Genomic DNA, 57,709 nt, shown 5'->3' on the forward strand with positions numbered 1-57,709 from the left:
AACGTAATTATAACAAAACGGCTATAAGTGAATAAATTAAAATTAAACACTACATTTTCGTCGTATTAAAGTGGGGGTAAAATTATACAACGAAATATTAATATATTAAACATCATAATCCGCATTCAAACTGGGCCGCCACCTCCCCTACGTGCCCAAACTTCTTCAACCAAATCGGCCTGGAGTGTGGTATGTGTCGTGCTCCTGCGCATATCACTGAAACGTTGGATCAAATATTCATTGCTCCGTGGTACGCCCATATGGATCAGAGAATTCCACGCCTCGTTCCATAAATCATTCATTTCATACCACAAATTCTAGTGAGAGAAAATATGTGTGAGGGAGAGGTGGAATGGTGTGAAAATAATGAGAGGAATGTGGTGTATTTATAGGTAAATTAAATTGAATTTAAAAAAAAAAATTTGGACGTCCGCCCCGGAATAGGCGCTTCGGGCACTGCCCCACTATAGGCCGGCGAGCCTATCGCCCCGCCATCGCCCCCTATCCACCGATGGTGCGTCCGCCCCACAAAATTTCGTCCGCCCCGGGGCGGACGTCCCTCCCACTATAGGCCGCCCCCTCGTCGCCCCCTCTGGGGCGTCCGCCCCATTTTCCCTATAGTGGATGCTTAGGGTGATTTGTCTTCACTCACACTTTTGTTTCCTGAAAAACATCATATGGGGTCACTCATCTCATAATTGTTACAAGCTAAGTACACTTAATCTTAGAAGTTCTTATTGAATGGATCCAGAAGAAAAAAAAGTACTTCAGTTCATTCATATACCCTCCGCTTCAAATAATTGCTCCTTGTCTGTGCATCAACATCACTCCCTACTCATGCCATCAATATTACAAATTCAACAATTTAGAGAGGATGACACATGTCACCAATACACCAACATGTGCTAACATACCATGTACAACTTTGTTTCGTTTAACATTGAGCTAATACTGAAATTTATTTCTCACATGCCTCCCAAGTTGATGAACCTATTCAAGCCTACATGAACTTTTTACGTGTAGTACGTTTTAAAAGTACTAATTATTTTCTATTACAAATAAATTATATTATCCACAATAACACTATGTGCATTTGGAACATGGAATTAGACTTAGAATTCTATAGAATTAAATTCTTATTCAATTCTAAATCCATTGTTGATAATATTACAGAATTGATGTAGAATTGTATTATAATTCCAAAACCATTTTTTGGTAACTTTAAAAATTGATATAGATTTGGAATTGGTGTGATTATTTTTTTAAATAACATTCACTATCTTTTGATAATTACTACTATCACTTTCACTTAGAGCAATGTATTATATCATACATATAAGTTAAATAAATAGATCAAAACTTTTTTTCTTATGTTTCAAAGATAAAATATAAATAAAATTAGTACGTAATATAATATAATATAATATAATATAATATAATATAATATAATATAATATAATATAATATAATATAATATAATATAATATAATATAATATAATATAATATAATATAATATAATATAATATAATATAATATAATATAATATAATAAAAGAAGAAATAATGATTAATTTTGTAATATAAGACACTCATATATAAATATAGTTATCTAAAAATCTTGATCATATTAACGTAGCTGCTTCTATAATTGATATAGATTTTATAGTAGTATTTGTATACTGCTCAAGTGGTAAAAGAACAATAATAAAAAAGGTACTATTCTTCATAAACAAATCTTTCATAGCATTATCTTCTTCAACACTCATATCAAGTGATTCTCCAATGGTAGCAGAATCAACCTCAATGTCAACCTCATTAATATTTTTCTTGAAATGTTTTCGACCCTTGACTATCAACACGATCTTGAGAGAAAAGAGTACAAATATCATCCCAGTTCTATATAGTATTAATTCTTTTCCTATAAGGTGCAATTTTTGGATTTGCCTACAAAACAATAACAATCACAGTTAACTTCACATGCAACCATACCTCCTATTCACCTAAGATCAATCAAAATTTACAAACTTAATCTGGGTAATGCAGATGGAAGTGACCATTAGAACCTGATTAACATTAAATTCTGTATATATCAATGCAGAAATCCAAAAGATGGCCTGATTTCAACTATGTAGAGAATCAAATTTCCTCCAACTATAATTATCTAAAAAAAGGTTATCAACTTTCAGTTTCTGAAACAAACATTTTGGCTTCAATCTGTGGCTGCAAGAAACCAATGATCCATTGAAGCTCCAAGACAAATTCCTAACATCAACACAAATTCCTAACATGATCCATTGAAGCTCAAAGACTCTATATTTCCCTGTTCAAACTTCAAACATCAGTGTTAACCTGATAGGAAAATGGAAGAGTAGCAACTATCTAACATCAATGATTATGTAGAACTGAATATTCTTCATGAATTGATATAATTGCATCAGCCATAATTGCAATCACAATTACCTAATTTTGATACATAAATCATCTCAACCCTATAACCCTCCACCAAAAAAGATCATAGCCCACAAATCAAATCAACACCTCTATATACAATTGAATAAACCTTCTTCCTGAGACCACCGAATAGAATCATAATAGCAGGATGATCTCAAGTTTTGTTAAATAACTCAACATAAAGAGTGAAAGCTCATAAATGCCTTACATTTGTGTTTCTAGCAAAATATGAATGTAAGGAAGTTCTTCCAAGTTCTTCTTGAGATTGGAACAAGAATTTCAGAGCTCATAACACAACTTCGAATCTGTAACTATGACCTACTCAATAATTAAATGACTAGCTTTTGAGCAACTTCAATCAATCCAACATCTTTGAGATGTTCAGCACATGCATTCATATCCCAAATCATATTCAATTCAAAACATATCTCTCAGGTCCTAAATCCTAACTCACGCAATTTCACAGGTTCGTAAACAGACATTGCCAAGAAATCAGGAAAATAATTGCAAGCAAAAGTATAAAGTAACCAGTCAACAGTTCAACCGAAAAACCCTAGATAGAAGCCCAAAAGCCAAAAAACGTCGGCTAAGATAAAGCTCAATTCAACACAATCAACCCTAGCTAACAATCGAAATCTGAAAAATAAATTGGCAGATTTTTTTAAAAAAAGAAAAGGAAATTTAACTATACAAATTCGCAAATTCAAAAGCAGAAACCCGAAAATACACACCATGACATAAGAAGATGGTGATAAATCTGAATTTTTGATGGGGAATAATTACCTGATGAATCGTTTGAACAGAGATGGAGTAGGCGAATCTGCAGAGAAAAGGGCAGTCGCGAAGAGAGGAGATAGATGCTGAGTGAATTGGGAGAAAATAATTCTGACCCGTTTAACTAATTTGACCCGAATAGATCTGCGTGTTTTTAAGTTTTGACCCGTGGAATTGAAATGTTGGAATTTGAATTCTTTTGTGGAACCATGGAAATGAAATCATAGAATTGAAAAACTATTATAATTCAATTCCAATTCTACACAATTTTGTGATACCAAACGATGGAATTGGAATTGGAGTCTTCCATTCCAATTCGATGGCTCCAATTTTTATTTTCCAGGTGAATAACTTGACAAACTTTATTTTTATTTTTAAATTACTTTACAAGCTTGCCAAGAGCTAACGAGGCCAATAGTATTATGCTAAACGAGCTCAAACTAGTTTTTTCGAGCCGAGCTCCAAATAGCTTGTGAGCGGCTTGGTACATTTTACAGCCCTATATAGGCTTATTACAGGTTTATCTGTATTTATACTTTATCATCATGGAACCACCATCTCGTCTCCTTTGGAGATCTACCATTCTTACAGTTCTTCACGTAGCGGTCATTGTCAGTTGGACGTTGCTGCGTACAACAAAACTCAAGAGATCAATGTTCGAGAACACTTTCAAATCCAAGATGAAGTCAACAATTGAATATTGGACATACCTTCGCGGTGGAGCTTGACAGCATGGATAGAATGCTAATGCAAATTGAACTTACAGTCATTGCTGGCGACCAAGAGTCGTATAGAATGTCTGCACAATGGATATTCACAAAAGAGAAGAAAATTGCACGTCAAGTACAGTTACCTGATAAACGAATAAGAACAACCTCAATCTCCATCTCTATCCCTAGTACATTTATATTTTAAAATCAAATATGATCTTAAATTTTTTACACAGTTAGTGTAAATATTTTCAACCTTGGAAATGCTGATATTGATAGTGTGGAAATAGATAGAAATTGATGGGAAAGAAGGAAGAAGGTGACTTGAAAAGTAGGAAGGATAATGGAAAATAATCTTTTCCTGTAACATGAATAACTAAGAAATGAAATGATCGATGCTTGGAGGATCCATCAATCAAATGAGCAAAAATCGAACACACTAGCTTAAAACTGTGTACCAAAAATCATTCTTGACTGCCTAATATACCTAAAGGTAAAAACATTTCTCCCACTAATATCCAACTAAATAGTGTCCAGTAACATGGATTAGGATCCTCATCCCAATGGTCACAAGCCATGTACTCTTGACCAGGTTTACCAGAAAGATTACTACTACCAGAATATCAAATTGATAATGATCATTCAGTTTATAAGTAAACATTTCATTTGCTTGATGTTTAATATAATTGGCTATGGAGCAGAGACCAGAGTTATTTAAACACAACAAATGAAAGTTCTTTTCAAATTCCTCTTTTAACTAAAGAAAACACCCCACAAAGCAAATGATCTTTCCCCTTTAACTTCACTTCACAGAAAGACATTTGTTGCACCCTGTAACGAAGCCAAAAAAGACTGCACGCGAAGCAAGACCGAAACAGGAAAACAGCCACAAATAAAGGTGTCAACAATAAAGAATGAACAAATCATCAAGCATATTAATGTTGAATCAATTTCTTGGTTTTGAGGGGCGGGGGTGGAATTGAGTCCGAGTAGAAACAAACCTAAACATATATGGCCATTACTATAAATGTGAGGATGAAGAGGCGCCGGAGGAACAAATATAACCTGCCGACACAATGAACAATATCAATTGACTAAATTGACACATTCCAGAGACCCAATTTGAAGCAAGCAGTAAAGCCCTGAACCACTTAATTAACAGTCGAGGGATGCAAAATTTTCCATTTATCTTGAAGAATCAGAGAAAAGGGAACTGAATCTACCAACAACATATACCTGCGGCGCTTCCATTGGGTAATGCTCCGGAAAATCAACCTGAAGCTGGTACATTTCACCGGCATAAAGTGTCTCCGGCGCTCCATAGACTTCAATTACCCATCTAATCATGCCAAAACTCAATCAATCACTACCAAAGATATCTAACTTCCAATTTGTTGTTGATTAGAAGCGAAAATAAGTCAATCGAGTAAAATAAAATTAAAAACCTCTTGAGATTATCAGTAGGTTTATGCTTAAAACCGGTGGGCGGATTCACCTGCCACTCCACAAGCTCTTTCTGCAGCCGATTGCACGCAATCTTGCTCAATGCCTTCTCCCAACATTCCAGTTCCAGAAAATAAAACGAATTAAAAAACAATCAATCATCAATTGTATCCCAAAATCCCTTAAAAACACTTCTATCCCAAAATAAATACTGACAAAAAAATCAAAGGTGCGCATACACGAATAATCATATGAAAATCGAAACAAAATTGAATTCGAATAGTGACCTTGTGTGATGAAGCGGAGCCGGAGGTCATCGCGGACGAGAAATTGAGAGAGAATTTTTTAGTGGAAGAGTTGAAGGCTGGAAAAGGAATTCTTGCAGCAGCGGTAGGCCTAGAGGTGCTGTTTCTTAACAGTTAAACGCAGCCGTTTCATTGTTGCTTTTTTGAAAAAATAAAGCTATTCCCTAATCTCTCTTTTTTTTCATGTCACCATATTTAACATTTCATAAAAATAGTAATGTCACGAGTTTTGATATTGGTAAAGTATGAGCAATATTAAAAAAATTGATTAAAATATATTAGTGGAATAATAATCTGTAAATTAGTGGATAAATAAAATTCATTAAAATATATTAGTGGAACAATAATCTGTAAATTAGTGGAATAATAACCTTTATTTGACCGATAAATATGGTCTAACTAATTTGAGGTGTTTCTATATGACATAAGAAAGTCGTTTTGAATCTACTTGCCATTGTCCAATAGTTCGTGTTGGTTTCTGGGATTACAAGAGATAAAAGCCGGGCGTAATACAACCCGAAGAAAGAATACAAAAAGAAAACTGAACTGACATTACAATGGAAAAAAAATCGAAACAGAAGACCATAAAAGTGTTTAGCCGAGTCGAGGTGTCATCTTTCCGCAAGATGAGATACGCCCCGATAGTGCTCTTCGGATTGACGTTTCGTCCCCAAAGATAAAACAGTTACGTCTCTGGTGAAGCAGCACCGCAATTAACAGAGCTCTGGCGAACTGGATAGAGGAGAGGGCAAAGCTTTCGACAGAAAAATAATACAGAGAGAGGGAGAGAGCTTATGTTGTTATGCTTGTGAATATTGTGTCTAATGCACTGGAATGACTAGCCTATTTATAGGCCAAGCCACCATGCAGGGTCAACCAAGCCATGAAGGCTCATCATGGCAGATTCGTAACCGTCGGCGGTTACAAGCTTGTGGCAGGAGTGTGCCTTTCGCGTGTGGAGCGTGTGGTTTTCTCACGTGGCAGTTTTGACTGTGCCACGCTTGACGATGTGTCAGGCCACTTGGATTGCTGACTCAGCGGTGGTTTAAAAAGATTACTACGGGTCCAGACCCGAGCCCAAAGACCACCCAAAGACCAATTGCCAAGATCAAATCACGGTCGCGGGCCTCGGGCCCGGGACCATGAGCACGGGCTCGGGCGGGCGGCGGCAGCGCGCGCGTGTGGGCTTTTTCACCCATCTTGGTCCACTATAATTATTAAGTAATATAAAGGCACTTAATTTAAACATATTAAAAGATATGTCATTTCTCCAATGTGGGATAATTAACACTAGTTAATTATTCTCTAAGCTCAAACTCCAAGCTTTAATTAAAAAGCTAATTATGTCAAACTTTAATCCACTATTTCTCACTCACCGAAAATCGGATTTGAGAAAGTGAATATACTACATTTATCTACGTAAAATGTAGATTGACGCTATATCATTTAATTTCACAAAATTGTATGTCTTGTCACATTTATTATTTGGTCAAAATCCATTGACCGGACATATGATTTCTACAGTTCAACGAATCATTTCGTGTTCCAAGTCAATGTGATCCACTTGTTTAAAATATTGGCTAGAGCAGAAACATCAAATCAATCCGTAAAGTTCACTTACAAGATTCTACAAAAAAGTTGGACACAAATTACAATATCATACTTCCTCACACATAGCCCGGGTAGACTGAAATCTACAATAGTCATACACAAAATAAAGATAACATAGCAAACAAATGTATCTTTTACTTTCTTTCATTTTTTCTTGCTTCTTCTCTCACATTACCTGTAACATTCATATCCAATATAAAAAAACATTACATATATGGGAAAACATTTACTCAAGTAAAGCGAATGTGGTGAGGTCCGAGGCTCCTGTTCCACTGTGATGGCTAGGGTGGTGGTGGTGATTAGGCGGTGGCATGTGAAGCGCGATGATCCTTGGCCCGCCATTTCGAAACCCCAACATAGAGTTGTAGTCTCTTTCATTTTCGACTAGACCGTATTGTGGATCGTCATGTCGCGCATCTATACCAAAATAAGATCATTGGTTCGAAAATCTCACGCAAATAGAACTTATTATACTTACATATGCATGTAGATATAATTAGAAACAAAAAACCCTTACAAATCCAAGCATAAGGCTCTTATGTATATCCTCAGCATTCCTTAGCTGCAAAATAAGAATGAAATGAAATGAAATGGCAGAAGAGATGGATTATCATATCAAATCAAATGCATAGAAAGATCAGGAAAATTACCTTTTTCTTGGTGTTCTCGATCTTGTTGCCGAGGGCTTTATACTGTTATGGTTAAGAGATTTAATATAGTGTAGCTTAATTGCTAAATAAAAGTGTAAATTAACAAAGGAAGAACAAACTCGTTTAGAGTTACCCATGCAAGGATATTATAACTAAGATACTGAATACTCATAAATAAGTCAGTTCATGACAAACATATCAATATCCAAATATTTTGTCATCTCCTTTAGCATTCAATCAATGTATGTTAGTGGAAAATGAAGAGTATACTATATAAAGTTCCAAAATCAGTAGAAACTGATAATATCCCAAATTTCTATAATTACTGATCGAAATTCATTTCACTAAATTAATTCTATTCCAATCACATTGGGAATATTCTTTTCTAAATGTATTCGATATTCATTTACAAAATGAGTAGTGCTATTTGACCATGGCGGACAATACCATGTTACAACAAGATAGCTTTTCTTTTCACTTTAAAAATTAACGACATATCTAAAGTCACTATGATTTGATATACTTTATCAAATAAATGACACGGGCTTAATTTTGAAGATAAGAAAAAGGAAACCCTAGAAATTTATTGTTTTTGAGAAGACAGATAAAAGGGTAGATAGATAGATAGATAGAGAATTAAAGACCTTTCTTTCGCGAATGAACGCCAAAGAGTTGTCGATATCTTCAATGAGACTAACCACCTGCTCGTACCCCAGATCGTTCAAGCTCTCTCCACTCCTTTGCCTTTAACAAAATAATGAAAAAAAAGGCATATGAAAACAGCAGTTGAAAATAATTACTTGTGTAGTTTGCGTACCTAATGTCTTTCCGTAGATTCATGTTCATCTCCTTCAGCTTCTTTAAGTGCTCTTGCATTTTCTTCAAAATAAAAAGTTACTAAATTTTTTTAAAAAGAAACGAATTAAAGAGAAATGAAAACCTCGTAGTGGGAGCTCCAAAGATCAGTCCTAACAATATTCTGGTATTCATCAAAAATCTGCTTGGTCCTATAAAACACACACACAAAAACTCCTAATTAAACACAAAAACAAATCTAACAAGCACAGAGAGAGAGAGGAAGAGATTTGACTACGTGATAGTGGGGCTGATGTATTCATGAAGCTTCTGAGTGCTGGAAATCATGATAATGGAGATCTTGGCATCACAAAGAACAGTGAGCTCATGAGCTTTCTTGAAAAGCCCATTTCTCCTCTTGGAGTAGGTCACCTGCCTGTTTGTTTGGTTTTCTATTTTCTTGATCTGGATTTTCCCACGAGCCATATCTCTCTCACTAAACTCTGCAGATCTTGTGAAGAGATGAATGATAAAGAGTGAGGGTGTGAAGGTGAATCATTAAAGAGGAGGTGGCTAAAAATGGAAAGTTTTCCAAATGAATGAAAAAAGGGTTGCTGAAGTTGATAAAGTAATTTAAGAATAAGTCATTTCATGTTACCCTGGCTCCAGCACTGCACAGTGAAAGTGTGAAACTCGTTGGGGTTGATGCAACGTACTCCATCCATCCCACTTACACTACAAAAAAAACGTTGATTTGCAAGCACCAAAGTGCTTGCAAATAAGCATTTATGCTCGCAAAAACATCATTTTGCAAGCACTTTGCGAGTAGAAAGGGTGCTAGCCTTTTCGCTTGTCGCAAAATTTGCGAGAACAATAGCAAGCACATTCTGAAAAATTGCAAGCACATTGACTGGTGCTGGCAAAATGGCTTGCAAAATCTGGAGGCCGTTGCAAGAATTTTTTGCTCGCAATACTTCCTCAATGTTGTCGCAAATTCAACTTCGGCGAGCATTCTTGTGCTCGCAAAATAATTCCATTTTCTGATTTTGCAAGCACCGTGGTGCTCGCTGTTCAACATTTATTTTAAAATACTTTCTACTAAATATTTGTATTTTTTTTAAAATTAATATTAGGATTTATATTTTCAAATCATAGTATGAAATAACTCAATTGAATGACGAAAATTCAAATTTTACATAGATACAAAATATTGTTTCACACTTCAATTAAATCAAATCACAAATTAAGTTCTAATACTACTAGTTTCCACAATTTAGTTCAAATACTACTAGCCACTTCTAGACTCTTGAACTTGCTTGAACTTGCTGACTGAGGACTTTTACTAGCTCCCGCAATTCTTCGATCTCTTGATGCAAAGGCTGTACTTAGGCATGCACAAGGGTCGAAAACCGCCGGTTCAGGGTCATGAACCGGCGGTTCAAGGGTCGGGGAATGTATGAACCTGAACCGGCCCGCCTAGCTCCCGGCGGTTCCGGTTCCGGTTCAAAAAACCGGCGGGTTACGGGGCGGTTCAAAACCGCCGGTTTTCGGCTTGAACCACCGGTTCGACGGTTCGACGAATTTTTTTTTTTTTGCATTTTTCAACTTTTCAATTTTAATCAACTTACATTACACTTTTCAAGTTTGTTTTTTTATTAAATGTGAGTAAATAAAATTGAAAAAAATACGGATAAAGTTGCAATTTTATTGAAATTGCATGTTTACAAATTACACGTTACAAGTTACAACAATTACAAATTGAAAACATATGACGGTCTTGAAGTCTTAAACAAAATTTAAATACAAATGAGACTACTAGTGAAGAACTAATTACAAATGACAAGAAACGACGTTGAAGTTCTTAAACGTATAAGTGTATTATATATATACTTTTAACCGGCGAAGAAGATCTTTCTACATAACTAAATTAAGGACACCTTTAGCAATTCAACTTTAAATGTTGAGTTTCGTCTAACAATCAACAAATATAGTAGAATTGTCAAAAGTTTCCCTCATTTAGCCGTATAGAGAAATATACTTCATCGACTAGAGTATATACAAATACAATTATGTAATTGTTTTTGCATATACAAAAACATATGGCGGTTCAATCCTAAACCGGCGGGTTGTCCACGGTTTCCGTCAGAAAACCGGCGGTTTCTGACCGAAAACCGGCGGTTTCTGACCGGTTTTGCAGGCCTACACACTGACCCTACGGCCTAGCCTCTGAAAAGTTGCCGGAACCGTCAGAAACCGGCTCCCGAACCGGCGGTTTACCCCGACAAACCGGCGGTTTACCCCTCAAACCGGCGGTTTACCCCGCGAACCGCCGGTTCCAACGGCTATACTAAACCCCTACGCGAACCCTACGAACCCCTAACCTACGAAACACTATTTAACCCTTTGAACCGGCGGTTCGAACCGCCGAACCGCCGGTTTTGAACCGCCGGTTTTGAACCGCCGGTTTTGAACCGCCGGTTCAGGTTCAATATATTGCCGAACCTGAACCGGCCCTTCCTACCCTTCAACCCTTCTGCCGGTTCAACCCGCCGGTTCCGGGCCCGGTTCCGGTTCATGAACCGGCGGACCCGAACCGGCGGTTAACCGCCGGGCCGGGTCGGTTTGTGCATGCCTAGCTGTACTCGTCGCTCGAAAAGCTCATCAACCTGATCAGTGCTGAGGCATGACGAGCCGAAAGATGCAGAGCCCTCAACTGAGCTGGTAGCAAATGGAAAATACAAGCTTGTCGCTTGCCCAACTCCAGGAACCTGTTTCCTTTTCTTAACCCTCCCAAAAAGCTCGAGAAAGATTGCATCGTAATCTGGATCTTCCCCTTCAGCACGCAACTCTTCAGCCCTTGCCAAAACCCTCTCCTTCAAACAAACAAACAAACGTTAAATTTAGCAGTGAGCTGATGCAAGAAATTATGTTGGCCACATAATGGTTCATCATTCATTGGAGGAGAGATTATAAGGAGTATTAAACAATAATGGTTCATCATTCATTTATGTGGCTGGCAGTAGACTATTATGATTCCAAGTTTTGACTTATTAATTAACAGAACTTAGCAAGCAATTAGCAAAAGTTACAGAAGCATGCTACTCACTCTTCTGAAAACAGAACTTACAGACTCTTCTGAAAAGTTACAGAAGCATACTATCCTAAAACAGAACTTACAGAAGCATGATAATAAGCTAAACATGTTTTATAATGTCAATAAAATTCACCTAAACTGAAACAGGAAAGGAGTAAAACTCAAACAGCAAATTACCTCAATTTCTTTGGCTTGTTGTGAACATAACTCGTATGAGTCCTTTAGCCTATGAGTCTTGAGAAATAGGTCCCAAAATGGAGGGAGATTTCCATGGTTCTCCTTAGCCTGCAAACAATTTTAATAAAAATTTAACAATAATTAACTATAAGTTCAAACATTATGTAATATCCAAATAGAAACATAAAACATAACTTAATCTTCACAAAATGTGCTCCATTCATACAATCAGAAGCAGTTTTAAGTTTCTGTTATCCATTTTTCTCTATTTTCAAATTCTTGGTGCTATTCTACATGTTAAATGACATTTTGATGAATGAATAAAATGATGTTCATGAACATATTTCTTTTCCTCGAGTCTCTGATTTTGTTCTACAATCAGTTCTTTATTTAGTGTTTTTTACATATATGTTTGCTGCTAATCAACTAAAACCTATTCTGCATTGATCAACCAAATATAGCTACAAATAAATGACACTCAACTATAGATTTGTTCCAAATGCATTTGAAATAATTCTCCCTAGTTGCCAGCAGTACCTTTCTTTATAAATCCAGCAAGAAGTAGTATGCTAATCCAATTGGAACAGCAATGAGCAAGCCAAATATAACCCTATAGACTCATTAACTAAAATCTGCATCAGAACTTCGAATGTTGATTAATAATTAAACAAGTATTTTTTCCAAGGCAATTAGCATATAACACCCAACCATGTTGAAATTTAGATATGCTGAAATGAAACTTAGATACCAAGCTGCAACATTCACATAGTTCTCATATTGGGGTGGCATTAATGACAAGAAATAGTGATACACAAACAAGAGAATTGAAAAATAAACAGAGTCTAAAAAACATGTACAATGTCTCAAGCTTAGATGACTTCTCCTCATTCGACTTTATTGCGCATAACATCCAAAGAGAGTTGCTCAAACCAACAAGCTATAAGACCACTTCTCCTTCACGTTCCATATTTGAATCACACCACTGTTCTGGTAAAAAAGCCACAAGGAACTATGAGGTACTGAGATATTTTTTTTGTGCTTAAATAGAATGAATACTGAGATATCTTATTCTGAGGGATTTACATTAGTAAGGAAGACAAGTTAAGACGAAAGCTGCAAAAGTAACCAATTTTTACAAATATCGGATAACTCGAGCAAATCACCCTAAATCGAATTCCACACGAATCGAAGAACAATAAAATGAAACGACATTAAATGATTTCAAAGAAGATCAATTCCAACATTTAGAAATACATAAAGCAAACATGTTTCTGCATTGAAATTCAGAGTTACATATAGAATCACAAAAACTCACGGATCTGCCGATGAAATCATGGAACTCGCGCTTCAAAATCAAAAAATTAAACAGAACTCCCAATGAAAACACTTGTGGATCTACCAAATCGAAGACGAAACAAACCGGAATAGAAAAGCACCTTAGATTTTGGCAGCTATGCGAGATTCATGGCCGAGATTTAGGTTTTTTGTTTAGATTAAGAGAATGGAGAAAAATAAGGGGAAGGAAATGAATGGAGAAAGAGTGGCGGGAGGGTTTTGTGTAGTGGGAGGATTTTGTTTTGTGTAGATCTAATATTTGCGAGCACCAAAAATTGTGCTAGCAAAAAGCGACACAATTTATTGTTGCTAGCAAAACAGCGATCAATACTTTTGCTAGCACCATGTGCTCGCAAATTAGCAAGCATAATTAATTTGCTCGAAGTAGTTGTCGCAAAATTATTTGCAACCATCTATTTTACATTTTGGTCGCTTTTTTGGTCGAAATTCTTCCAGAAATTGCAAGCACAACATATGCTTGAAAATATGTGCTTGCAAACAAGCATTTTTTTTTGTAGTGTTAAGATGACCACCTTTTTGAGTGTCATGGAGTTTTAGGTGGAATAGTTGCTTGTGATAAAGTAAAGTGAAAAAAGTAATTGAATATCTTAATGAGAAGAGAAGAGAGAGAAATTTAATTTCAAATATAGAAAGTAGTCATCTTGAATGAGACAAACTAAAAAGGAAAAATGAACATGACGGAGGGAGTATATTTTTTTAATCCATAATTTTTTACTTTTTCCATGTGAAAAAGGGATGAGCCACTATTGATAATGATGGGTTGATGTGATTTGTGTTGCACGAACACCCCTACATGTATTAAAATTTAAAATACATGACATATATTAAAATTAACATAATTATATAAGCACATGGCAAAATTGAATTTATGACACGTAAATAGAATATCACATAGTATATTGATTGATTATTGGGTTTTATCTACCAATTAAATACTTACTCCTACCGCATAATAACCTAAGCTATATATGTTTTAATTTAGTTAGAGTTACAAATTTTTCTTTTTGACAATGTAGTTTACAAAATGTAAGAGATGCTTTCAGTGCATTTGTTTGGACTAATTGCAGGCCCAATCAAGTCATCTGACCCGCTATCACTTGCATTAGTCTTTGCATAGTTGTTGATTTATTTATTTTTCTCTCACTGCAAACAAGGCTTCTTGCGCCTATTTTTCTGCCATTAAACATTGCTCGAGGCAGCACCACGTTTGAAGTTGTATCTACAAAGTGAAGTCAAGTCAACTACCAATTTCCATCTTCGTTTTTGTTGGAGAAATAGGGATTATGAGTTTTTAGCCATTGACCAAATGTAATGAAAACTATAATTAATAGAAAATGTACAAAAACCAGGGGCCGATTAGTCCGAGCATGTTGATTTCTTATAAAGTGAACTAGGTAATGATCCAACCAGTTAAGCCCATATACAACTATAAATGATCAAAAAAACTTTTAATTTGCACATGAATTCGTGTGATATGGCATGATAACAATACAACATGACAATCACACGATACAAATATAAAATGAATCATGCTTGTGGAAGAGATATGACACTACAGAAGCATGATGGTCGGGGTCAGGGTTGTGGTTGTACTATGAAGGATGGAGCAGTGGCGTATCCAGGAATTTCGGTTTGGGGGTATGATAAATAATCATAGCGTAAATCTTCAATATCCGATCTTTTTCTTCTTTTTAATTTGTTCTCTCAATCAAAATTTTTATTTTTATTTCAATTAAGATAATACTTTGTATATAGATGTGAATTATTTTTAAATTAGTGTTACTACAACATTATTCAAAATAAAGGTTCATAGATTTATATATTATAGATAAATTGTTTTAGCATTAATAGTGTGTTATGTTTTAATAATTTATCTTTTTTGAGGGTTATTTTACCAATAAATCATCATTTGGCTATTTGAGCAATGTTTCAATTATTTACAAAAAAAAATAGAAAATAAAAAAATAAAATACAATAGAATAGAATAAATTTTTTAAAAAAAAGTTAATATTAAAATTCATTAGAAAATAACTAAATGCATAATGCTTTATAAGATAAGAAATTGTTTTAAATATAAATGCATAAAATGTATAGGATAGATTTAAAATAAAAATATATGTACAAAATAAGACGTATTAGAAGAGAAAATGAAATTCATTAAAAATAATGAATATACTTTTCAAAGAGAATTAACTAATTTGAAAAGAAATAAAATAAATGCATAATTTTTTAAGATTGCTAAAATACATAAAAAAGACTTAAAACTGAAAGAGAAAAATACAGAAAAAATGAAGAAACTAAAATAACAAGAAAAATGAACTGAAAATCCGAACTGAGTGGGAATCAAACTTAGGCTACCAATTTGGTAAAGGAAGATTCTATCACTAGGATAAAAAAACTAACTTGGTTATTTTCTCAATATATAATGCTAATATTTCATTTTGGGGGTATAGTTGTACCCCCTTGTTCCTTAGTGGATATGCCACTGGGCAGGGGGTAGTGCGACTTGCGGGGGTTGGGATAAATTCATGGAATGAGATACGGAGATGATATTATAAAAAGTGAGATGATATAAACATAATTCTAACTCTAATGAAGTAATAAGAAAAATTAGTACTTCCTCCGTTTCTTCATAGTTGAGGCGAAACTTTCGGCACGGAGTTTTAGAGCATCATTAACCCCATCCCCATTTCAGGCCCCAAGTCCCCTCTACGTCATCATTCCCCTAAATTTGAGTCTCATGCCACAACTGCTCTAACCCTGTAGGCCCCATCCCGGGCCACAACTATTAAATTGTACTGTTCACAATTTACAACCTACTTTACGCGTGAAATAAAAAACGCCGAAAAATTTAAAACACGCAAAAGTTGTTCTTCATTCGGAAATTGAAAATTACTACATAGAAATTTAAAAATACAAAAAACAAACATTAAAACATAACGTCAATGCTGGAAAACGTTGGTGCGTGTCCAAATCTCTTCAATTAGATCGACTTAGAGGCGAGTGTGTAGTTCTTCTTAGCGCATCGTAGCTGAACGGGCCACGACATTGCGGATGTAAAGAGGAACGCCCTGCACGGGCGGGGCGGTGACAATGTAGTTACTCCCGGTGCTGGAGAGCGGATTGTCGCTCCAAAAAGTGACATTTTCTTCCTCGTCGTCAACGATCATGTTATGTGTTATAATACATGCATACATGATGTCGGCAATTAGTGGACGCTGCCAACCACGGGCCTCTCCCTTCACAATAGCCCATCGTGCTTGAGGACTCCGAATGCACGCTCCACATCTTTCCGAGCTGCCTCTTGCTTCTGGGCAAACAATGTCCTCCGATCCGTTGTCGGACATGTGATAGTCTTCACGAACACGGGCCATCTAGGGTAGATCCCGTTTGCCAGATAGTACCTCATACTATACCGACGGTTGTTGACCGTGAACTCTATGTTCGGCGCTCGCCCGACACACAAGTCGTTGAACAATGGAGACTCGTTCAACACATTAAGGTCGTTGTCCGACACAAAGACACCAAAGTAGGCATGCCAGATCCACAATCGTTGGTCAGCAACGGCCTCCAACACAATCGTGGGATGTGTGCCCTTGTGCCAACTAGTGTATTGTCCTCTCCAAGCCGTTGGACAATTCTTCCACTCGTGCAGCATTCCCGGGAAGCCGTGGGTCCGCTCGTGCATGTTCACCAACTTCCTAACGTCGTCGGTCATTGGCTTTCTCAAGTATGTATCCTTGAATGCTTCGATGACTGTCCGACAGAATTTAGCTAGGCAATCTCGTCCAGTATGCTCGCTTACATGGAGATACTCATCAAACATATCTGAAGTAGTTCCGTAAGCGAGTTGACGTATGGCAGATGTGCATTTTTGCAAAGTCGATATACTTTGTCTGCTCACAGCATCGGTGGTTTGCTTGAAATACGAGTCACGAGCTACAACTGTGTTGACAATGCGCAGGAACAAAGGCCTCCGCATACGGAACCGGCGACGGAAGATCTGATCACTCCATCGCAGATCTCTAGAAAAATAATCTGTGAAAAGTCGCAAACTAGCTTATTCATGGTCTCGGTGAATATACATCCGAGTACATGGTACCCGGACGTGTTGTTCGTTCCACACTTGAATAGCAGCTTGGTAGCGTTCCACTTCGTTGTTGATTTCTTCTTGGATTGTCGGTATCGCCGCCTCTAACATTCTGGCCATTTGAGCTTCGATTGCTCTTTGACGAGAAGGCATTTTTTCGAATTTTAGAGAGAGAAATGAAGTTGAATAGATATGAAAATGGATGGAGTGGTATTTATAGATAAATTTTCAAATTAAAAAAAATATGTATATATTTTGAAGTTGCGGCTCGGTCCGGCCGGAACCCCAATTAACACTGGGACGGACCGCCCTGAGCCGGGCCAGACCCCAGGCGCGTCTCCGGGCCCGGCCCAGGCTACAAAATGCTCCTCTCCAACGCCGCGTGACGCGGGCCGGGACCCAACTGCGGTCCGGCCCGCCGCGTTAATGATGCTCTTAGAAAGGAACGTGGGGTGTGTTAAATAAATAGATAAAAAAAGCAAGAGAAAGGAAAATGCTGAGAGAATAAAGTATAAAGTGAATAAAATAGAGAAAATAAAGTGAGAGAGAGTAAAGTAAGAGAGAGTAAAAAGTTAACATATATGAAAATGACTCAACTATGAAGGAACTTTCCGAAATGAAAAAATGACTCAATTATGATGGAACGGAGGGAGTAATTATTAACGAGCTGTACGGACCAATCCAAACCTAATAGTATGAAATTATCATATCCTTATTAAATTGATCCGGGGTAATGACATAAATATTATGAATCTTAACTCCAACCCAGTAATTTTGTTCATTTTCATGTCATGTTTTCATAGGAAAAGGAGAGAATTACATTTTGAATAAAATATGACTAATACGTGGAAATCTTCTTATAAGCAACTGTCATATGACAATTGATAGCTGCCCTCTTTTTAAAATACAACATGTGTTAAGCAAGAATTTCAAGATTCTGACATGATAAGAATAATAGTGACCAAGACTGTGCTCAAATTGCATTCTTAATTTCTATTTCCAAATTATTACTCTTATATGTTAAAAATATACTAATTCACGTTACATATATCCATTTTGCTTCAATTCAAAATTTTCAAACAATTCAATGGTTTCAGGTTTGTAAAAATAAAAAAAACAGAAATTAGGTTTGACTTTAGCAAACACCTTACACCTCGCCCCTACTTTCAATAATGTCATGTAGTAAATGCAATTCAATAACTTCATAACTACTTCCATCAACACAAACAGCAATATTTCCAGCAAATCAACACATAACTGAGAAGGAATAAATAGTACTCCATCTTAAGATTAGATAACGTTGTTACATTATCATGAAAGATTAAGATGAAAACAGAGCGCACACCCATGAAAGACTAGATAGTCTGTTACATTATCATGAAAGATTCATAAAAAACAGAGCATACATCCATGACACACACAAGAGTCAATTATTACAAACCTTGAGCACAACATAATAAAACTACATATAACGATGGTGATCAAGCAGAGGCAGTAAGAGCAGCACCACCATGTTGGGTAATTTTAGCTGCAAGATCCTCCTTCCTAGCACCCACAACCCTGTCTATCTCCTTCCCATCCTTGAAGAATAAAAACGATGGCATCGCCTCGATGTTGTGCTCCTGAGAAACAGTCTGCATCCAATGTAACAAACTTAAGATCCAATCCTGACTCATCATCTCACAAGTCACAACACAAATGGAGTTACAACTACATACCTTCAGCTCATCAACATCCACCTTCAAGAATATAACATGGGTTGTCTTCTTGGCTATCTCGGCCAAAATCGGAGCAATGAAGCGACACGGCCCGCACCATGAAGCCGTGAAATCCACCACCACCTAATCACACAAATATAATTGACTACCTCAACAAACTTAAGCCACAAACAATTCTGCCCAATTCGAAAGAAGGAGACTGTAGTAATCAAATTGATCAATCACATTCAATCACACACACTAATCGAAAATCATGGTAAGGCTATTGATCAGTCCCTACAGAAAACACTTCCTTGGTCCAAAATATTGACATAGAATTAGCTAATAATGATAAAAATCTGTTCTTTACTAGACAACAAGTGCCTTACGCAATAAGATTCTTCTAATTATAAAAATGCAATTCACGGTGATTTATTAACAGTTAACCACACAAATCATGACTACAACAAACAAAATTAGGAAATCGCATATTGTTGTAACCCTATAAACATGGACAATAAAGAAGCATAGAACAAGAAATCAAACAAATTAAACTAAGGAACAGAGAATCGGAAGGAAATAAGTAGTATAGTTACCAGTTTCTTGGATTCGACGCCCTTCTGGAAATGCGCCTTCCACTCGTCGACGGAGTGGCAGCCAATCACCTGTCCCTCTTCAGCCATTTTCTCTCAGAATTCTTTCTCAAATGTAAAGGTAAAAGTAAAACAATGCGTTTGGTGCAAGGAGGAACGAGCCAAAGCGTCCGTATTTATAAGCCCAAATCTGGACCGAAATGACGGAAAGGGGTCTTATGTTTGATATTATTACGTGTATTGCCACGCAGGGGATATGTAATGATCGTGTGGAGGAAAGTCACTCACGTGTTGAATAGGCAACGGCTACGATTTCGAGCTGCAATTAGTTAATTGAAATCATAGATTCCTTGCAGGATAAGAGCATCTCCAATGGTCGGCGTCACCACCGGAGCGCCGATTTTTCGCCCACGCCGGTTTGACGCCGAACCATTGGAACCGGCGTGGGCGAAATCGGCGTCAAAATCGGCGTCGCCATGCCGATTCCCGCGCTGACGCCGGTTCCCACGCCGATCCTCACGGGCGCCATTGTGGCTCCCGGATCGGCGCCAAACCGGCGTCGGATTTAAATATTTTTTTTTTTTTTTTCGCAAAACACAATATATACGCGCGTTGAACCTCATTTTCATTCGCACCACTTGTTTTAACGAGTACTCTCTCTCTACCTTACTTTCTGTACAAGATCAATAACGAGCAATGGAGAACAACTACGAAGGTACTCCAGTTAATCCCGGGGGATGGTCTCAGACTCCCCCGGCTCCCGGTGTAGGGTCTCAGACGCCCCCGACTCCCGGGGCAGGGTCCCATACTTCCCCGGCTCCTGGGGGAGGTGGTTGGCCTCCAATGAGCGGGTACTACAACGTGTACCCGTGGCAGCAGATGATTCCGGGGTGGGCACCCGGCATGCAGCCCCCTATGCGGATGATGCCGGGGTGGGCACCCGGCATGCAGCCACCGGCGCAGCAGATGATGCCACCGGCGCAACATATGATTCCACAGTCGCAGGCGACGCACGGGGGGGACAACGCCTATCGGCCGACTTTTGATTTTTCCACCGGTTCTTCGCACACATCGACCCCAACGGATGCACAGTATTCGGAGACCTTCTCCTTAGCGGACTTGGGTTTTGATATTAACGACGTTTCTGAAACTCTCATTCAAAGCCAGGGAGTAGGGCGGGGTAAGAAGAAGGGCAAGGCGAAGAAGGTCGGCGAGTCGTCGCAGCCCCGCGCCGAAATCCGGGGCCGGAGGAAGTGGACGGACGCGGAGAACGTTGCGGTTGCCAAGGCGTGGGTGAGTGTTTGCGACGATCCTCTCGTTTCAAACAACCAGAGGATCGTCAACTTGTGGGCGAAGATAGCTGCAGCCTACAGGGCATTTTGCCCTGAAGGGAGACCGTGCACCGGGGAGGAGGTCCGGAAGTGCTGGGACCGAATCAGGGCTGGCGTCTCTCGATTTTCGGGTTTGTACGCCAACGCCCTCCGCATGCAGACCAGTGGCCAAACAGAGGAAGACTGCAGGAGGATTGCGGAAAGAGCCTACCCCGATCCGGATAAGAAGTACTATGAGTTCACCTACTGGAACTGCTACGTTGTGCTCAACGAGTCGGAGAAATTCCGGGCAGGCGTCGACGCTGGCTGGCCGAAGAGGCAGAGACTGAACTATACCGGAGATTATAGCGGCAGCAGCGGTGGTTCGTCAGACCTCCCCGAGACGGCCCAGGAGGTCCCGACTCCTCGGTCGTTCGGTCGCCGACCTCGCCCGGTTGGGCAAAGGCGGGCGCAGCAGGTTGCGAGGGGGGGCACACCGAGTTCCCAGGATGTCCATTCGGCATCCCCCCTCGGCAGGTCTACCGAGGAGCTCAAATTCTTCGCGCGCCAACAAACGCGCGCTCAAATGGTGAAGACCTTAGCCGACTTCCAAGCGGCGGTGGACCCCGAGGTGAAGGATTTTCTTCGCGTATTGCTCCAGAGCCAGCGTGAAGAACTGGAGGCGATGAGGAGGGACACCGGCGGGAATAGCCGCGGCGTAGGTGGCGACGGAGGCGGCGGCGACGGCAGTGAAGAAGCGTTGGGCGACGACGGAGACGAGGACGGCGGCGATGAGTGATTTTGTTTTACTTTTTTAAATTAATGTACTTTTTACTTTTTGTAATTTTTTTAAATTGTTGTACTTTTTTTTAAAAGTAATGTACTTTTTAAATTTTAATATTATTATTCGAATTTTCCGTATTTGTCTCGTAAATTAAATTATGTATGTTGATACAATTGTAAATTAAATTATATAATTGTTATTAGTGATGTGGATAGGTAGTGTGAAGGCTATTTGATGGCTATTTGATGTCCAGTTGATGTGGCAAGCTGATGTGGCAGGAGAATTGTAGTGCTGATGATGTGGCAGTGTGAAGGCTATTTGACGGCTATTTGACGTCCGCCAGCATTGGAGATGCTCTAAGAATCGCGTTTGGAATGTTCGAGAAATCGTTGATGACGACACGATAACGCTGTCTCGGCCCAAAGACCTCATCAATAACGTGGATATTTTTGTTCTCGGTTTGACTATTTTGATGTTGATGAATCTTTCTATTTCTTCAATAACAATATCACATTACGTCGGCAAAAATTATTAATGACAAGGAATATGTTTGGTTAGATAATTTATAACACAATAACAAATTTTTTGAGTCAGCGCGTTAGCATCTTTAGTTTTCCCACAACATACCGATAATATCCACAAAAAATGTATACTCACTTTGTCTATAAAAATTAGTCTCATACGTGAATAACACAAATTTAATGATAAATTAATAAAATAAGATATATGAAAAAAAATGTATAAAGTAAGAGAGAGAGGAAAATAAGAGAGATTAAAAAAAAGTGAATGAAGTAGAGATAATTTTCATTTTCTGAAATGAGATCATTTTTTATGGACACTCTAAAATAGTGTAATGGGATTATTTTTTATAGAGTGGGGGAGTACTACAAACTTGTAGTACCACCTCCGTCCCTCTGTAGCTGAGTCGCATTCCTTTTTGGCAAAAAGTACTTTATTCTCTCTTACTTTACTCTCTCTCTATCTCTCTACCTTTTTTCCTTTCTACTTTATTATCCTTTTACTTGACTCATTTAAAACATTTTTTCTTAAATATCGTGCCGAAAAGAAATGTCTCTACTACATAAGGACTGAGGGAGTAGTATTATTCAGTCCTACTACTTAGTAAGTCACTATTATTTTCCAATTAATATTTTTATATAAATTGTAAAATTCAATTAAATAATTAAAAAATTAACAATACAAAACTTAAAAGAAACTACTTAGTAAGTCACTATTATTTTCCAATTAATATTTTTATATAAATTGTAAAATTCAATTAAATAATTAAATAATTAACAATACAAAACTTAAAATTTCTTTTAAGTTTTATACTACTAGGATTATTCAATGATTGGTTCTGATTGTTACTGCAGTTTAAATTTTGTCAACTGATAAGTTTCAAGAGTTAAAAACTTAAAAATACACCGATAAAAATATTAGTATGTAGTACTATAAATGAAAGAGCTAATGTGCATAACCAAAAAACACAAAAATAAACACATGCTCATATCCTAAAATATTATAGGGCCTTACTTCCACTACACATTCCCATAATGACAACTAGTTAAGTTATAAGTTCTTGGGCTTTATAGCCCACTAATGTTCAGACTGAATCCAAATTGTTTTGAGCTGCATTTTACTGTAATGAGCCCAATCACGTACACCCACAAAAATATCTAGCATTATTGTCTTCGACGTCATATTCCCGTTCGTAAATATAAAGTACAATAGTAAAATTCAATCTTATTATAGAATCACAGAACCACCTCCCGAGGTCATTTTTGAACAATATAAAAGTTATTTTTAGTCTGTTTTAGATCATGATAGTAAGCAAGATCTAAAAATGACATCCGTATTTTTCAAATCCTGATTTGATAAAATGACCTAAATCAAACTAATAATGTCTTATAATGACCTAAAACAAGCTAACAATAACGTGTTCAATAGTTCGGCACTAAAAATTAGTTCGACATCAAAATTTGCATAATCCAAAACTTCATATACAAATATTTCCTCGTAAATCCATCATTTATACGAATTTGCTTATCATGTCTTATCTGCGCATTAAACCTCACTACTATTTTTTCTGAATAGATTCTCCAAGTCCTAACAGATTCTCCATTTTTCAAGCATTAAAGTTCCTAGACTTGAATGAAAAATAATCACAATATGCATAGAATATTCGGTTCGATCTACATAGTTAAAGTTGAAAGCACCATAGTTTTCTGAATTGCAATGTGTTTTTTCTCCAACCAGAAACTACAGTATTAGTCTTAATCAAGGCAAGGGTACTAATAATTCCTAACATATTTTCCACTACCAAACAACAATAACATGAAATGGATTGCCTAGCCATTAAGCGCCGTTCACCATCTTATCCCATAAATTTAAAACTCTAATTAATAGCCAACTAATAAGTACACCACTAAAGAGTAAGAAGCATTTTTCAATATAGTTTCTCTATAAGTAACCAAGAATGTCGACTCCATTTTAGTCGGCTACTTTCAAGAAAAATGTTAAACATGCTAAAAACTCATAAACCTTGTGGAAGAGTTAAATAGGAGATTGAATGATTAATTTCATATCTAATTCCATCCACAAGAAAAATAAAAAAGAATTAAAATGATCTCCCACCACAAAATAAAATCTGTCCCTTCCTTCTTCTTCCCCAAATTATCCACTCCCCAAAAACCTTAATCAAATGCCAGATTTTCCACTCTCACTCTCCTCCACAATTCCATCCCCACATGCCAATCAATAATTCCCCAATCAATTCCCCTTCCTCAATCAAATGGCGCTGCTGCATTCTCCTCAATCTTCATCGCCATCCACCTCCTTAATCTCCCCTAAACCCCACCTACGCCCCGCCCCCAACTTCCTCTCTACGCCGCATCGCCGCCGCCGCCGCCACCACCACTCCATGTCGTGCTCCGCCTCCAAATCCGAGGACGTGGTGGAGCTCCCCCTGTTCCCCCTCCCCTTAGTCCTGTTCCCCGGTGCAATCCTCCCCCTCCAAATCTTCGAATTCCGTTACCGCATGATGATGCACACCCTCCTCCACACCGACCTCCGCTTCGGCGTCATCTACACCGACCCCTCCACCGGCACCGCCGACGTCGGCTGCGTCGGCGAGGTCGTCAAGCACGAGCGCCTCGTCGACGACCGCTTCTTCCTCATCTGCAAAGGCCAGGAGCGCTTCCGCGTCACCAAATTGCTCCGTACCAAACCCTACTTCGTCGCCGAGGTCTCCTGGCTCGAGGATCGCCCCTCCTCCTCCTCCGCCGGCCAGCCTCAAGACCTCGACGCCCTCGCCGACGACGTCGAGGCATACATGAAGGACGTCATCCGCCTCTCCAACCGCCTCAACGGCAAGCCAGACAAGGACGTGCAGGATCTGAGAAGGAACCTATTCCCCACCCCTTTCTCCTTCTTCGTCGCCAGCACCTTCGAGGGGGCGCCAAGGGAGCAGCAGGCGCTGCTGGAGCTCGAGGACACCGCCATGAGGCTTAACAGAGAGAAGGATACGCTCAAGAATACACTCAATTACTTGACGGCGGCATCCGCCGTCAAGGATGTATTTCCCTCCACATAGCTCATAGTAGTAATTATTTTGATGCCAAATGTCTCAACTTTTCTTATCCAATACATAAGTTCACTTCTTCAATTGCTTGTGTTTCTGAAATCATGCTACTCCTATCATTTTTTATGAATTAGGATCTTGATCAAGATTTAAGACAATGCTTTTGTTGATTACTTGGTGTGATAGATTAGTACTATCTTGTTGTTTGAACCATTTTTGGATTGATAGTGTGGCATTTGGTTTTGTTGTTGCCTCAGTGATTAGGTAAAATGATTTGTGCATATAGCAATACAAGTACATAACTAAAAGTTGAAAACTTTGCAGTTATGTTTGCATAAGATTGTGGAACACACTTGGTATGCATCTTTTTGAAAGTGACATGTGAAGAGAAACATCTCTGGAAACTTATCAATTTTGGACGTTGCAGTTTGCTTTTCCACCCCATGATATGTTGATATTCTGATCATCATCTTTTCAGCAACTGCTTTCTTGATCTGCAATTGCGCTTGTTAAACTTTTAAGTCGTGTATTGCTTTGTCTTACCCACTAATGAAAGCGTTTGTTTCTTCGTTTATCAGCACACATGAGACGATGCTTTTATGTCGATTTTCTAGTGTTGGAGGGCACCAAGTTTTCCATTGTATCTAATTACTAGAAACACTGGTAAAGTCATTTTGGATATGAAAGGGAAGCCACGAAATGATTTTCATCTTTCATTCAAATTGACAGGACCAAAATGTGTTCCTCTAATTATGTTTTGGGACTTGCTATCACATATGCAGAAATAACAATCCAATGTAGTTGTCACCAGTAGACGAGAGAGCATATACGTAAGAATACTACACAAATACTACCTCAACTTTAAGAAGCATCCCAAGAACAAAAAAATCCATTAGAGGTCTCGATGGCCTAACTCGTGGAAAAGCTCGTTTTCCCAAATGGCTTCGACAACGTAGAATTCCCCATTCTCTGCAAAAGTTTCATCAACATGTCAACAGTGATCAAGAGCAAGGAGGATAATACACCAAACTCTGTAAAGAGCATAATAATGATACATGGACTAATGTAACTTCATATAACTAATACTAATGGGAACAATGGCTCTAATCATTTCAAAACTAAAACTATGTTCAAAACCCAAAACTTTTGTCTAGAGAATCTTTACAACTTGAACAATGAACAATGCTGATCTCAATAAACAAATTCTTGTACAGGTTTTAAGTAGGTTCCATGATACACAGAAAGATCAATATAGGCCAATCTCATATTTCAGCTATATTGATGGTTCAATACTGCACACGTGACACATTAATAAATCCAAACTAAAGATTGTATTAGACAACGCAAAACAAAGCAGGTCGATGGAGCATGGGTTCAAGACAAACCTTAAGACATAGATTCCTAACAGTGTCACAAGTTGGATAATCAGGCGGGCAACAGTGCTTATGGTCGTCGCAGCAAACAGCAGATTCAGCTTCACAACATTTCCAACTGAAACATACCCCAAGAAGACTCCAAGAACAGCAACAGGTTTCATCACTAGCACAGTAAGTGAAGAGATTGCATTTAGTTGGACCAGGAGCTGGGGAGGGTGGAGGATTTGGACTCGTCTTGACAGGGTACGATGCCAGCGTGTTGATCCCACATACCCCTTCGGTACTCCCTGAATTCCGCAGCATATGTATATAGCCATTCATTCCCCACCGTGTTCCCCATGAGTTCTTCACAATCCAATAATCCACACCATCTTTAGAATCATATCCCACTATCAAAACTGCATGATCCAAAGAGGTCGAGCATGGGCCACTGAATATCCCCTGCACTTCACATCCATATATTAGTCAAAAAGACGACTAAGATAAGAAAGACAAATGGCCACGAGCACTAACCCCCGAGTACAACTGGAATTTCGAGCCACTTCCACATATACCGACACTAACAGGCTGAGTCGCAACTGCCTGCTGTAGCTTCTTCTCCTTTTTTGCAGGAACATCAACATAGCTATCAATGGTTACAACATGTCTTTTCAGCTGCAACAAACCATATGAGAAGGATTTTAGAAACAAGACACATTTATTAGCATTCTTGGAGAATAGGAGAATGATCAAATAAGAAGCATATTCACTTTATCTTTGTTACAAGTTCCTTCACGGCCTCGATATGGATAATCATCCTCGGTGTCAATCCCTTTATTCTTTATAATGAACTCAAATGCATAGTCCATAAGCCCTCCACCACACCCTTCATTATAAGATTTGTCGCAGTCAATAAGTTCTTGTTCGGATAAGCTAACAAGCGACCCTGTCTTAATCTGATTAATTCCTTCAACAGCACCCGTGGCTGAGAATGACCAGCATGCACCTTCATAGACAAGACAAACTTTCATTAACAAAATTCTTTCATGCTTCTAAGAGAAGCAAACTACAACTCAGCTTTTCCTACTTCTTGTTCCACTCACCTAATTCACATCAGAATTTCAAAAATACTATCTTTCCCAACTTGTATGAAAGAAGACATGATACATTGTATAATTTCTCTAAATATACTTCATAACTAGATTACAAAATGAAATCTTTTCAAATCAAGAAACACAACAAAACCATGATAGCATACAATCATAGAATCCATACAGCTAATATTCAATCCATTGAAACAGATCAAGAAATACAAAAAGATTGCATACCGCAACTACCCTGATCCTTAACCGGAGTGACGGCCCCTTTCTTCCGCCAATCAATAGAATCAGGGAGATCAGCCTCTTCAACAAGATTCCCCCCTTCATTAGCAGATTCCCTACTATTCAATCTAATAATCAAGTCATTAGCCGACGGCGAAAGGCCGAGATATTTGGCCTTAAATTCAAGATTAGTAAGATCAGCAAATGCATTGAGTGCCAGGGTGTGAGAAGAATTGGATCTAGTGTTGTGCTCAACAACAATCGCATAGTTTTGTTCGAACACTTTGAGCCTATGCTGTTTCTCTTGGTCGGAAGCGTATGTCTTTCCGTTCTCTTCGCACCAATGGTCAAACAAATCGGAAATCGAAGAAGATTGGGATGTGGGGAGTTGGGAGAGGAAGAGGAAAAGACTGGAGAGCGACCATAGCCATAACAACCGACTCATTCTTGACATGGGTCTCAATTTCTTCGCTTCTTTTCGTTAAACTTTGGGTTGAAATTGGACTTGTTATTTTGTCCTAAGAATGTGGGGAGCCAAGGGGATTGAGAAACACGGGGATCTTGGATTGGAAGATTAGAGATTTTCTTGGGGGAGGAGAGACCAATGAAGAACTTACAGGAAGAAGGGTAGTCAAATGGGATTTGGATGTTAGTACATCTACGTGTTCTTGAATTTCATCACTTAAATCTCGTGGTGTTGGGGTTTGGCGGTTTCGATTTTTTTTTTTAATTGGTACGTATAATTCCAAACTCTCTTTATTTTGGGAATTTAAGGAATTTAATGTATTACTCCCCATAGAAGGTGCTCGTGTTATGAATGTTCAACTTAACCCATTATGAATGTTCAACCTAACCCATCAAGTGTGATTTTTTGTGAATGCTAATCTATCACACCCTGCATTTACATCATAGGATTGTCAAATTGTACGAGTTGGATTGTAATTCGACTGACCTGATAACTATCTACTCTCTTCGTCCATCATTTAAAATCAAATTGTACGAGTTGGATTGTAATTAGACTGACCTGATAACGATCTACTCTCTTCGTCCATCATTTAAAAAGTCATTTTGACTTGGCACGAGTTTCAAAAATTATTTGCATTTGTGAAAAAGAGTGCATAAAATAAGTTAGTATAATGCAGATCTCACTTATAGTAGTCTTAACTTTATAATAGAATATTAGTGGAAAAAGTTAGTGGAATGTGAGGTCTGCATATCAAAAGTAGAAAAAAACAAATGGTTCTTTAAACCGCGGACATCTAAAATGACAAAATAATTCTTTAAATCATGGACAAAGGGAGTAATTTGTTAAGGGCAAATCCAAATACGACATCTTAAAGAACTCGTCGACCTAAACATGAATGTGACATGCTACATTTAAACCCGAACACGAACCGTACACGACACAAATGGCAGATCCAGAGAGGAGGGTAAGAGACGTGCCCGGTGACCCGTTGCCATGGAGTCAGACGTAAAATTTCCATGGTCGCTCCCTATTTTGCCTCGGACATCGCCCTAAGGAAGATGGAAATCGTCCGATGCTATCTTGGATTGATTTGTTGCCGGCCCAAACCATATTAAATTTAAGTCTAGCACTAAAGAGCCCACCCAAGTTGCCCAAGTTGATATCCGAAACAAATTCAAGCTCTACAAGTTCTGTATTTGTTTAAAAAATTGGAGAGACAAGGTGAGAGAATCGAGAGACGACGAGGAGGTGGAATTGAGAGTAAGGTCATTCGCATCTCTATCTCAATACCGTCTTATCCATTCACTATTCATGAGTCCTACTACACTTTTACCACATCTCTTAACTAAGAGACAACACTTGCATCCCTTCATCTTTTAACCATCTCATCCCTTAACTATTCATTCAATTTCATTTTTTATTTCCAACAAATTCAATTAATAAAAGCACACTTCATTAAATAAAAGAAAATTACACTTTAAAATCCTAAAAAAACAAAAAAAAACACATAATTAAAATCTTAAAAAAATAAAAAAGACATAATTTAAAATACTAGAAATAAAAATTGCACACTTAAATTATAAAAACTATAGATGAATGTGGGAAAAAAAGAAAGAAAAAATCTGAAAAAAACGGCCGAAAAAAACGGTCAAATTTTTTTAAAATTAAAAATAGCCTAAAACCGACGCCCACTCGCAGAGCCGGCGAGTGGGCGTCACGCCCCAACCGCTGCTCGCTACGTGGCTGGTGCGCGTGGCGACACAGCCCGCCAACCACCCCTCCCCCCGGGCTACGAGATGCAACGGAACACCCGCATCGGTGTCTCGATGCGGGCTCGGTCTCGTCCCGCATCGGTGTCTCGATGCGGTCTCGTCTCGCCGGGACGAGACCGAGCCCGCATCGAGACACCGATGCGGGTGCTCTAAAGAATTGATTTTCAGCTTTAATTATCAAATGCTGTTTAGCTCTCACTCTTTTTAGACTCCTGAAATGTTACTAATTATTTTATCTACGCATTTATAATAAGTTGATACTCACTTTGCTCCAGAAAGTTTATCATTTATTTCCTTTTTCATCTATTTCACGTAGTTTGTCACATTTAACTTTTATTATTTTTGGTAGTAGACTCCACATTTCTCTAACTCATTCTCTTTCACAATTTATTATTGTAAAAGTATGACTCATATTACACTAACATTTTCAATCTATTTTTAATTATATTTTTAAAATTCGTGCCGAATCAAAATATGTCAAATTTTGTGAGACAGAGGGAGTAACTTAATTTGAAAAATGGAAAATGTGATACATTCTCTTTATTATCTTTAATTGAATTTTAGTTTACCATTTTAGTATTATACGATATGCTACATACATTGGTGAAATTTTTGGTGTATTAAGTTTTTTATATATTAAAATCTATGTAAATTATTTTTGTATATTGAAATCAATTTCTAGTTGTAATATGAATATTTTGTAATTGTAGTGGCAGAAATAGTACGTAGCTAGGAGTCTTTATTAAATAAAAAATTATGCTTTTCAAAAAATAATAATATAAATTAAAATGATAGAGATATGTGGTTAAAAATTGTTAATGACTTAAATATAATAAATTAAAAAGGGCGTATATTTTATTACTTCCTCCGTCCACCATTAGGAGTCCCGGTTTACCATTTTAGTACGTCCGCCATTAGGAGTCACGGTTCACTATTACTATAAATGATAGGTACACATCACTTTCCACTAATTCATTGCACTCACATTCTATTATAAAATTAATATATAAAAATGGGCTTCATATTCCACTATCTTTTCTCACCCACTTTCATCTATATTTCTTAAAATTCGTGCTGAACTCAAATGAGACTCCTAATGGCGGACGGATGGAGTAGTTATTAGGAATGTTGAGAGATTGAGGTCATGTTTGGTTGTCAGAATTCTGTCTGGGAAAGTAATCTGATTCCTTAAATTTTAAATTACTGTGTTTGTTTCGGTTTTTAATCAAACTGGTAAAGTAATCAGAATCCCGAGAACAAGGAAAGTTAACACAACTTTTCAGGATTCTGAATCCTAGCTTTTCATATGTATTCTGTTTCCTAGTTTTAGGATTCTTACGTATGTAATGCAATATATTATTATTATTATTATTATTATTATTATTATTATTATTATTATTATTATTATTAATTACAATGTTTTAAAAATAATTTAAAATTATGAATTATACTTAATTTCATTATAATAAATAACTATAATCAAAATTATCATAGTTATAACTATATTATTATAATATTGATTGATATATATTTGTTATTATAATAATAATTAATAATTTATTAAATAATTAAAATATAATTATATAATAATAAATAATAATTAATTTTATAAATTAATAATTAATCAAATCATAGTAAAATTTTAAATTATAAAATTTATTTAATTATAACATTCGTAAATATAATAATAATAATAATAATAATAATAATAATTATTATTATTATTATTATTTATGATTTATAATACTCCATGCAACTATATTTAAATTATATTATTATATATTATGATGGATAATCCATATTTAAATTATCCATTGTAATCATAAATATAATATTATAATTATTACTCCCTCTGCCCCACAAGAATATGTACTCTTTCCTTTTTAGTCCGTCCTGCAAGAATATGCACTTTCTAATTTTGGAAAGTTTTTTATCTCTAATGAGATGGAACCCATTCTCCATTAACAATATTTTAATTACTTTTTCTCTCTACCTCTCTCTTACTTTACCAATTTTACATTAAAATTAGTGTCAAACCCAAAGTGCATATTCTTTGGGGACGGATGGAGAATCATTTTTAATTACTAATTTATTAAAAATTTTGTATTACTATTTATTTTATAAATAAAAATAATAAGTATTTCTTTTAGTTTGGTGTTTAAATTAAATATAAAATTTAAAATCTTGATATTTTCCAAACACACTAAAGTAAAATTATTAGGGATCATATTCATGGGATTCATTTTCTCAGGAATCATTTTCCTTACTAACTTTACTTTCCCGTCAACCAAATATGTCATGAGTGATTTATATGGTAAAGATAAAGTTCTTTATCTCATTTTTCTTAAATGTGTTTGACCGATGTAAAGAGAAAGAGAAATCTGCCCATCTAATCATGTCATATTTACACCTAATGCAATAAACGAATTATATTTAATCGTTGAAGCAATAACATTTTCTATGATAAGCATGATGCTCAAATAAGAAAATACTGAATATAAAAAATGATGCATATTATTTTTGGTGTTCTTTTGAAGCATATTTCTGTGACACCGGGGACGAAGCAAAGTAACAATTCTGCCCCCTCCATTTTCCGATCCTGAATCGGCCATTACACGACACGAATCCGTTAGTAGCACGATCTTATTCATGTTGAAACGCAGCGATAACACGATAACGTCATGAACTCGATAACACGTGGAACGAAAAGATAGGGAATGTGGAGCACGGACCTGCGAAATTGGTGATGAAGGCAGAAAATGGAATTTCAGCAACTGGGCCAGCTCACTCGGTTTTATTAAATTTAATTAGGCCTACTAGCTGCTAGGCCCTTTGACCGGCCCGAGTGTTTTCAATGGGCCCGCATCATCAATCCATTTTTTGAACACTATACGCTTTACCCAGCTTCAGAAAAACTTTTTTAATTAATAATCTTGGGACCATGAAATAATATACTCCCTCCGTCCCATAAAAATATATGCACTTTTCATTTTCATCCGTCCCATAAAAATATGTGCATTCCATTTTTGAAAAGTCATATCAATTCTCACTACCCACTAACACTATTTTAACTACTATTTTCCTCCTTTCTCTTATTTTGCCATACCATTCTTCTCATCTATCTTACTTTACTTATTTTGTCTTAATTCCCGTGCTATACCCATTGCCCATATTTTTATAGGACGGAGGGAGTATCAAAAAATTAAATTTGTTAATTAAATACTTTCTCTATCATCTAAATGTAATTTATAGATAAAAATCATGTGTAGAAGCAAACTCTTTGAAAAATTAAATTAATTTGTGTATGTCTAATTATTTTTACTGGTGTCTAGACTCTATATCACATGCATCAGTGTAACTACATCAGTGCTCCTATAATAATAAATATATGGAACTTCTTTTACTCTAGTACGGAGTATTTCTTAGTAATATATAATAATAAAGTTCAATCAAGAATCCTTTATTTAAAAAATCTATATATATTATATCATTATATGTATATTGATGGAGTGACAAACTCAATTATGAATACATGCCAATATGCCATCAACAATATCCCAAAAGAATAAAGTGATGATGTTAAAAGGCAAAAAATCTACCAGCCAGTTTCTTTTGGAAACTCGTAATTATTTGTCTGTGGGTCATTTATACTTGATCGATAAATGGTAGCACCAAAACAATAAATCTATGCACAGTAGTTTTTGTTCACACATATTTGGCTCAACTTGCTTATACATAATTATCTTTTCTCTTTCACCAACATCATATCTTGTGTTTATTCATATTTTTCAATTAGTATGATTTATGCGTGATTAAATTAAATATTGCAAATTCTTTGACAATAAATTAAAAAGGGAAAAGGCAAAAGAACATGAACCACCATTAAAAATTGGTAGTAATTAATTAATATATTATATATAAAAAAACACAAGGGATATCCATGCACATATCACAAGAGCACAATCATTACAAGCAATACTCCCTTAAAACCCTCCTCTCTTTTTTTCCAACTTTTTTCTTCTTGTCGAAAAGCACTCTCCTAACACTATTAAATTGCGAAGATGAAAAGCAAAAAACCCTAGCAATAATAACGTAAGCAACCTTGATTTGCTTTGATTCGATAATTGATACACACTGCACGCCATTTTCATATATTAATCATAGCTTAACTGAACTGAACTGGACTGGACTCCAAAATATCCCCTTTTCTTCTTCTTCTTCATAATTTCTCCACCAAAAAAAAGCATAAAGTCAAAGTCAAACATTCTCCGTTGACTGCGTCAGCAGCGGCTGAGTGATGGACGCCTTGATTTGCGGGGTTGCTCTTCCGGTGCTGTGCTCCGCGTGTGACTGGATCGCAGCAAACTTCTTTTCCTCGCTCTTCCCCCAAAGCACCAAGTACAATCCGAATATGATCAGTCCTGCGCCGATTATCCTGTGCATCGCACGCGCACCCACAGTTAACATTCATGCACTTGTATTCCATGGGGTCTACCTACACCCTGTCTATTTATTTATATTTTATAAAGAAATTAATTTTTGATGGAAATAAAGGACAAAATATTAGGACGAGGAGCAAGATTGAAGAGAACACACAAGATCGAATCCAACTTGGTCGGGGAAATGGGGATGCATTGTTTAACCAAATGAAAAGACTTTGCTGTGACATTCTTGACCCCCATAGATATGGATCACTATATCTCCATCATGCCCTTAAATGCAAATATAATATCATTATCAAATTAACCCTATTATATACTCCCTCCGTCCCAAAGAAGATGACACACTTGGGAGATTGCATGAGATTTTAGGAGATGTTGTTTTGTGTGTTAAGTGGTGAGAGAAAATATAATTTTATAACTAATGTGAGAGGAAACTTTTTTTGTGACATCTTTTGTGGGACAAACTAAAAAGGAAAGTGTGACATCTACTATGGGACGGATGGAGTATTACTTTTCATTAATGATGGAGCGACAGGTTGCTAGTCTGATTAATTCTTTAATCATCTAGGTTTATGATCGATGCGACTAGTAGAACTGAATGGATTGACCCGATTGATAATATAAAAATAGTAAAGAAACGCGTACCCTCCCAAGTAGAATTCCTCTCCCAAGAGAAGAGATGAGGTAATAGCGACGACGAGCGTCTGGACAGGTTGGTAGACGGCGACGAAGACGGGCCCGCCTTTATCGATGCACCATATCTGTACAGCGAAGGCGATCCCTGATGCCACAACTCCCTGCATCATAGAACTTGGCTGTCATCTTAATTTTTCTTGCCAAAAACACACACGTCCAATTTGATGTGTGTACATGACATATACATAAAAGACTTTCTGAATTTTGCACATTTAATATGGTATATTCTGATCATAAGTAAGTTCGTAGGAGGATACATTACGTTGACTTAACATATGGTACATCACATGGCTCAACTCAATAATGTTCTCTATCGTTTCGACAACTTATTTAATATTGACCCTTCTCTTAACTTGAATAAATTATTTTTTTCCAAGCTAGCTTTCTCATTCCATTTCATTTTCATCATTTTTTAATCGATATATGTATTCATTTAATGCAAATAATTCCCTGTCCATAATTTTTTTATGTTGCTATCATAGCGTTGATTTTTTGTTACAATAATTTGTAGTCTGATTTATATGTTACATATTTTTTAAAAAATGGTACTTTAGCTTTGAATAGCACACTATTTTGCAAATTTTGCCAAAATTTATCTAAACAAATTACCAACCAAATCATTATTAATGTTAATATCGTACATTATGTAATTAATGATGTATTTGTTAATTAATTAGTGTGCACACTAAGTTCAATGCGAATTTTAAGATAGTTGTCAACCTAACATGACATTTATAATTTAAAGGACAGTTTGGTAGAGAAGATAAACAGAAAGTACGGTAAAAACACGGTTACTTTTGGTCATATAAATCTCCAATATCGATGAATTATTCGTGTATAAAAATAGATTACTTACGGCGTAGAAGACGCTGAAGACCTCGGAACCCGTGCGGATGAGCCAGGCCTCGCCGTTCCTCTCGAAGAAGGCGGCGATGACGAGGAACTGGAGGATTCCGAAGAAGCACTGGTAGGACGTGAAGGAGAGGCGGGCCGGGTATCTCTTGAGCACGGGCGCCTGCAGCACGAGCCACCCGGCCCACGAGAGGCAGTGCCCGATCAAGTAGAGGCACCCCATCGTCCAGCTCTTCCCGCTCGCGTCTCCCAGCACCACCGGCGCCATGGCCTCCGCCGCCGCCCTCTGCAGCGTCGCCGGCGGCGAGTAGATGGTGGGCCCCTTGAAAAGCGTGATCACGGAAGCCCCCGCCACGCAGATCAGCAGCCCCACCACCTTCGAGATCCCGTCTTTCCGGTCCAATCTCACTTTCTCTATCCTGCACAACATATTTTTCATTAATTACATTCTTCAAATATTTATACTGCACACGTTAGTTTCATATTGTCCACTTTGAGTCAAGTCTGCAACGGATTTATTTTTGAATTATTTTCAAAAGATCTCAAACTAATTAAGGTTAGACAACACTTATATATTTCTTTCATATTCTCTCTTCTATATGGGATGAGTTTGCAACTCAACAATAAATTTTGTGGTTTTTGTTGAAGAGGAATATTCTTGCCTGAGAAGGGCGGCCATGAGGAATGTGATGGCGGGAACGGAATTTTGTATGGCGGAGGCGAAAGTTGGTGAAGTGTTATCAAGCCCGATCAGGTAGAAGCCTTGGTTTGCTGTTATCCCAACTATTGCTAGTAGGAAGAATTCGAGGATGAAGCTCCATGTGATAGGTGGCCTCTCCTTCCTATACATTTTGATAAGGAAGATAAATAAACAAAACATGATGAAAACACACATTTTATGTCATTTTTGGTCAGAGACGTACTTTTCAAGAAAATAGGCGAAGGGGAGGAGAAGGATGAAGGCGAGGATGTTTCGATAGACAGGGAAGACAATCTTGCTGATGCCCATGTTGAGGGCAAGGCGGGAGACGACGTGGAAACCGGCATAACCGAACTGCAAAGCAAGCATAGCTATGTGGAGCTGGAATTTCTCAGGGATGGAGCACATTCTCCGCCCCATGGATGAGCCGGCGGCGGCGTCGGCCATTGCTGAGGATGAATAGATGAGGTGGTGGTAGGAAGAGAGGAGAAGGAGAAGGAGAAGGAGAAGAGAGGAGTGTTTGTGATTGGGATGGTGAGATTTAGGGTAGAGTTAGGGTGATATAAATATAGTTAAAGAGAGGAAGTGTGAGGGAGAGTATGGCCCCACACTCAAAACGTAACCCTTTGAATTGTTTTATGCTTGTCTCCCACATTCTACTACTACTCTACTACTCTTTTACCTATTGCATGACATGACAACCCCTCATCGCACTACCTAAAGCCGTGATAAATTGGAAAGATTGAATATACTTATTATACTATTTAATTAAAGTATATACCAAGGTTAATTATAGTATTATATAGTCATGTCACCTACTTGAAAAACTTACGTGCACGCCGAGTAGTATCAAGCTCAAGCTCGACTCATTAATTTAGTTCATAAAGTTTACCAAACTAACCTTTTTACCAAGTATACTAGATTGTAGTATTATATAAACAGCAAGATGGTGTTGAAGGTGAGAGACCCTATTTGACTATTTGTAGAGTCTTCAAAGCTAATGACTCTTGAAGATCCCGATAAGTAGCAATTATTTAAAATAAAGTCATAATTAAATTGTCTTATCTCATAGATAAATCCTACTATTAAGAAAAGAGGAGAATTAAAATAAGAGAGTGAAAGAGAGAAAAAAAGAAATGTATGATACATTTGGAAGGGGTGGCATTAATGATGGAAATTGAAAGTGTGGGGTAGGGAAAGTGTGGTGGTGAGCCGCCACCGAAGATAGCGCGCACGAGGGGGGATGGTGCTGCCCTTTCACCGTGCGACTGTCCTCATCCACCTAAACCCCACCACCCTACCCCTTTCCCATTTAATATATATATATACTTTTCCACTATTTCGCAATATTTATAATATTACCTCTCATTTATTCTTGTAATCTTAAACTTCATAAATAAGTATGAATTAAAGTAGTAAATTAATCTTTTTATAGTTATGTTTGACAAAAAAGATTTGAACTTTTGCATTTTATGTCTTCTTACTTGACCAAGTCAGGTGATTAAGGCGGAACATTTCAAAAAGTCCTACCTGGCCGGGTAGAATAGGCATCAAATGTCACCCGGTCGGGCCAACTTCGTAAAGTGAAATCGTGTGACACTCATTTTTAACCCCTAATCGACCCTGAATCAAAATGGCATTGTTGGTCCAGTGGTATGTGTCTCAAAGTTTCATACAGAAGGCCGGTTCGAAGTTCATTTTGTTATGTTCTTCACTTTTATTTATGCATATACTATTACATTTCTCATATCTATACTTTTAAATATTCAAAAATGCATTCGAAAATGGAAACTTATTTAATGCACTTATCTTTATTTTTCTTTTTCGAACTTATGCATTATTATATACTATTTTTTTTATCATTTTAGTTTTTTTCTATTGCGTTTAAAATCAACCCAATTGACAACATATTCATTTTTCCTATTTTCTTAAAAACAATTGACCCATTTTCTTATATCTTTATCATTATATAATTTTTTTTAAATATGGATTTTAATTCTCTTCGTTTTTATCTTTTCGATATAATTGTTCGTCGCACTCCCAAACGAAAAATCCTGGATCCACCGCCGCGTATGTGAAGTACAAAAAGGGGAAACCAACGAGGTAGCTGGAGCCTGGAGATATCCAACTCTACGTTCATTAGGAGTAATAAATAAAAATGTACTCTATAATGAAAACTAACTGATGATTAACAGCACCAGTGCAATTAATCTGTTATTGCAATTAAAGTGTAAATGATCATGTAACTGATAACACGTATAAGTATATTTATATATATTAATATTAATAAAATGAAATAAAATTATACTTGTACATTATTTTCTTATATGGAGTATCCATTAGTTAGATTTTAGTGTGTGAAGTGGGAATCACGGCTCGATTATTATCATTAAGATTCGATTTTTGTCCCGATGACTCTAATTATTTCATTTGAATTGCATTTTTGCATGTGCAATCATAAAGGAGGTAAATACGCATTTTTTTTATCATGCTATTTTTATGCCTACCACTACTGTTGGAATTTTAAGGTAGATCATGTAGATAAATAGTTTTTAAATAATCTAAAATAGAATTTTGCATTATCTCTTGTTGTGTGTGCTTATAGATAGTGCGGAGCAAACTTATAACAATAATTTATTTATTTTAACAAAATAGTTTTAATCATAAAATAACAACCTTTATGTATGAAAACAATAACTCTTTCTTAAACAAGAGAGAGTTCACACAATATTTCATAGAATCGTATGATTAGTGTCATAAAAGTAAGAGATCTATTAAATTAAAAGAAGTTGCATATTCTCTGTACAACAATATTTCAAGAAAGAAATTATTAACGCATCGAATCCAACGATTCATGCACTTTGAAAAATGATACTAGTACCATAATTAAATTAAAATGCGTTTACATCATAACTGAAATCAGTTATTGACTGGATATATTGGTATGGACTGTTGTTTTGTATCTGAACTATTTATCTTAGAAAAAAATTCTCTCTAATAGTAGTATAATTTATTTTGTATTAATAATATTTTAATTAATAACTTCTTTCTATTTTTTTTCTTATTTTATCAATTATATATTAAAATATATGCTCCTTCTAGAGTTCATATTTTTTAAAGGACTGAGGAAGTATGTCGAATTAATTTCTCTATCACATTGCGCCCGTGGAGGGATATGCTTCTGTACAGCCAAATTAAAGTAAGGATTAGTTGGGAATACTATTTATTTAACATTAATCAACGTATGCATACTGAAAACCAAATAACTCAATCAAATATGTCCTCGTATTAATCTTATTTTATTATCCATCAAAATGTTTAAAATAATTCCAACTAAAAATATAATAATTTTTAATCATTTCAATTCAAAATATAAATTTACCATATTACCTTGAAAGTCGGTTTGGTATTTATGTTGAGATTATCTAAATAGTTAAATCATCTTATATTATTTAGTTAGATAACTAAATTATCAAATTTTAGTAGTATATTAAATCAATTATGTAATAATTCAATATCTTATTTGGTACATTAACTTATATTTACGTTTAAATTGTGAATGAATAATATTATCTAATAAAAATCATTAATTGCTAAATTAATGCATATGAATATGAGAGACAATGATTATTTTTTATTTAGAGAAAGAAATTGCAGCGTCACAATTAGCATTTTAATTTAGGGTAAACGTTTAACTTTAGGTAATTTATTTATTTTTATTATTTAATTGGGGATAGTTAGGTAATTGAACCCAATTAACTTGATTTGATGTTTAATGCGGTTAAATAAATCTATTTATTTGATTGGTTCAATTAATCTACCAAAACTTGAAAAAAAAAACGTGGCTCACTCCTAGCCAAAGAAATAACGAGCTTGTAGCTAGTTAATTTATTTTAAAAACCAAACAACAAGTAAAGAAATGATAAATAATACTCCTCTGATCCGCCATTAAATATAAAACAAATTGTTTTTCGGCAATAATGTTGTTTTGTGACTTAATGAAGAATGAATAAAGTATGAGCAATGAAAAAATAAAAAGAGTGTTATTTATAATTTAGAAAATGCTTCATTTTTAATAAGACATCCAAAAAAGAAGTTTCATTTTTAATAAGCCATGAGGAGTATTATCGTAACGAAACATAGCTACCAGATGAATACTCAAACCAACAAATAGAGCCATAATTTTTTTTTTATATAGTTTAGGCGTATAGAGACCACATTGAAAGAAAATCTAGGATCCTACTTTATAAACCTACACACACATATATCTCCTTTAGTCCTCAAAACATGGATACTTTCCAGGCAAAAAAATTAGTACTACTACTGTAGTATTATTTTTCTGAAGGTTGTAAGAAAAGCAATGAATGGAAATTTAATCGACTTTATATCAAACTTTTGTAGCGTGAGGGACATTAATTAATTAATTAAAAGGAATTATTTAAGGTAATTAATATGGTTCTTCCACTATCAACCCACCTCCCAAAGATGGGCTGTAGCCTAATATTAATTGCTTTACTTTAAACGACACTCTGCCCCCTCTCTTTTGAGACCACCATCATTCTATAATCTTACAAATATCCTCTAAAGTTGATGTCTGTCCAAACAATATATTTTTATTTTTTAATTATGCACTCTACCATTCTTTTTTTATTTCCAAGTTGAAAAGCAAATTCTTTTTCCGACAGCCATTGATCCCATGTGATTTTTATTTACATTCGTATAAAGAAACTAGCACAACATGTTAGTATATTGGCCTTTTGAGATATTTCGTGAAATCAGATCTATTCCAAAAATGATTGAAAATTGAATTATTCATCAATTCCTTTGAAAATAAATTGGATCCTAAAGTACAGAATATTAATTAATATTGAAACAGATAAGATTAATTTGAAAGTAAAACAATTTCAGATATCAAATAACGGTTTTATGTGTTTGAAAGATATCGATCAAGTTCAAATTTTCAATCCTCATCTCTATAACTCAACTTGTTTATAATTTTTACTTAGCCCAAGTAGTGATGAATTGAAGAATGTGTTTGGTTGATTTGCATATTAATCATATCAATCATGGTGTTAAATATATAACTTTAATGTTTGTATGTATGCTATTGTATTTGGGAGTCTCTTAGCCTTTTCTTTTTGATGTTTTAATTATGTGGGATCCATTCGATTGATTTCTAGTAGATTGTAATGGTAACTGTAGAAGAATCGGTAATTATGCATTTTGTTATATATCTCTTTGTTTTTCTGACACTTGCATTATTTTGTAAAAACATAATTGCAAATTCAAGATAATATCTTTAATTTTCACAAAGATGGTGCATCCATTGATACCTATATAATCGATTGTTAATCATTCTTTCACTTCCCTTTTTCGGTGGGTTTGAATTAGGAATATGAAAGCCATACATATTTGCAATCTTTACTGCTGTATATGTTTTCCAATCTAGTATTCCGCCGTCATTGTGTTTTAAATTGCAAGTGAAAATAGTTCACTAAGTTTAAGGTAGTTAGATTTGAACTTCCTATAGTTTAAATGGCTTTTGTTACAAAAAGAGATAGATATTTCACACCCTAATAAAAAATACTCTCTCCGTCCATAAAAAATAGTCTCATTTGTGTACGAGCACATGTTTTAATGAGAAATTGGTCAAATAAGAAATAGGAAGAAAAAATATATAAAGTAAGAGAAAAATGAAGAAAATGTGGATAAAGTATGATAGAGATTGAGAAAATGTGAATAAAATATGAGAAAGAAACTTTTCATTTTTAAAAATTGAACTATTTTTTTTGTGAACATCCCAAAATGTCAAAATGAAACTATATTTTGTGGACGGAAGAGGTAAAAGAAGTGCACATAAAATATCCCAACTTAAAAAATAATGACCATTTTTTATGAGCTCAAATATTTTAGTAATTGTTAGATTGTCCTACTTGTTACTCTATCCAATTTTTTGTTTCATAAATGCCGAAGTCAAAAAGTTGACGAACATAGAAGTATAAAAACAGTTTAAGGTAAAACAATAACAAAAGCAACAAAATAATGTATAGATATAATCCAAAATTACCGTAAAAATATAATGGTCGAACATAAGAAAATAAAAGTAACACATCCTAAAGTTATGATCTCCAAACCAAGGAGAAGTTCTAAACAACAATTACAAAACATAGTACATTGTTAGGGATATATTGAAATACAAGCTTTGAGCTACTTTGTATATTCATGTAAAAAATTTTTTTAAAAATTAATGAGAAGAAATTATTTTTTTTATCATATAATTTGTCTTCTATTATTATTATTATTATTATTGATTATTCACAAAGTGAACAGAGAAGTCATACTTTTACAATATATATTTAATGATAGAGTTGTGATTGTATAAGATCTTTCGATCAGATGTTTAAGAACAATCTATATATCTTGGCGGTGTCAATCCGAAGTTATTCCTATATTGTTGATTAGTTTACATAAAAATAATTAGTAGAAGACACAAACATGTAATGAGAATGGAAGATTGTATAGGAAATAGGTGTTAATGATGTAAGATTGGTGTGAAGTAGGAGAGTCAAGATAACAACTGTATTGGTCAGGCTGGTATCCGACCGTTTTGCACTGTCTGGGTCACACTCACTCTTTTTTTCCCACCTAAACCTTTCAAATTTGTCCTTCCCCTTCCCCTATCTATTTCCATAATACTTAATGCTACACATAATTGAATTAGTTGATCAATATACTACTATTCCATTTGTGTAATTAGTTACTACTAATATATGGATGTGATCGTATGATAACCCATATTTATGGTGATAACCTAATAACCTATCATTTTATGGACGAAATATATCATTTTATGGATTAAAAGTATCATTCTATGCATGCTGAAAAAATATCATTTTATAGTGTATAAATATCATTTTTAGTAAAAATGATATTTTTGACCCATAAAATGATAGGTTATTAGGTTATCACCATAAATATGGTTATCATTTTAACGCACCGTAATATATTTGGAAACTTGAAGAAATATTTGAGGTAACATAAATTATTTTCAATTAATAAAATAGAAGAAAAAATAATGAGTGGATCAAGATATAGTAGTGGACTGATTAAATGAGACGATTTGTTGACCAAAATATGACTTTTTATATTTTGAAACATAAAATCTCAGTTTATCCAGCTTATAAAATGTTATACTAAATGATATTGCAGTATATATCAAGTATTCGGATTTCAGCAAATTGACCTAATTTCGAATACTAATTAAATGGATCTAAATTGATCATGACATGTGCTGCTTTGATTAGTAACTCCATATAGTAATTTAAATCATTTATGTGTCGTTTTGTAATTTTATAGACTTGAAGAATAAACTTGATGATTCGAAATAAATCGAAGAAGAAATAATGAGAGTGATAATGTAGTACGATGAGAGTGGGATTGTTGTCTGATTTAGAAACATTATCAACAGACATGTCCACTTAATAGCAATGTGTAACGCCTGACCCCAAAAAGTAAAAACTAAAATGATTCTCACCTGCACAAACAATTCCCCCTTTATTAATTATAAAGTGCTTTATATTCATTCGCGCATGCACAAAACATTGAAACGCTAATTCTTGAATTCATCATAGTTTTTTTACCGTGTACTATAACAAACAAACAAACAAAGGAATAAAACTAATATTCTTCATCATGAGATTAGAGTTTCACAGTATTTGGTCTAGTTGTAAATTCTTTAGATTTTAATCTATTTAAATTGAAATGTAATAACTCTTAAGTAGAATGTTTTTGTTGCCCTACATTGGGAGCGAATTACATACATGGCGGGGTAGAGTTGTCAAATGGGTTGTGTTGGCCTAGCCCGGTGCGAGATTATAGTTATAGAAAAATGGCGGTTATAGTTGTCAAATGGGTTGTGTTAGCCTAGCATGCCCACCACCAAAGCACGATATACCGCTATATACTAAAAATTTGGTATATATAGTATTTTTTACAATGTATCAAATTTTCGGTATACCACAACATCGATATATATTAATAATACAAATCAAACTATTACATGAGTGCTTAGATGAGACATCACTTTTGAGTACTGAGACTTATTTTCGGGATACAAATCAATTTTTTTTTGTTTGATATTTTTTTCAATTATATTTCTTAGAAAATATTTATGCTTTTGTTCGTACTTTGAGAAAAAAGCTGTCATCACAACTCACAAGTGCGCACTGGAAAGCCACTTCATATTTCAAGTCCGAGAAAATCCTGGAACAACCGAGAACCGAATTACAATTAAATTTTAATTTTTTATAATTTAATATAATAATAAATTTAACTTAATTGAATTAATGTTGAATGGAAATAAAATAATTTGAAACATTATTTAATTTTAAGATTTAAATTGTGATGCTTTGAATCTACAATTATTTCCTCAATCCATTTTTTATGAACTAACTATTATGAGTAGAATATCATAAGTTTGTTTTTAATTTTCAAAAGAACTATATAAATACAATATCATTTCATATGATAGAAATTTAACTTTATAACAAATTTATTTAACAATTCATTTAATAAACGATTTTAACCGGTTTGTGAATGATTTATTAATTGTTCCGTATTAAACCAAAAAGTCACAACAAGATCAGTTAGTATTGGAAATTCCATTGAATATTTATTTAGCAAAAAAAAGGAAAATAAAATTCAATTTTAAAACTCTTTTTAAAAAAATGCTAAATTTTAGAAGTCCTTTTTTTATAAAACAATTGCCAACATAAACTAGTCCGACCTACTACACTTGACATAACTCTTACTCATATATGACTATTATTGTATTGTTGGTTTGTATTTTTATGTATTTATTTGAATTTTTAGATATTATTTGTTATATATCCAAATGTTTGGATTATTGTTTTATTAGTGTTGAATTATTTAAAATTATAAATAAATTCAGATAAAAATTAAACATCGGTTCTGGTTAGGAACCGACCGTTCTGAACCGGTCGGTTCCGCTCCCAATTCCGGTTCTAGGATTAATGAAAAATTGAAATCGGTTAACCGGTCCGGTTAGAATCGGAACCGACCGAATAAGCATGCCTACTATTTTCGTCATTTAATACTCTATATTACGAAATCAAAACGTATATGGTAATATAGTTTATATTTTAAATCTTAACTTCTCATTAACGATTCCATCAACATGACACCACTTATGTTCCCCATACATCCATCACCCGTTTCATTTCAATTTTCAATTTTCAATTTCAGTAATCAATACTTTGAATGAAAAATAGGTGGATGTTATATTCGGTAAAGAAAGATTTTGACAATTCGAGCTTGAGCCCCCAAAATCCCATGCACAAAACGACATAATGAAAGTGAATGTTTGATTTATGTCACAAGCTTCCATCAATTCAAAGATTGGTTCAACTCCACCATTGAAGATTCGGCCATGTTTGAATTTGATGGATCCAAAATAACTAGACTTTTACCATCACGGTATACTATAATGATTGATAACACTTAATAAAACATTTTTACTGTTGGTAAATCTTAAAAACCCACCCGTAATAGCGTTTAACGAAGAACTACCAATGGAAAGCACAAAATCGTACATAACTTCGTCGGTAAAGTTCAACCGATGGAACAAATGCACGTTGTAAACTTATCGATCCACTATTTAATATCCAAAGTGTCAATTGTGACAAATAGTCCTTTCAATTATGAATCTAACAAATTATTTGGCTATTCTCCCTAGATTATAGTTGTAGTACTTTTTAATGAAAATTAAGCTTGATATGGTCTTACCTATTTCCATGCCTATAGCATTATGACATGGACTTTGCCTGATTAATTGTGAGTTGAGTTTAATTTTTTGGAATTTATATATTTCTTTGGAATTATTTAAACATGAACTTTTCCGATGCAATTTTGAAGATGATGAGAGCCCACGACTGAGAAGGTTCTGATATCAATCAAAGGGAGATTCAATTAATCACCATTCTTTACAGCATTAGTTTGGCAGTAAAGTGCAGCCTCAAAGAAATGCAGCATGTTCAAAGAAAAAGCAAAGATATATATTCTTTCATTCACAAACTTTATATGAACTTAAAGCTTTGATGATATGTTCAAGCCGTCTTCCTAAGACATGTTGATAAACCCCACAAACACATGTGCACTGAATTTTCTTTCTTTGCGGAAAGAAAAATTGACAAAGTTGATAAGAAAAATAGAGAGATAAGCCCTAAGCAGCACTTTATTGTACAAGGTTTGCAACTTGCTTTTATGAGCATCTTCCTTTATAAGGTTTTAAAATCCAAATTAATCATATTCATAACCCAAATAGAGGGAAAAACATTATTCCATGATATGGAAGTCACCTTTGCATCTTTAGTGACCAAACCGATCAAAGATATTACTATATTTATTATTATTTGTTTTGTAACATTTATACTGATTATAATACATCAAAAACATTGGCATTCTTAAATTTTACATGCTAAATAACAGTCAATGAACTTTTTATTTGTGTTTTCTTTTATAGTATAATTGAATAGACAAAATCAAAATAAGTAAAGGATTAATTCTAATGAAATTTATACTAATATTTTTGTCATATAGTACTAATTAAATAAAAAAAAAATCAACACTAGTTAAATATGCAAATCAAAGAAGAATAAAGAAAATAAATCGCCTAAATTCTGAATACCAACAAACAACATAGCCATAATTATGATCACAAGGAAAAAAAAATTACTAAATTGCACTGAACAGAAAGGAAGAAAAGACCACATAATGCATGATCTCAACCAAGAAAGATTAAGAAAAGAATCACGAAACAAACAGACAACTATAGAATCTAAGTGACAAATAACAGAACCATAATTGTGATATTTCATAAGAAGTAAAAATCAGGAAGCCATATATGTGGGTAAGGACCATCAATGAAATCAGATATAAGGAGAAAGGGGGTCCATCAAGGAATCACCACTATTACCAATATAATGTAAGCCTAGTCAAGTCATCCCACCACTACCCAAACAGTTTGGCAAGCTAGAACGAGTATCTCTGGTCCAAAGATGCTCTAAGATCTCGATAAGGGGACACCGAAGATTCCTAGTTGGTCCCTTTCATGATCCTCATCCCCCGCACTAAAACTTAAACCAGTGGGTGACAACACTTTCTTGGCCTTCCGCAATGCATTTTAGGTACTCACCTTCCGTCATCTTGAAAGACATGTGCTGAGTAATATATTAAGTAACCGGGATAACTAACACGTAAAGGTGCATGATCACCATCCCAAAGGGACTTCAGCAGTGCTCAAGAATTTTACAGAGGCAATTTGTGACTTCAAATTTTGTTCAGCTCAGCACAGCAAAATATCAACTTCGCAGTTTTAGCAAGCTATTTTACAACATAAGGCAATCCACAACTATACTCTACATTAGGAAGAAGATGGTAGCTATAAACACAAATCACAGATCTATTTGAAATAGTAGGTGATATAGTAGGGCGATGTGATACTCATCTATGATCTTGAAAATACACAACAAAAACGAGGTAATCAAACATTCAAATTGACATGAACAAGCTCTATATTGAAAATGAGCCTAGAGAGTGTTATAAAAAAGATCGAGTGGCATCAATCATCATGAGGTTTAGAATAGTAGATTGTTTTTGTCGGTTTAATGGCCATTATTAGATGCTGGCAACTGGTGGGAGTGACTGTAAATAGCAATACTTATGCATGAGTAGACCTTTGAGGGCCAAGAACAGGCTCTGTATTCTTCAAACAATGTTTCTAAATACGTTTCAAAACAAAATACTCCTAGAAACTAAAAGCCATAATAAACATGTTCCAACCTAGGCATATAGTCCACACCGAAGTTTATCGATGTAACATACTAACATGATTTTGAAATTTTCATACCTATCCAGCTTTCAAAATCCAAGTCCTCAATGGTGATGGACATCAATCCATTGCCTACAACTAAAGCAAGGAAATTTGGTATATGGATACCATAATCATATATACGTAGCAACATGATTTTCTCTAGATTGCATGGCAACGTGAAAGGTTAGATGTATGGATACTAGAAAGTGAGCTAGATTGCACGACTTTTGTCAATTTATTGGCCATTCCTAGATGCTGGAAAATGGTGGGATTGACTGTATATAACACACATTATACATGCGTAGACATTCGAGGGCCAAGACCAGGACTCTGATTTCTTCAAACAATACTTCTTAGTACATATCAAAACAAAATAGAGACTACAAAACCTAAAGTCATGTTCCATACCATGATTTAGAAATGTTATTACATATCCAGCTTTCAGAATCTCACTATGTCTATTGTTAATCACGATTTTTCTCCAGTCATGTGGTTACTAGAAGCTAAGCTAGAATCCATGGAACATGATTGTTCACCAGTCAACAATTAAATCAAATGGAAATTCACAGCAAGAATCAAGAAATCCAAACTTCTAGAATTCATCATATGGAAAGAGAAAATCCGTGAAACCACAGCCACAGCGAGATGCAAAAAAATCGGCTCATTAGTAGTGGCTATCTAATCTAGATCCTTTCTTGTCTTCATCAACAGTGGTTAAGGTGCATTGAATGTGGAGTCATTTCCAACAAAACTATTTTTTGGACATTATTTAGGTAGGGACCCAAGAGTGATTGGGTTTGACATGATACTAATGGCAGTTAGCATGAGCTCTCTTGACCATGTAATATACTTTGGAATGTTGGGTTAATAATAGCCAGTTAGTTGTAAATAGGTTTTTAGTTCTTGTAGTTCGATCATAAATATAAGTGAGGTAATACCATCAGCAACTGTTAATGCTTGAATTCCTTAGAAGATCTATCCATTTATCAAAATATAGTACGAGAAATCATGGGTCTAGGAGATAAATGTCATCAATAGTCAATGAGAACTGGAGAAGTCTGTCAAAGTGGGATAACTCCTTAAATCCTGAGTTACAAGAAAGGATTTCCAGATCCAAAAAGAGCATCCAATATAAACAGAATTGAAGAAAATGAATTTCTAGAGAAACAGCAAAATGTAATAAGAAGATCTATTGCAAACATATTAATGTAACTAAACAGAAAACATCTTGTATGAGATAATCGAGATGAAACACAAAGGAAATAAGAGGAAAAAGTAATGAACTGCAGAACAAGGTTCGGTTGGTGTATTTTGTGAATAACTTTTCAGAAATGCACACTTCATAAAGGTGCTCAGTGCTACTTTTTTTCAAGATTTTTCTTTGAAGTAGTAGCAAGATGATGCCTGCACCTGCTACATGCATGGAAGACAACAATATCATATACAAATATGACAGACAGGACACTGATTGAGCAATATCATAACTCATGAAAACATTAACACAAGACTTGCGGAAGAGAAAAGAGCACTCAGACATACTTTACTAATGACCCAATGAGGATTCATAAATACACATACATTGTAACCTAATCCACAAACCAAAATAAACTGGTGTTAGGAACAGGAAATTTTAGCATCAAATCCCTTCCTTTTGAAGTTCTATGAGGACAGCAGATCTAGGCACATCCCATATCTAAAAGAGATGTATGGCATTCAAGAGTGAGGCTTCTTTAACATAATTTTTCTTCAATGTAATCTAATGTACAGACAATGTGAAGTCATGGTTCAGCACCTGTATCCTCAACAGATTTCTTATACTCTGGCTTGAGCTCATAAGTACCTTGGTTTGTTCCCCTTTTATTGTATATGCAGAGCTCATTTAATATCTCTTTCAAAAATTGCTGCAAAGGAAGTCACAGAAAATTATTCAGATAAGCCTACAAAACATAGAAACAGAAAAGTGTAAATAGACTTGTGAGCAAATGCATACGGCAGGTTGATCAGTCTCTTGAACAAGCTGCTTGAGCGTCCAGTTAGGTTGGTTTTCAAATAGCTTAAACATTATATCTTCCAGTTCCCCGCGATCCCTTCTAGTTCTTTTCATATCAGTCCCCTTAACTGGAGCTGGTTTTTTCTTATCCTACACAAGTTAGAATAAGATGGCAATTAATATTTCAGTAGCTAAAGAATAAACAATTAGATGGAAGTTCAAAAGTTTGTATAAGAACATTCATGCATATGATTGATACATGGCATGAGGAATAAGTATCGAACTAGAAACCAAAAGGCATCACATCAAAATTTCACATAACTCCACTCCAATTTCAGGAGGAAAACTGAAATGAAGAGCATTAATAGGGATGTAAAGATCTTATTTCTATGCAAATGGAAACTGGAGGATTATGGGTTGATCACTAAAATGCTTCATTTCCAGATCTTATATGGTGCTATTACAACTCAATATAAAAGCATTTTAAATGAACTCTAACCATGTCATGACACTAATAACAAACATCAAAGATGACTATGAACATCTAGCAAATTTGGGGCCTCACTTAGATACCAGTATTTCAAAGGAAGAAGATAATGCACATGTTAATGTCATTATGTTCATTCATGAAGGGTAGACATAATCTGTTTCCGGCCAGCTTTTAACAAACCAATATCTAATTTCTAGGGCCTTGAACCAACTTAAAGTATACTCTATATGGCAGCACATATCCAAGATGCAGGATTAGATCTAACAAGTAAATAAACAAACTAAGTACTTTAGAAGTCGACGTAATCAATCCCATCATTCCCGGCATGGGCCTCAAGTGTACACCACGATCATTGTTGATAACCTGATAAGCATGAAAAAAAATGTATACTATCTTCAGTATGAATCGATCCAGGAATTAAAAGAGGTGAAACTATAAGTTAATAACAGCCAGACCTGGATTTGTCTATTCTTGACCATAGACTTGTTTGTCCTTTCCCGGCACATTTTTCTGTACTCTTCAATGTTTGCATGGTGGGGTTTCATATCAAATTTATGTTCCACCTTTCCTTCCATAGCAGATCTTCCTTTAAAAGAAAACTCAGTATAATTATTACGCACAATACGCAAACAAAATAATGACAAATAAGCACATCCAAGCCCTTGTGGTGAACATAGACATTTTATTGAAGAGGATAAAAAAATAGTATCACCAAAGAAGATCTATGAAATTTAACTTCAGAGGGTGGCACATTACATGAAACTGAAATGTTCATACAAATAAATGAAAACATTAGACCGTACAGATAGAGATAACAAAAGGTAAAATTTAATCAAGGCTATAATATTAATACAACAGAATCGATCTCTGGGCGAGCAATGCACACAAAAGAGATCAGATCCCTACAGTAAAACTCTCTAAAAGGTAACAAGTTTGTTCTTTTATCCATCCTGATGAGATATTACAGCTTCAAAAATGCTGCCTTCGAAAAAAGAAACTAGAAAATATGTAGGGAGACCTTCTTGTTGGTTGTTCTTTCCTTAATTGTCATTTTGCTCAAATTTCTCAGTGAACCAGAAGAAAACATTCCCCAAAGTTGTACTCCTTGTTTCTTTAAAAAAGGCGCCAAGTCTACTACTCATAGTAGTTCTATGTGGTTTACTTTTAATTTTATACACCAGCATGTTCAAAATTGAGGGTGTGTGCAAGCATTGAGAACAAACAGCTAGTGCTCTACGACGAATTGTTCTTTACAATCATTTGACATATGCTACAAGCAGCACATATATAGCGTCGATCAATAATTATAGTAGTGAACGATAACACTTATGGTCATTGCTTAAGAACTTTTTAACGAATCTCATAGAGCAAAAATAGTTACTGGGACATAAGTCATAAAACTACTTCAAAGAAGAGATTCAAGACCCAACAACATCCATAATCCACCAATGAGTGAGGGGAAAGGAGAACAATATAGATAAGTTAGATTAGGCAAAAAATCACCTTGAGTCGACGACTCGGAGAAAACACCCATGGGAACGAAGTCCTTGGACATGTTAAGAGAGTAACTTTTCGGCATATTAACGACCTCACTCCCAGCCATCTCCATGGTAAACTAAAAAGCCAGATATGATCAATTCAAAATTGAAAACCCTAGAAAATTTCCCCAGTTCAAACTAGCTCAGAAATTAACAGAAAGCATAAGAAACAAAAAGATGCAAACAAGCAGAGTACGGGAATGGTTACTTGGAGGGCGGAGGAATCGTCCGGCTGGAGGAGATCGAGAGAAACGACTACTTTGGCAACTGGCGGCGAGTCGACAGAAGCGGAGGCAGCGGAGGACTGCCAGGCCTTGGAGACTATCGGAGGGCACTTCATGAGCCACACCGATCTGTCGGCTTTGGAGGTTTCGACGTTGATATCGCCATTACTGTAGTCGTCCTCCATTGACGGAATCCTCGAGTTTCTGGCGGAGTGTTAAACGGAATTCGTCACAATAAGATTTATGCAACGACTGAAATTGGACTTTGCGGTGACGGGTCGGATCAAAACGGGTCCGGTAATTGGATATCGGTAGCTGGGTCTTTTTCTTCTCCCTTTCTTCGTTGATTCAACTCATTAACTTTGAGGTTCCAACTTTCAACATTCAATCCTTCTTTATAAATCTACAATCGCAGTTTAGTTTCCACAATGGTTAGGCGCGGTAGGGCTATCTCGGGGCTATCCATACTGGAAGAGTTGTCCGCCCCGGGGCGGACAAGGAGATGGGGGCGGTAGGCGGCGGACGGGCATGCGCCGACTCCGGGGTGAGGACGCGGCGAGTCAGGGGCGGACGCGGCGGATAGCGCGGGCGCCTATAGTGGATCGGTGCCCGGCGCTGCTATAGGCGGCGATTTTTTTTTAATTCAATTTAATTCACCTATAAATACACCTCATTCCATTCATTATTTTCACACCATTCCAACTCTTCATCACTCAAAATTTCGCTGATCCAGATGGGCGTACCACGTAGCAATGAATATTTGATCCAACGTCTCGCTGATATGCGCAGGACGACATCACATACCACACTCCAAGCCGATTTGATTGAAAAAGTGTGGGCACGTAGGGGAGGTGGCGGCGCCGTGTGAATTTTTAGTTGTATTTTTTTTTCGTTGTATAATTTTACCCTTTTGCAATACAACGAATATTCGGCCTCAATTACCTCGTTTTCTAACTATTTACATTGCGATAATATTTATTTTAATTTATACAAATAACCTTTTAATGACATACTACTACATAATAATTGTCTGCTACATAAGTATGGAAAGATATTTTATGTCGTCATTGTCGACTAGCTTTTCGGATAGGAATTGGGGTTAGGTCATTACTGATGTATTATAGAAAGATATCTAGAAAAATCTCATCGAATTAATGACTTTTTTGCGGTTCAAATTAAAATATTTTGGCTGATTGCCGTATAATATTGATCCAAAAGCAAAGTGCTAGTAAAATTCATACTTCAATAAAATGGCAAAATTCACGCCAAATTTGTTTTATATTTACATACTGGTTTCATATAAAAATTAAAATGATTCAAACTTCTCATCTACTATTAAGTAGAATAAAAATATTTGACAAAGTAAATTATATTTCTATATTAAAATTCAGACCATCTAAAGATCTCAAATGTTAATTTTTTTGTGAAAGGATTCAATTAAAATATTTGGACATATGTTTGGATCCAAAAATGCATTCGATTGTCTGTTTATAATTTTATTATTGTTGATAGTTTTTTAATCTGAATTGAGCAGTTTTGCCCATAATTGTTCCCAACCAAAGAGATATGATACCTAACCATGTGGCTATTAACCTATATTCGCATAGTTGGACTATGTAGCACGCCAAAGATAGGACCTGCGATTTTCCATAAAGTCAAATAAAAGAATTGGCCTAATATATTTTATTATTGGTATGGAAAACTCAAACAAGGTAGTTAATTGATATTTTAATAGCAATTCACAAAAAGTTCTTCTATCCTGATATCGAAGAATGAGTTTTTTTTCGTGAGTTTTGTTATTTCTATATCCATATATACGTGTTTGATATTAGAAAGTGACATGTTAATCGGTTAAAGGAAGTGGTTCGAGTGATGTTCTGCATTTTTTTATAACTACGATATTGGAAGTATTTCAAAACTTGTAATAATAGAAAATTATTAGGTTCCTACGACAGAATATCGTTTTTTTTTTGTTTTTTTATTTAGTCCTTTGCTAGTCCTTATAACCATGTTAACCACACTCAAAGATAGTCAGGCCATGAAAAGTCTATCCAGGCTTGCATAGGGTTGGAACGGTACGGTATACCACAACGAAATGGCCATACCGCATATCGTACCGTACCGTGCGGTATGACCAAAAACCATACCTTTACCGTACCGCTTTTGTCGGTATACTGCAATTGCGGTATACCCAAAAGTCGGTATACCAAAATTTAGATATCGTTACAGTACCGCTTTTGTCGGTACCGTACCGTGATTTCGGTACACCGCAATATGCGGTATACCGTGATTTCCGGTATATACCGCAATTGCGGTATGATGCAGTATAACGAGGTACGGTATGATACCGTACCGAAAAGTACGGTATACCGAAAATTTGGTATTTTCGGTATTTTTTCGGTACGGTAAGTGCGGTATTTCGGTATATTTTCCCAGTCCTAGGCTTGCACCAAACAATGCCCAATTTTTTATTGTTTTAGAACGTCGGATGTGGATTTGACTGAATTGGGCTGATAGTACATTATTTCCTTGAGATGTCTAGTTTTCCCTTGTGAATTCATCTCTCTCTGCAAAGCTCCTCAAGGTTGTCTCCACCAATGTTTTCAAAATCGGATCGATAAGGAAATCGATATAGCTACTGGTTCATAATTCAATCAATCTGATCAATAAAACTCAAAACTTCGTTACATTCATTAAGTTTTCATTCGAAAAGTCTAGCAAGTGATCAAGTTAGGAGTTGCCGTTGTAACTCCTAACAACTACTAAGATGTCTCACGTTTTCTTACTTAGTCTCAATTCTCAAACATCTTTGATTGTTGTTGATTTGATGTTGATAATCTATATGTTAATGCATCAATGCTCATATCTTGAGTTTTGATATAAATTTTGGGTTTATTTTAAGCTGCAGGAGGTAAAGAAGAGAAGGGGGGAGGGAAATCATGTGAGTGAAGGGTAGAGACTTTTCTATTTTTGTTCTAGATTACTAATGGAATTTCATTTTAATGAAGGAGATTAGATTTATTCCAAATGGAGGAGTGACGCATAAGAGTTATGAGTCGTTATTAATGAAACGCACAACCCTTATGCGTCTTTCATTAATGACGCACAAGGGTTATGCGTCGTTTAAAGACGCATAAGAATTATGCGTCTTACCCGAATGACGCATAACCCTTATGCGTCTTTCAGTCAGCTTTTAACACAGAAGGCAGAACCAGAGCACAGACTACACTTTCATTTCCTCTCTCGGGTTTCCAGCGATTTCAGGCGATTTTCGGCGATTTCCAACGTTATCTCCATAAGATCCGGTAATTTGTTCAACAATTTAGCTACATTCATCATTATTCATGTTTATTTTGCTTTCATTTTTTAGTTTTACCCAATTTATAAAATTAGGGCTTGTAGGAAAAATGTCCATAATTGTTGTTGTTTTAAATGTTTTTGATGCAGAAATCATGCAAGTATTTGTGAGTTTGTATTGGGGTGGTAGAGTAGTTCAACTACCACATATGGGTATTGGTTATGAACCACCTCGTGCGAAGAGCTCCACCATATTAAATTCATGTGTTTCCTATTCTGAATTGGTAGCAATGATCTGTGATGCGATGAGAATAGATATGAACCAACACACAATTGAATTATTATGGAGACAATGTATAGTCTTTGCTTCCGGTATGAGTTATACATGTTCTGTGTTTTGCAATGATGATAGTGTGATGTTTATGTTCAACAATGCTCAAAATTCAAGTGGGTGTATTGAATTATTTGTTGAGTATTCACTTGTGAGGAGTTCGGAAATCCCACCAGTTGTTGATTATGGTATTGGATCATCTGCGAGGGTTGAACAAATGAGCTTTGATTGTGGTATTGGATCATCTGCGAGGGTGGAGCATATGAGCTTTGATCGTAGTATGAATGAGCAGAGAGATGTTGTAGATGTTGCTGATGTTGGTGTTGGATTGAATGATGAGGTAGATGTTGCAGATGATCTCGGTGAGCCAAGGCCACTATCTGAGACAGAGCCAAACCCCGATCTCAGTGATGGTGATGGTGCTGATGATGTTGATGGTATTTGTGATGATGAGATAGTAGTATGTAAACCTGTTATGCAAGGTGAACAACCACTTCCGGAGTACACTCTTAAGGGGTTTAGATTCTTTTGTGAATTACCAAGTCGTCCGTCTGGAGTATCTGATGATGTTGGTGGTAATGAACACAGCCTTTTGTACTGGGATGAGAATGAGCCGCATCTGATTGTGTTGGGAACAAAATTTGATTCCAAACTACATGTGAAGACTGCTATAACTATGTGGAGTTTGTGGAATGAAAAACAGTTTAAGGTCGTCGAGAGCAAATTAAGAAGGTGGCATGCCGTATGCAAATTTCCAGCAGGAACGACAGTAACAGGGGCAGACATCATCAGCACCACCGACGTTGAAAAGGCGAGGGAATGTAAGTGGGAGGTTTCAGTTACACAAAGGTCGCATGACGATATGTGGGAAGTTAGGAAGTGGAAGGATCGACATACTTGTGTAGGCCATCGTGCTAACAAAGA

The 57,709-nt window shown here is 35.8% G+C and overlaps 7 protein-coding genes and 1 long non-coding RNA gene across 13 annotated transcripts; 1 reads left to right on the forward strand and 7 right to left on the reverse strand.

The window, feature by feature from the left end:
* Positions 1 to 2,044: 2,044 nt before the first annotated feature.
* On the reverse strand, positions 2,045 to 5,822 carry LOC121758839 (probable ubiquitin-conjugating enzyme E2 18). Of its 3 annotated transcripts, none has more exons than XR_006041564.1 (7): positions 5,666 to 5,822; positions 5,381 to 5,484; positions 5,172 to 5,274; positions 4,937 to 5,000; positions 3,936 to 4,024; positions 3,235 to 3,851; positions 2,045 to 2,320 (listed from the first exon to the last, which is right to left on the reverse strand). XR_006041564.1 is itself a non-coding variant. In XM_042154251.1 (6 exons), the coding sequence occupies exons 1-6, from the start codon at positions 5,693 to 5,695 to the stop codon at positions 3,756 to 3,758; spliced, it is 486 nt and encodes a 161-aa protein (XP_042010185.1). In that variant the 5' UTR covers positions 5,696 to 5,822; the 3' UTR covers positions 2,045 to 3,755. The 3 variants fall into 3 exon arrangements, 1 of the variants encoding a protein (XP_042010185.1); XR_006041565.1 differs by having other exon boundaries at positions 2,045 to 2,329; XM_042154251.1 differs by having other exon boundaries at positions 2,045 to 3,851.
* Positions 5,823 to 7,264: 1,442 nt separating this feature from the next.
* Positions 7,265 to 9,323, reverse strand: LOC121758838 (floral homeotic protein DEFICIENS-like). The gene is made up of 7 exons (XM_042154250.1): positions 9,038 to 9,323; positions 8,885 to 8,951; positions 8,762 to 8,823; positions 8,589 to 8,688; positions 7,945 to 7,986; positions 7,812 to 7,856; positions 7,265 to 7,711 (listed from the first exon to the last, which is right to left on the reverse strand). Exons 1-7 carry the CDS (start codon positions 9,223 to 9,225, stop codon positions 7,679 to 7,681), a joined length of 537 nt encoding a protein of 178 aa, XP_042010184.1. The 5' UTR covers positions 9,226 to 9,323; the 3' UTR covers positions 7,265 to 7,678.
* A 1,927-nt stretch (positions 9,324 to 11,250) lies between these two features.
* Positions 11,251 to 13,603, reverse strand: LOC121758846. 4 transcript variants are annotated; one of them, XR_006041569.1, is made up of 5 exons: positions 13,447 to 13,603; positions 12,868 to 12,997; positions 12,548 to 12,635; positions 12,011 to 12,118; positions 11,251 to 11,612 (listed from the first exon to the last, which is right to left on the reverse strand). It is a non-coding gene; the product is annotated as an uncharacterized LOC121758846 (long non-coding RNA). The 4 variants fall into 4 exon arrangements; XR_006041566.1 differs by having other exon boundaries at positions 12,548 to 12,642; XR_006041568.1 differs by having other exon boundaries at positions 12,548 to 12,653.
* A 5,111-nt stretch (positions 13,604 to 18,714) lies between these two features.
* On the reverse strand, positions 18,715 to 19,888 carry LOC121758843 (thioredoxin H-type 1-like). The gene is made up of 3 exons (XM_042154253.1): positions 19,750 to 19,888; positions 19,175 to 19,297; positions 18,715 to 19,090 (listed from the first exon to the last, which is right to left on the reverse strand). Exons 1-3 carry the CDS (start codon positions 19,834 to 19,836, stop codon positions 18,938 to 18,940), a joined length of 363 nt encoding a protein of 120 aa, XP_042010187.1. The 5' UTR covers positions 19,837 to 19,888; the 3' UTR covers positions 18,715 to 18,937.
* Positions 19,889 to 24,382: 4,494 nt separating this feature from the next.
* On the forward strand, positions 24,383 to 25,504 carry LOC121758834 (lon protease 2-like). Its single transcript, XM_042154246.1, has one exon. The coding sequence runs from the start codon at positions 24,632 to 24,634 to the stop codon at positions 25,430 to 25,432; it is 801 nt and encodes a 266-aa protein (XP_042010180.1). The 5' UTR covers positions 24,383 to 24,631; the 3' UTR covers positions 25,433 to 25,504.
* A 597-nt stretch (positions 25,505 to 26,101) lies between these two features.
* On the reverse strand, positions 26,102 to 28,788 carry LOC121758824 (zingipain-2-like). The gene is made up of 5 exons (XM_042154237.1): positions 28,104 to 28,788; positions 27,546 to 27,781; positions 27,310 to 27,450; positions 26,806 to 27,237; positions 26,102 to 26,389 (listed from the first exon to the last, which is right to left on the reverse strand). The coding sequence occupies exons 1-5, from the start codon at positions 28,549 to 28,551 to the stop codon at positions 26,330 to 26,332; spliced, it is 1,317 nt and encodes a 438-aa protein (XP_042010171.1). The 5' UTR covers positions 28,552 to 28,788; the 3' UTR covers positions 26,102 to 26,329.
* A 5,419-nt stretch (positions 28,789 to 34,207) lies between these two features.
* LOC121758827 (protein WALLS ARE THIN 1-like) lies at positions 34,208 to 37,573 on the reverse strand. Its single transcript, XM_042154239.1, has 5 exons — positions 37,249 to 37,573; positions 36,988 to 37,167; positions 36,330 to 36,744; positions 35,423 to 35,574; positions 34,208 to 34,770 (listed from the first exon to the last, which is right to left on the reverse strand). The coding sequence occupies exons 1-5, from the start codon at positions 37,470 to 37,472 to the stop codon at positions 34,593 to 34,595; spliced, it is 1,149 nt and encodes a 382-aa protein (XP_042010173.1). The 5' UTR covers positions 37,473 to 37,573; the 3' UTR covers positions 34,208 to 34,592.
* A 12,850-nt stretch (positions 37,574 to 50,423) lies between these two features.
* LOC121758835 (transcription initiation factor IIF subunit beta-like) lies at positions 50,424 to 53,673 on the reverse strand. Its single transcript, XM_042154247.1, has 6 exons — positions 53,142 to 53,673; positions 52,899 to 53,010; positions 51,851 to 51,981; positions 51,684 to 51,758; positions 50,906 to 51,055; positions 50,424 to 50,816 (listed from the first exon to the last, which is right to left on the reverse strand). The coding sequence occupies exons 1-6, from the start codon at positions 53,340 to 53,342 to the stop codon at positions 50,694 to 50,696; spliced, it is 792 nt and encodes a 263-aa protein (XP_042010181.1). The 5' UTR covers positions 53,343 to 53,673; the 3' UTR covers positions 50,424 to 50,693.
* Positions 53,674 to 57,709: the final 4,036 nt, after the last annotated feature.

The sequence above is a fragment of the Salvia splendens genome, chromosome 12, assembly GCF_004379255.2.
Source record: "Salvia splendens isolate huo1 chromosome 12, SspV2, whole genome shotgun sequence".
Lineage (NCBI taxonomy): Eukaryota > Viridiplantae > Streptophyta > Magnoliopsida > Lamiales > Lamiaceae > Salvia > Salvia splendens.

What these genes read in the sequence shown, in the direction of transcription:
- LOC121758827 (XM_042154239.1), bottom strand. Translation starts at nt 37,472, where the DNA reads ATGGCCGACGCCGCCGCCGGCTCATCCATGGGGCGGAGAATGTGCTCC. An exon ending in TTCGCCTATTTTCTTGAAAA is followed by an intron (nt 37,168 to 37,248) that starts GTACGTCTCTGA and finishes CAAAATGTATAG; the next exon opens with GAAGGAGAGGCCACCTATCA. An exon ending in CTCATGGCCGCCCTTCTCAG is followed by an intron (nt 36,745 to 36,987) that starts GCAAGAATATTC and finishes TATGTTGTGCAG; the next exon opens with GATAGAGAAAGTGAGATTGG.
- LOC121758834 (XM_042154246.1), top strand. Translation starts at nt 24,632, where the DNA reads ATGGCGCTGCTGCATTCTCCTCAATCTTCATCGCCATCCACCTCCTTA.
- LOC121758824 (XM_042154237.1), bottom strand. Translation starts at nt 28,551, where the DNA reads ATGTCAAGAATGAGTCGGTTGTTATGGCTATGGTCGCTCTCCAGTCTT. An exon ending in GAACTTGTAACAAAGATAAA is followed by an intron (nt 27,451 to 27,545) that starts GTGAATATGCTT and finishes GGTTTGTTGCAG; the next exon opens with CTGAAAAGACATGTTGTAAC. An exon ending in TTAGGAATCTATGTCTTAAG is followed by an intron (nt 26,390 to 26,805) that starts GTTTGTCTTGAA and finishes AAACTTTTGCAG; the next exon opens with AGAATGGGGAATTCTACGTT.
- LOC121758843 (XM_042154253.1), bottom strand. Translation starts at nt 19,836, where the DNA reads ATGGCTGAAGAGGGACAGGTGATTGGCTGCCACTCCGTCGACGAGTGG. An exon ending in GCGTCGAATCCAAGAAACTG is followed by an intron (nt 19,298 to 19,749) that starts GTAACTATACTA and finishes TTGTGTGATTAG; the next exon opens with GTGGTGGTGGATTTCACGGC. An exon ending in TGGATGTTGATGAGCTGAAG is followed by an intron (nt 19,091 to 19,174) that starts GTATGTAGTTGT and finishes CATTGGATGCAG; the next exon opens with ACTGTTTCTCAGGAGCACAA.
- LOC121758839 (XM_042154251.1), bottom strand. Translation starts at nt 5,695, where the DNA reads ATGACCTCCGGCTCCGCTTCATCACACAAG. An exon ending in GCTCCGCTTCATCACACAAG is followed by an intron (nt 5,485 to 5,665) that starts GTCACTATTCGA and finishes TGTTGGGAGAAG; the next exon opens with GCATTGAGCAAGATTGCGTG. An exon ending in ACCCAATGGAAGCGCCGCAG is followed by an intron (nt 5,001 to 5,171) that starts GTATATGTTGTT and finishes TTGTGTCGGCAG; the next exon opens with GTTATATTTGTTCCTCCGGC.
- LOC121758838 (XM_042154250.1), bottom strand. Translation starts at nt 9,225, where the DNA reads ATGGCTCGTGGGAAAATCCAGATCAAGAAAATAGAAAACCAAACAAAC. An exon ending in TACATCAGCCCCACTATCAC is followed by an intron (nt 8,952 to 9,037) that starts GTAGTCAAATCT and finishes TGTGTTTTATAG; the next exon opens with GACCAAGCAGATTTTTGATG. An exon ending in TCGAGAACACCAAGAAAAAG is followed by an intron (nt 7,857 to 7,944) that starts GTAATTTTCCTG and finishes CTTATTTTGCAG; the next exon opens with CTAAGGAATGCTGAGGATAT.
- LOC121758835 (XM_042154247.1), bottom strand. Translation starts at nt 53,342, where the DNA reads ATGGAGGACGACTACAGTAATGGCGATATCAACGTCGAAACCTCCAAA. An exon ending in TCAAGAATAGACAAATCCAG is followed by an intron (nt 51,759 to 51,850) that starts GTCTGGCTGTTA and finishes CATGCTTATCAG; the next exon opens with GTTATCAACAATGATCGTGG. An exon ending in AAGAGACTGATCAACCTGCC is followed by an intron (nt 50,817 to 50,905) that starts GTATGCATTTGC and finishes CTTCCTTTGCAG; the next exon opens with CAATTTTTGAAAGAGATATT.